General features: G+C 46.2%; 2 protein-coding genes and 1 long non-coding RNA gene across 5 annotated transcripts; 1 reads left to right on the top strand and 2 right to left on the bottom strand.

Moving 5' to 3' along the window:
* The first annotated feature begins 22,553 nt into the window (after positions 1–22,553).
* Positions 22,554–53,502, top strand: LOC123405105 (ABC transporter G family member 4-like). The gene is made up of 3 exons (XM_045098937.1): positions 22,554–22,938; positions 52,564–53,288; positions 53,449–53,502. The coding sequence occupies exons 1-3, from the start codon at positions 22,554–22,556 to the stop codon at positions 53,500–53,502; spliced, it is 1,164 nt and encodes a 387-aa protein (XP_044954872.1).
* On the bottom strand, positions 25,894–36,725 carry LOC123406233. Of its 3 annotated transcripts, XM_045099719.1 has the most exons (6): positions 36,287–36,725; positions 36,065–36,194; positions 35,834–35,976; positions 35,273–35,572; positions 35,123–35,192; positions 25,894–26,233 (listed from the first exon to the last, which is right to left on the bottom strand). In XM_045099719.1, exons 1-4 carry the CDS (start codon positions 36,365–36,367, stop codon positions 35,558–35,560), a joined length of 369 nt encoding a protein of 122 aa, XP_044955654.1. In that variant the 5' UTR covers positions 36,368–36,725; the 3' UTR covers positions 25,894–26,233; positions 35,123–35,192; positions 35,273–35,557. The 3 variants fall into 3 exon arrangements, with proteins under 3 accessions (XP_044955654.1, XP_044955653.1, XP_044955652.1); XM_045099718.1 differs by lacking the exons at positions 25,894–26,233; positions 35,123–35,192 and having other exon boundaries at positions 35,288–35,572; positions 35,834–36,194; XM_045099717.1 differs by lacking the exons at positions 25,894–26,233; positions 35,123–35,192 and having other exon boundaries at positions 35,288–35,976; positions 36,287–36,423.
* Positions 53,503–69,005: 15,503 nt separating the features above from the next.
* On the bottom strand, positions 69,006–69,550 carry LOC123403856. Its single transcript, XR_006611571.1, has 3 exons — positions 69,439–69,550; positions 69,257–69,365; positions 69,006–69,176 (listed from the first exon to the last, which is right to left on the bottom strand). It is a non-coding gene; the product is annotated as an uncharacterized LOC123403856 (long non-coding RNA).
* Positions 69,551–72,089: the final 2,539 nt, after the last annotated feature.

Genomic DNA, 72,089 nt, shown 5'->3' with positions numbered 1-72,089 from the left:
GACAAAGGGAATGACATACGGGATTATATGAATCCTTGACACTGAGGTTCAAACGATAAGTTCTTCGTAGAATATGTAGGATCCAATATGGGCATCCAGGTCCCGCTATTGGATATTGACCGAGGAGTCTCTCGGGTCATGTCTACATAGTTCTCGAACCCGCAGGGTCTGCACACTTAAGGTTCGACGTTGTTTTATGCGTATTTGAGTTATATGGTTGGTTACCGAATGTTGTTCGGAGTCCCGGATGAGATCACGGACATCATGAGGGTTTCCGGAATGGTCCAGAAACAAAGACTGATATATAGGATGACCTCATTTGATTACCGGATGGTTATCGGAGTTACCGGGAATGTACCGGGAATGACGAATCGGTTCCGGGAGTTCACCGGGGGGGCAACCCACCCCGGGGAAGCCCATAGGCCTTGACGGTGGCGCACCAGCCCTTAGTGGGCTGGTGGGACAGCCCAAAAGGGCCCTATGCGCACTGGAAGAAAAATCAAAGAGAAAGAAAAAAAAAGAGGAGGTGGGAAGGGAAGGAAGGACTCCCACCCACCAAACCAAGTCCAACTCGGTTTGGGGCGGGGGGAGACCTTCCCCCCTTGGCTCGGCCGACACCCTTGGGGCTCCTTGAGCCCCAAGTCAAGGTCCCCTCTCTCCCACCTAAATATACGGAGGTTTTAGGGCTGATTTGAGACGACTTTTCCACAACAGCCCGACCACATACCTCCACGGTTTTTCCTCTAGATCGAGTTTCTGCGGAGCTCGGGCGAAGCCCTGCTGAGACGAGATCATCACCAACCTCCGGAGCGCCGTCACGCTGCCGGAGAACTCTTCTACCTCTCCGTCTCTCTTGCTCGATCAAGAAGGCCGAGATCATCGTCGAGCTATACGTGTGCTGAACGCGGAGGTGCCGTCCGTTCGGTACTAGATCGTGGGACTGATCGCGGCATTGTTCGCGGGGCGGATCGAGGGACGTGAGGACGTTCCACTACATCAAACGCGTTGACTAACGCTTCTGTTGTATGGTCTACAAGGGTACGTAGATCACTCATCCCCTCTCGTAGATGGACATCACCATGATAGGTCTTCGTGTGCGTAGGAAAATGTTTGTTTCCCATGCGACCTTCCACAACAGTGGCATCATGAGCTAGGTTCATGCGTAGATGTCTTCTCAGGTAGAACACAAAAGTTTTTCTGGGCGGTGATGTGCGTTTTGCTGCCCTCCTTAGTCTTTTCTTGATTCCGCGGTATTGTTGGATTGAAGCGGCTTCGACCGACATTACTCGTACGCTTACGAGAGACTGGTTTCATCGCTACGAGTAACCCCGTTGCTCAAAGATGACTGGCAAGTGTCGGTTTCTCCAACTTTAGTTGAATCAGATTTGACCAAGGAGGTCCTTGGATGAGGTTAAATAGCAACTCATATATCTTCGTTGTGGTGTTTGCGTAAGTAAGATGCGATCCTACTAGATACCCGTGGTCACCACGTAAAACATGCAACAACAAAATTAGAGGACGTCTAACTTGTTTTTGCAGGGTATGCTTGTGATGTGATATGGCCAACGATGTGATGAGATATATTGGATGTATGAGATGATCATGTTGTAATAGATAATATCGACTTGCACGTCGATGGTACGGCAACCGGCAGGAGCCATAGGGTTGTCTTCATACTAATGTTTGTGCTTGCAGATGCGTTTACTATTTTGCTAGGATGTAGCTTTAGTAGTAATAGCATGAGTAGCACGACAACCTCGATGGCGACACGTTGATGGAGATCATGGTGTGGCGCCGGTGACAAGAAGATCGTGCCGGTGCTTTGGTGATGGAGATCAATAAGCACGTGATGATGGCCATATCATTTCACTTATGAATTGCATGTGATGTTAATCCTTTTATGCACCTTATTTTGCTTAGAACGACGGTAGCATTATGAGGTGATCTCTCACTAAAATTTCAAGACGAAATTGTGTTCTCCCCGACTGTGCACCGTTGCTACAGTTCGTCGTTTCGAGACACCACGTGATGATCAGGTGTGATAGACTCAACGTTCACATACAACGGGTGCAAAACAGTTTCGCACGCGGAACACTCGGGTTAAGCTTGACGAGCCTAGCATGTGCAGACATGGCCTCGGAACACATGAGACCGAAAGGTCGATCATGAATCATATAGATGATATGATTAGCATAGGGATGCTTACCACTGAAACTATACTCAACTCACGTGATGATCGGACTTGAGCTACTGTAAGTGGATCATGAACCACTCAAATGACTAGAGAGATGTACTTTTTGAGTGGGAGTTTAGCGAATAATTTGATTAAGTTAAACTCTAGTTATCTTGAACATAGTCTAAGTCCACTTTGAATATATTTGTGTTGTAGATCATGGCTCACGCGACAGTCACCCTGAATTATAATACGTTCCTAGAGAAAGCTAAGTTGTAAGATGATGGAAGCAACTTTGTAGACTGGGCTCGTAATCTTAAGCTAATCTTACAAGCTGGGAAGAAGGATTATGTCCTTAATGCTGCGCTAGGAGATGAACCACCCGCTACGGCTGATCAGGATATTAAGAACACTTGGTTAGCACGTAAGGAGGACTACTCAGTAGTTCAATGTGCAGTCTTGTATGGCTTAGAACCGGGACTTCAATGTCGCTTTGAGCGTCATGGAGCATTTGAGATGTTCCAGGAGTTGAAGTTTATCTTTCAGAAGAACGCCCGGATCGAGAGGTATGAGACCTCCGATAAATTCTATGCTTGCAAGATGGAGGAAAACTCGTCTGTCAGTGAACATGTGCTCAAAATGTCTGGGTACTCAAACCATCTAGCTGAGCTGGGGATTGAACTCCCGCAAGAGGCTATCACTGACAGAATCCTTCAATCACTGCCGCCAAGCTATAAAGGCTTTGTGTTGAACTACAACATGCAAGGGATGAACAAGTCTCCCGGCGAGTTGTTTGCGATGATGAAAGTCGCAAAGTCTGAACTCCGTAAAGAGTATCAAGTGTTGATGGTGAATAAGACCACTAGTTTCAAGAGAAATGGCAAAGGCAAGAAGGGTAATTCAAAGACGAGCGGCAAGCCTGTTGCCAATCTGACGAAGAAACCCAAAGCTGGACCTAAGCCTGAAACGGAGTGTTACTATTGCAAGGGTATGGGTCACTGGAAGCGCAATTGCCCCAAGTATCTGGCAGATAAGAAGGCGGCCAAAGAAAAATCAGGTATATTTGATATACAAGTTATTGATGTGTACTTAACCGGCTCTCGTAGTAGTGCTTGGGTATTCGATACCGGTTCTGTTGCTCATATTTGCAACTCGAAACAGGAACTGCGGAATAGACGAAGGCTGGCGAAAGATGAAGTGACGATGCACGTAGGAAATGGTTCCAAGGTTGATGCAATCGCCGTCGGCACAGTTTCACTTTAGTTACCATCAGGATTAGTTATGAACTTAAATCATTGTTATTTAGTGCCTGTGTTGAGCATGAACATTATATCTAGATCTTGTTTATTGCGAGACGGTTACTCTTTTAAGTCAGAGAATAATGGTTGTTCTATTTCTATGAGTAACATCTTTTATGGTCATGCACCCAATGTGAGAGGATTGTTCATATTGAATCTTGATAGCGATACACACATACATAACATTGAGACCAAACGAGTTAGAGTTAACAATGATAGCGCCATATTTTTGTGGCACTGCCGCTTAGGTCATATTGGTGTAAAGCGCATGAAGAAACTCCATGCTGATGGACTTTTGGAGTCACTTGACTTTGATTCACTTGACACGTGTGAACCATGCCTCATGGGCAAGATGACTAAGACTCCGTTCTCCGGAACAATGGAGCATGCAAGTGACTTGTTGGAAATCATACATGCCGATGTGTGTGGTCCGATGAGCGTGGAGGCACGCGGCGGATATCGTTATTTTCTCACCTTCACTGACGATTTGAGTAGATATGGTTATGTCTACTTGATGAAGCACAAGTCTGAAACATTTGAAAAGTTCAAGCAATTTCAGAGTGAAGTTGAAAATCATCGTAACAAGAAGATCAAGTTCCTACGGTCTGATCGTGGGGGTGAATATCTGAGTTTCGAGTTTGGTGCTCACTTAAGACAATGTGGAATTGTTTCGCAGTTAACACCGCCTGGAACACCACAGCGTAATGGTGTGTCCGAACGTCGTAATCGTACTTTATTAGAGATGGTGCGATCTATGATGTCTCTTACCGATTTGCCGTTATCGTTTTGGGGTTATGCATTAGAAACAACTGCATTCACTTTAAATAGGGCACCATCAAAATCCGTTGAGACGACGCCATATGAACTATGGTATGGCAAAAGGCCAAAGTTGTCGTTTCTTAAAGTTTGGGGATGTGATGCTTATGTCAAAAAGCTTCAGCCTGAAAAGCTGGAACCCAAAGCGGAAAAGTGCGTCTTCATAGGTTACCCAAAGGAGACAGTTGGGTACACCTTCTATCTCAAATCCGAGGGCAAAGTGTTTGTTGCTAAAAACGGAGCTTTTCTCGAGAAGGAGTTTCTCTCGAGAGAATTGAGTGGGAAGAAGATAGAACTTGACGAGGTTGTCGAACCTCTCATCCCTCTGGATGGTGGCGCAGGGCAAGGGGAAACCTCTGTCATTGCGACGCCGGCTGAGGAGGAAGTAAATGATGGTGATCATGAAACTCCGGTTCAAGTTTCTGTTGAACCACGCAGGTCGACGAGACCACGTGCTGCTCCAGAGTGGTACGGTAATCCCGTCTTATCAATCATGTTGTTGGACAACAATGAACCTGCAAATTATGAAGAAGCAATGGTGGGCCCGGATTCCAACAAATGGCTAGAAGCCATGAAGTCCGAGATAGGATCCATGTATGAGAACAAAGTGTGGACTTTGGAGGTACTGCCTGAGGGCCGCAAGGCTATTCAGAACAAATGGATCTTTAAGAGGAAGACGGACGCTGACGGCAATGTAACTGTTTATAAAGCTCGACTTGTGGCAAAGGGTTTTTCACAAGTTCAAGGAGTTGACTACGATGATACATTCTCACCCGTAGCGATGCTTAAGTCCGTCAGAATCATGTTAGCAATAGCTGCATTTTTCGATTATGAAATCTGGCAGATGGATGTCAAAACGGCGTTCCTTAACGGTTTCCTTAAGGAAGAATTGTATATGATGCAACCCGAAGGTTTTGTCAATCCTAAGAATGCTAACAAGGTGTGCAAGCTCCAGCGATCCATTTATGGACTGGTGCAAGCATCTCGGAGTTGGAACAAACGCTTTGATGAGGTGATCAAAGCATTTGGGTTTATACAAGTGGTTGGAGAATCTTGTATTTACAAGAAAGTGAGTGGGAGCTCTGTGGCGTTTCTAATATTATATGTGGATGACATATTGCTGATTGGAAACAACGTGGAGTTTTTGGAGAGCATAAAGGATTACTTGAATAAAAGTTTCTCTATGAAGGACCTAGGAGAAGTTGCTTACATTCTAGGCATTAAGATCTATAGGGATAGATCAAAACGCCTGATAGGACTTTCACAAAGCACATACCTTGATAAAGTTTTGAAGAGGTTCAAAATGGAACAGTCCAAGAAAGGGTTCTTGCCAGTTTTACAAGGTACGAGATTGAGTAAGACTCAGTGCCCAGCAACTGATGAAGATAGAGAGCATATGCGCTCCGTCCCCTATGCTTCAGCCATAGGTTCTATCATGTATGCAATGTTGTGCACTAGACCAGATGTTAGCCTGGCCATAAGTATGGCAGGTAGGTTCCAGAGTAATCCAGGAGTGGATCACTGGACGGCGGTCAAGAATATCCTGAAGTACCTGAAAAGGACTAAGGGGATGTTTCTCGTATATGGAGGTGACAAAGAGCTCGCCGTAAAAGGTTACGTCGATGCAAGCTTTGACACAGATCCGGACGACTCTAAGTCGCAAACCGGATACGTATTTATTCTTAATGGGGGTGCGGTAAGCTGGTGCAGTTCCAAGCAAAGCGTCGTAGCAGATTCTACATGTGAAGCGGAGTACATGGCTGCGTCGGAGGCGGCTAAGGAGGGTGTCTGGATGAAGCAGTTCATGACGGATCTTGGAGTCGTGCCAAGCGCACTGAATCCAATAACCTTGTTCTGTGACAACACGGGTGCCATTGCCTTAGCAAAGGAACCACGGTTTCACAAGAAGTCCAGACACATCAAACGATGCTTCAACCTCATCCGCGACTACGTCGAAGGAGAGGACGTAAATATATGCAAAGTGCACATGGATCTGAATGTAGCAGACCCGCTGACTAAACCTCTTCCACGGCCAAAGCATGATCAACACCAGAACTGTATGGGTGTTAGATTTATTACAATGTAATTCGCATGATAATGTGAGGGCTAGATTATTGACTCTAGTGCAAGTGGGAGACTGTTGGAATTATGCCCTAGAGGCAATAATAAATATAGTTATTATTATAATTCCTATATCAAGATAATCGTTTATTATCCATGCTATAATTGTATTGAATGAAGACTCATTTACATGTGTGGATACATAGACAAAACAATGTCCCTAGCAAGCCTCGAGTTGGCTAGCCAGTTGATCAAAGATAGTCAGTGTCTTCTGATTATGAACAAGGTGTTGTTGCTTGATAACTGGATCACGTCATTAGGAGAATCACGTGATGGACTAGACCCAAACTAATAGACGTAGCATGTTGATCGTGTCATTTTGTTGCTACTGTTTTCTGCATGTCAAGTATTTGTTCCTATGACCATAAGATCATATAACTCACTGACACCGGAGGAATACTTTGTGTGTATCAAACGTCGCAACGTAACTGGGTGACTATAAAGATGCTCTACGGGTATCTCCGAAGGTGTTAGTTGAGTTAGTATGGATCAAGACTGGGATTTGTCACTCCGTGTGACGGAGAGGTATCTCGGGGCCCACTCGGTAATACAACATCACACACAAGCCTTGCAAGCAATGTGACTTAGTGTAAGTTACGGGATCTTGTATTACGGAACGAGTAAAGAGACTTGCCGTAAACGAGATTGAAATAGGTATGCGGATACTAACGATCGAATCTCGGGCAAGTAACATACCGAAGGACAAAGGGAATGACATACGGGATTATATGAATCCTTGACACTGAGGTTCAAACGATAAGTTCTTCGTAGAATATGTAGGATCCAATATGGGCATCCAGTTCCCGCTATTGTATATTGACCGAGGAGTCTCTCGGGTCATGTCTACATAGTTCTCGAACCCGCAGGGTCTGCACACTTAAGGTTCGACGTTGTTTTATGCGTATTTGAGTTATATGGTTGGTTACCTAATGTTGTTCGGAGCCCCGGATGAGATCACGGACGTCACGAGGGTTTCCGGAATGGTCCGGAAACGAAGATTGATATATAGGATGACCTCATTTGATTACCGGAAGGTTTTCGGAGTTACCGGGCATGTACCGGGAATGACGAATGGGTTCCGGGAGTTCACCGGGGGGCAACCCACCCCGGGGAAGCCCATAGGCCTTGAGGGTGGCGCACCAGCCCTTATTGGGCTGGTGGGACAGCCCAAAAGGGCCCTATGCGCACTGGAAGAAAAATCAAAGAGAAAGAAAAAAAAAGAGGAGGTGGGAAGGGAAGGAAGGACTCCCACCCACCAAACCAAGTCCAACTCGGTTTGGGGGGTAGACCTTCCCCCCTTGGCTCGGCTGACCCCCTTGGGGCTCCTTGAGCCCCAAGGCAAGGTCCCCTCTCTCCCACCCATATATACGGAGGTTTTAGGGCTGATTTGAGACGACTTTTCCACGGCAGCCCGACCACATACCTCCACGGTTTTTCCTCTAGATCGCGTTTCTGCGGAGCTCGGGCGGAGCCATGTTGAGACGAGATCATCACCAACCTCCGGAGCGCCATTACGCTGCTGGAGAACTCTTCTACCTCTCCGTCTCTCTTGCTGGATCAAGAAGGCCGAGATCATCGTCGAGTTGTACGTGTGCTGAACGCGGAGGTGCCGTCCGTTCGGTACTAGATCGTGGGACTGATCGCGGGATTGTTTGCGGGGCGGATCGAGGGACGTGAGGACGTTCCACTACATCAACCGCGTTCACTAACGCTTCTGCTGTACGGTCTACAAGGGTACGTAGATCACTCATCCCCTCTCGTAGATGGGCATCACCATGATAGGTCTTCGTGTGCGTAGGAAAATTTTTGTTTCCCATGCGACGTTCCCCAACACTTGCACCGGCAGTTGTCTTTATACACATTTTCTTTAACTTGACCAGATCAAAAACTAATATGTTCGAATGTTACCGGTGGGGGCACTCCGAGTGCACCTACTGATGAGTCCCCGAGAGTAATTTTACTCAGGTCGGGTAGTAGTAACCTCATAGGCTTGTTTGTTGTCATGTATCTCAATAGGGCAGACCTGTTTGAGCTTCATGCCAGTGGGGTCACTCTTAGTGAACCCACTGGGTGTAGTCCCCGAGACCGCTGTCGACTGCTTGCGTTGGCAGGGGTTTGAAGAACTTCGAGTTTTTATTGTTGTCCTTGTTGAATTAGTCTGATCGTATCTTGGCGCTGACTTGCAGAAGACTTGCGAGATGGGATCAGCGTACGAGACTCTGAGGGCTGAAAAGGTTCAGTTTGCTGCGGAACTGGATGCAGCAATGCTTGCCTTGGCTCGTCTGAAGGATGTTGTGGCTGAACGAGAAAAGTCCTTGGAGGAGTCCCGTGAGGCGAACAAGGCATTGGCGGCTGAAGTGGAGAAAATGGGGAAACAAAGGACGGAGCTGATGGGACAGATGTAGGTGTTGAAGAGGCGGTGCATAGCACAGGAGAATTACGTCAGTGACTGGGCACGGAAGATGATAGCGCTTCTCGGTGGTAAGTTCTGTTTTTCCGAGTGCTTCTCGACTGTGTATTGCATGCTGTGCTTACTTTTTGCTCGTCCTGTCTTTGCAGATTTTTGCATGGACGCTGAGGCTGAAGCAGCTGACGTTGAGCGGTCGATTCTTCCGAACGTTCCACTCGGCGAGGACGCCAATCGAGATATGCTCCGAGCGCACATTCGCCTGGGCAAAGTGGGACCTTTCATCGGTCGACTGAGAGAGGTCGTCGGCCGAATCGACAAGGAGCTTTGGCCTCAAGACGAGTATCGGCAAGAGATGGAAGGCTTGGTGACTCGGCTGGAGGAGGTCCCGAACAGAGTGCACGCGTGGAAAAAGTCTGCGGCTCGCTGTGGTGCGGACGTCGCTCTGTCGCTGGTCCGAGTGCACTGCCAAGAGGCTCGCGAAGAGAAGCTGAAGGCGTTGCAAGTCGCCAACACCAAAAAGCTTCGATTCGAAGATTTCATGGAGACCTTCCTTGAGAGCGCCACTCGCATCGCATACGGGATCGACCTCGACACATTCGTGGAGCCTGCCAGTCCCAGTGCCAGTCCTGACGACGTTTAAGAAAACTTTTACCTCGGTATGCCGAGTGTTAGTTGTATGAAACTTTGGCCACCGCTATTGGCCGTCACATTCGTGGTTCGGTGTGGATAAGCTTGATCTACACCGAACCAACTATCTTTAGGCAAACTTTGAATTTGAATCGAATCTTTTTCAACTCTTTTGCCAAAGAGTTGTTGACACGATTTTGCCTCGTTGTTTTTGTTTGGCGTTTCTTGGTGAAGCCAATGGAAAACATGCGGAGCATGTAATTGTCAGTTGTCTTGACATCTGCATGAGCCTCACTGAGGGTCTGCTGAGTCTCCGAGTGGATCTGTAGGATACACTCGAAGGCAATTGAGTACTTAGGCGATTCGTGATCGCGGCTAAGTCTTCGAGTGCGACTGTAAGGTCGTACTCGGAGCGAGTTGTTACTCATGTAATTGTCAGTTGTCTTGACATCTACATCAGCCTCAATGAGGTTCTGCTACTCATGTAATTGTCAGTTGTCTTGACATCTACATGAGCCTCAATGAGGGTCTGCTAAGCCTTCAAGTGGATCTGTGAGATACACTCGAAGGAAGCTTTGTATTTAAGCGATTCGTTATCGCAGACAAGTCCCCGAGTGCGACGTTAAGTGCACACTCGGAGAAAGTGTGTAGTTAGGCGATTCGTGATCGCGGCTAAGTCTCTGAGTGCGACGTTAAGTGCACACTCAGAGAAAGTTAATACTTAGGCGATTGTGGATCGCAGCTAAGTCCCCGAGTGCGACGTTTAGTGCACACTCGGAGAAAGTTAATACTTAGGCGATTCTGGATCGCAGCTAAGTCCCCGAGTGCGACGTTAAGTGCACACTCGGAGAAAGTTAATACTTAGGCGATTCTGGATCGCAGCTAAGTCCCCGAATGCGACGTTAAGTGCACACTCGGAGAAAGTTAATACTTAGGCGATTCGTGATCGCAGCTAAGTTTTTTTTTAGACCGGAGTCTGCGACCGTGAAAGAATTTTGAATCCGCAAAAACTCAATCTGCTTTGTATTATTTCACCGATACTTGTTCTTTACATTGCTTCAGTCGACGGTCACGTGTAGAAGCGCTTCAGGACATCTCCGTTCCATGCTCGCGGCTCGTCCGTTTCCCTGTCGATGTTGTAGAGTTGGTATGCTCCGTTGTTCAGCACCTTGGAGATGATGAAGGGTCCTTCCCAGGCGGGAGACAACTTGTGAGGTCTCTGCTGATCCACTCGGAGCACCAGGTCGCCTGCTTGGAATGTACGACTCCTGACGTGTCGCGCGCGAAAGCGCCGCAGATCTTGTTGATAAATGGTTGAGCGAGTCAGTGCCATCTCGCGCTCCTCCTCTAGAAGATCCACTTCGTCTTGCCTTGCTTGTTCTGCTTCAGCTTCGGAGAAGAGTTCAACTCGTGGAGCATTGTGAAGCAAGTCACTCAGAAGGACTGCCTCTGCTCCGTAAACGAGGAAGAACGGGGATCGCTTTGTAGATCTATTTGGGGTTGTGCGGAGACCCCAAAGCACCGAAGGTAGCTCGGTGACCCATGCGCCAGCAGCATGTCCTACCTCTCACAGGAGTCGAGGCTTCAAACCTTGCAGAATAAGTCCATTCGTCCGCTCTGCTTGCCCGTTTGTTTGGGGATGCGCCACAGATGCAAAATCCACTCGGATACCTTGGCCTGTACAGAAACCTTTGAATCTGTCCGAGTCAAAGTTTGTTCTGTTGTCAGTGATTATGCTGTGAGGTACCCCGAATCTGGAGATGATGTCCCTGACAAACTTGATGGCCGTTAGGGCGTCGAGCTTCTTGATGGGCTTGGCTTCGATCCACTTTGTGAACTTGTCGACTGCCACCAACAGATGTGTGAATCCCCCTTGGCCTATCCTGAATGGACCGACTGTATCTAATCCCAATACCGCAAACGGCCAAACAAGAGGGATTGTCTTCAACGCAGATGTTGGCTTGTGGGACTTGTTAGAGTAGAACTGACAGCCTTCACATCGCTCAACCATAGCTTTCGCCATTTCATTCACCTGCAGCCAGAAGAAACCAGCTCTGAAGGTTTTTGCGACGATTGCTCTTGAAGAGGCATGATGACCGCAGGTTCCCGAGTGAATTTCTTCCAGGATTAACTGTCCCTCCTCAGGGGAGATGCATCATTGAAGGACGCCTGAAACGCTTTCCTTGTACAACTGGCCATCAATGATAGTGAACGACTTTGACCTGCGGACGATCTGTCTGGCTTGGACTTCGTCTTCTGGTAATTCTTGCCTCGGGATGTATGCAATGATCGACACAGTCCAATCGGGGATGAGAGCAAGAATCTCCATGATCAAATCAACCACAGCAGGTACGTCGACTTCAGTCGGATCTGTCGAGCTCTTCGGTTGTACTGGTTCCTCTGTGAAAGGATCTTCTTTAACTGAGGGAAGGTGGAGGTGCTCGAGGCAGACGTCGTGGATCCGAGTTTTGCCAACTCATCAGCTGCTTGGTTCTTCAGTCGCGGAACATGGTGGAGTTCTAGACCTTCAAACTTTTTCTCGAGCTTCCTCACTGCATTGCAGTATGTGGTCATGGTGGGGTTCCTGACGTCCCACTCCTTCATCACTTGATTAACCACCAAATCCAAATCGCCATAGACCATCAGGCGACGGACGCCGAGTGTGATGGCCATGCGCAGTCCATAAAGGAGAGCTTCATACTCAGCCTCGTTGTTGGAGGAATCAAAGTGTATCTGCAACACATACTTGAGTTGGTCACCCTTTGGTGATATGATCACAACACCAGCGCCGGAGCCATTCAACGTCTTGGACCCATCGAAGAACATTGTCCAATGAGCCGAGAAGATGTGGGTCGGTTGCTGTTGTTCTACCCATTCTGCTATGAAGTCAGCCAGAGCTTGAGACTTTATAGCTTTCTTCGCCTCAAACTTGATGTCAAAGTATAACTTCTCCATTGCCCACTTCGCCACTTGACCCGATGCGTCCCGATTGTGGAGGATTTCCGACAACGGAGCATCAGAAATGACAGACACCGAGTGGTCTTGGAAATAATGAGCCACCTTCTTCGCAGTCATGTAAATCCCGTAGATAATTTTTTGATAGTGGGGATACCTCTGCTTGGAAGGAGTCAGGACTTCGGAGACATAATACACTAGATGCTGAACCTTGTATGCTTTGCCTTCTTCTTCCCGTTCGACTGTGAGAACAGTGTTGACGACTTGATTTGTAGCCGCGATGTACAGAAGAAGGGGCTCTTTACTGAGCGGAGCAGTAAGAACCGGCTGGGTGGAAAGTAGGACTTTGAGGTCGTCGAATGCGACTTGGGCTTCGTCTATCCACTCGAAAGTATCTGATTTTTTCATGAGTCGGTACAGAGGAAGCGCCTTCTCGCCGAGTCGACTGATAAACCTGCTCAAAGCCGCTAGGCAACCTGTGAGCCTTTGAACATCGTGTATTCTGACCGGCCTCTCCATTCGGACGATGGTCCCGATCTTTTCGGGGTTGACATCGATCCCTCGTTCGAAAACGAAGAAACCGAGTAACTTTCCGCGGGGAACACCGAATGAACACTTGGCTGGGTTGAGCTTGATATCGTACCTACGAAGGTTGGCGAATGTTTCTACCAAGTCAGTCAGCAGGTCGGAACCTTTGCGTGACTTGACTATGATATCATCCATATACGCCTCCACATTCCGACCGATCTGGTCGAGGAGGCATTTTTCGATCATGCGCATAAAGGTTGCTCCTGCATTCTTCAAACCAAATGGCATAGTCATGTAGCAGAAGCACCGGAATGGGGTGATGAAGGCTGTTTTTAATTCATCGGGGCCATACAGACGGATCTGATGATAGCCCGAGTAGGCATCAAGAAATGACAAACGCTCGCAACCCGCAGTCGAATCGACAATTTGATCGATGCGGGGGAGCGGAAAATGGTCTTTCGGGCAAACCTTATTGAGATGCTTGAAGTCGGTGCACATTCAGAGCGACTTGTCCTTCTTGGGCACCATGACAACATTGGCGAGCCACTCGGAGTGTTGTACCTCGCGAATGAAGTTGGCTACTAAAAGCTTGGCCACCTCTTCTCAGATTGCCTTCCTCTTGTGCGCGGCGGACCGACGCAGGCGTTCTCGGACAGGCCGAGCGGCGGGATCCACATGCAGTCGGTGCTCAGCCAACTCCCTGGGTACACCTGGCATGTCTGCGGGCTTCCATGCGAAGATGTCCCAGTTCTCATGGAGGAATTGGATGAGCTCGGCTTCCTATTTAGGATCGAGGGTGGTGGAGATGTTCGTCGGGGCAGCTGTGTCGTCCGTTGGGTGGATGCTGACCTTCTTCGTCTCTCCCGCCGACTGGAATGCGGACTCCGAAGCTGGCTTCTTCGAACGCATCAAGTCAGCGGGGTCGACTGTTTTCTTGTACTCGTCAAGCTCGAGGACAGCCATCTGCTGATCGGTGATCCTTGATCCCTGCTGCAGACACTCCTCGGCCCGCTGTCGATTGCCTGTGATAGTGATCACACCTTTCGGGCCTGGCATCTTCAGCTTCAGGTACACGTAACATGGACGGGCCATGAAACGCGCATACGCCGGGCGGCCCAGAATTGCGTGGTACGCACTCTGGAAGTCCACCACCTCGAACGTCAGCTTTTCCTTGCGGAAGTTCTTGTCGGAGCCGAAGACGATGTCCAACGCGATCTGGCCGAGTGACTTGGCCTTTCGTCTAGGGACGACTCCATGGAACTGCATGCTGCTCTCGTTGAGTTTGGACATCGGAATGCCCATCCCCTTGAGAGTGTCGGCGTACATGATGTTCAAGCCACTGCCGCCGTCCATGAGGACTTTGTGGAGTCGGACTCCTTCCACTACCGGGTCGACGACCAGAGCCTGTCTCCGTGGGGTGGGTACGTGTGCTGGATGATCCGACTGGTCGAAGGTGATCGCAGTCTGAGACCATTTGAGGAACGTGGGGTTGGTCGGCGTGGCCATGTTCACCTCCCTGTTTACCAGTTTCAGTCGACTCTTGCTCTCAACGTCAGAAAAATCATCAGTGTTGCATGGACTTGGGGGAACGGATCCTCCTTGTCCTCCTCATCCTGTTCATTGCCCTTTTCACTCGGTTGTTCTTCGCCGAACCCCTGGATCAGGAGGCGACATTGCCGAGTGGTATGTTTCGGATATATGGCGTTGCCCTCTTCATCCATCTTCGTGTGAATCGGACATGGCTAGTCTAGGATGGGGTTTCCGAACTGCTTCTTCTTGGGGGTGAACTGAGCCCTCCCCTTGCCCTTGAACTTGGCATTGGTAACGGTTGCGGCCTCTGCCTGCAGAGTGGACGGAGCTTTCTGCTTCTGCTTCCGAGTGTTATTCCCATCTCCATCGGCGACTACTTTGTGCTTGCCGCTACGGATGCGGTCCTCTTCTTCGCCATTTGCATAGCGTGCTGCTATCTCCATCATCTTTCTCATGGAGATGTCGCCTGTTCGACCGAACTTCAGATACAAATCTCTGTACCGCACGCCTGCCTTGAAGGCGCAGACTACTTGGTGCTCTGTGACGTTCTCCACCGTGTGGTAGAGGGTCGTCCAACGCTGAATGAAATCGCGCAGGGGCTCATTCTGCTTCTGGACACAGTGCTGGAGCTCCACGAGGCCAGCAGGGCGTTTGCACGTCCCTTCGAAGGTCCTGATGAATACTCGGGCCAGATCTGCCCAACTGTAGATGCTTGAGGGGGCCAATTGGTTCAGCCACGCTCGTGCCGAGCCGTCGAGCATCAGAGGGAGGTGTTTCATGGCGACGTGGTCGTCCCCTCCTCCGATCTGGACTGCTACTCGGTAGTCGTCCAGCCACGTTTCTCGCTTGGATTCTCCTATAAACTTGCTGATCCCCGCCGCCAGTCGGAAGTTGGGAGGGATGTCAGCCGAACGGATGGTTCGACTGAAACACTCGGGACCAGAGACGATGGTCCATATCGTGACCATCGCGGTGGGCTCGGCCCCTGTCGACCCTCCTCTAGGCGATATGCCCTCTCGCGTCCGGCCTTGGATCCTAAGTCTCACCGACTGAACGCCGATCATCACGATGTCGGGGCCCGTAGGGCCCACCCCGCGGAGGGGTGAGTGAACGGCGACGATCTTCGGGATTTATGGAACGGCTGCCTCCCGTGTGTCGCTGATGAGAACCGGGGCTGTGAACAGACCGATGCTTGTTCGCACGAACAGAACTATTATGGATCCTGTTGTGCGACTGGGAGACCGCCGAATTTTGCTGCTGCGCCGTGTGCAGCAGGGCGCGGATTTGCTCGATCCCTCTGCCAGCCTCTGAATCAGTCGGCTAGAGGGAATCGGCTATCCTGGCGGCGGGAGCCAGGTTGAGGACGGGTATGCGGAACACCTCCATGTTGCTCCGCCGAGTGTGCCGGCTGGCAGAACGGCGGGGCTGACGGCGAGCGCCGGATGTTTCGCCGACCTCGTGCTCGTTCCGGCCAGTTTGGCGGGGACTTTCATGGGAGTTGGCCATGTGCACTTCAGCCGCAGGCCCGCGACCCAAGTACTCGGAAGGAAACTCAGTCGGAACTGAGTCCGAGCGCTGGGACGGCGGCGCAACCACAACCGACTCTAGGACCGCCACTTGTGAGGACGCGTTCTGGCGCGCCTGGGCGTGTTGCACCCAACACTGGAGCCGCGGACGGCGGGACTGCTTGTTGCGGCGCGCGACGGCGGTGTAGGTCGACACCGGACCGACTGTTGGAGAAGAAGAATACCGCGGGCGCCGGCAGGGAAGTGCGTAGCCCCGCGACTGGGGAGCACCTCGACGTCGAGAGGGGCATCCCGAAGCCATGTCGAATCGTCGATGATGAAGGAGAGGGCGCCGAAGAGGATCTCATGACCCATGCTCAAATCTCCACCAGATGACATGAATAAAAGATGTAGTCGCAAACTCGCCGGAAGTCGCTTAGACGCCTGCCCCACGGTGGGCGCCAACTGTCGTGGGTATAAGTCTGACAGTAGATGTGTAGGGTACGAAAGGATGGCAGAGCCTTAGCTACGGCGAGGTTGTATGAGTTCAGGCCCCTCTACGATGGAGGTAATAGCCCTACGTCTCAGTGCTCTTGGGATCTTGTTGTCGAGTGGAATATGGATTACAGTGAATTGCTAACCCCTGCACCAGTGGGGAAGGGCGGCTTATATAGAGTGCGCTGCCCTTCACAACGGTTCGATGCACAGGGGTGGAGTAGTGGCGAATAAATGCCTACGTTACAGGTAACGTATGTCTTAAATGCTAATAAAGGTACGTGGGAACGTATGACCGTTGCCCTCCAGGGGGGTTACGATGCACAGAGTGGAATCCGGTCGGTAAGTTTGATACGCTCTGAATGCTCATCTCCGACTGGATGATGGAGGATTCGTCACCGACTGGATGATGGGAAGTCCTTAATTCAGTCGGAACTGACTAAGGGCCTTTTCCCTTATGAAGGGTAGTCCTTGGGTAGGCCTTATAGGGCAGGCCTATGACCCTACCCTAGGATTATAACCCCATCAGCGGCCTTCCTATCTTGCAAGATAGACGTATGCTTCCTTTATGTGGGGTGCTACCTTTTTTTAAAATAAACTGAAATATTTAACGTTGGTGGAGGGATGCGACACAACACATATCCACACGAAAAGTTTATATCAATTGAATATTCCACATTCTTGACATGATTTGGGTGTGCAGTCTCTTCATTCAGATTTCAATGATAGTCTTTAGATGAAATGATCATATCTCACGGATATCAAAAAATGTAGTGATTTTCCACGGAACACAAGTACCGTCCCTAGCAAGCATGTGTGAATTTGGGAAGCTCGCCTCTCGCTTCGCCCCCCTCGCGGGCGACACGGGAGGAGCCAACGACCGCCGCCAGCATCTCGCCCCGTGCCCGTCCTCCCCTTCGCCGCCGCAGGTGGTCGGCGCCGGGCTAAGCCCGTGCGACGCGGTGGCGGAGGGCCTCTCCCCTCTCCCAGCGCGGGCGCCCAGATTCGCGGCGGCGCGGCCCCCACTTCGGCGATCCGGCGGCGCAACGTCCCGACGACGACGCCTGAGGTGGCACCGGTGGGAATCGCCCGACTGCACAGGGGACGGCGGTGGCCGGTGGCTTCAAAGGTAGCTACCCGTTATGGAAGGGTACCATCGTCTGGTCGTTGGCCGGTATAGATCCATGCTATAACAACCAATGCAACATCATTAAGCATACATAATTCCTCTGTTACAAACCAAAGATGGCCCAAGCCACTCCCAGGATACTTGAAGTTGAATGCAGGCGCTTAATTTTATGTTGACTGGTCACTCGTGTGCCGGTTGTGATTGAGAGATGCCAATGGATATTTCATTTGGTTGAAGTGCACATTCTATGAATATGCAGTAGATGCGGCGACCATGGAAGCACTATCCATGAAGGATGGACTCCACTCTGGAAACCCCCTTCAAATCACTAAATTATAGGAAGAATCTAACTCTGTGAAGGGTGCAATTACTGCAAAGGCCAATCGGAGTGGTGGGACTCGGTCGCGGCAATTTATTCAAATTTTCTGGACATGACAATGCAAATTGGGACCGCTGTATACAAACATTACTCCAGAGAAGTTAATGTTTTTTCCTGTGTCCAATAATATATCTTGTACTTGGGATGATGGCCCCCCTAGTTGATTACTCGAAAAACATGAAAATGATGTAAGTGTTGGTTAATTAAATAAAGCTAGACTTTTAAAAAGGACCTTACTACATGAGAAAGGTGTAAGAACACCCGGGTGTCTAGGTACCCTCTATGAACAGTAAAATAAATAAATAAAGAAAAAAGTTTAAAAAAAATCTGAAACTTTGCAACATATAAGATGATCAAACTTTGTAGGTTCTTACAAGTTTTCATATTAAAATATCATGTAGACAAAGGTGTACAAACAAGTTTCAATTTTCAGTGCTCAATATTTGAAGTACTAAAATGTTTTTCGTGTGTAGAGCTCCTTAAATGTTTTTTTGGCATGAAAACTTGCAAGCACCTAGAAAGTTTGATCAGCTTTGATCTTGTAAATTTCAGATCTTTTTAATTTTTTTCTATTTTTTTCGGTGTTGTTGTTGATAAAGGGTGCCTAGGCACCTCGGTGTTGAAAATCGACTCTTTACGGTGGACGTAACGAAAACTGTCAATTACAAAGAAAAGTAACAAAAAACCTAGCCTCCCTTAATACTGATCCAACGCATATTATCCTACTAATGCAATGACCACCAAATCAATAAAATAGCAGTATAATTCGTAACGCATCCCAAAGAGATATGCTAGCCTCTGACCATAAGGACAAGCACAACGAATGCCTATAATGGAAGTGCAAAATTTATGCCCTCAATAACCACGCATCAGCCTAGTCATGTTCCTAGATACCAATCGATCTGACAGCTAGAAATAATATTGCAAATATGTCTTGTTTCTATAGACTTAGTAGTATTCAACTCGGCAAGAAACAATTGATCAATTGAATGCAATAACTTTTATTATGATAATTAAAATGGTATTTTAGTATATTTGGTAGTGCAGATTTTGTCCCTCTAGCGAAAGAAATATAATTTTCAGTATTCACGACCGTATGAGTTAGCACTGCCTAAATATGGCGATTTAGTACTACAGTACTAATTCTGTTAGTGGAAATCGGTATTGAGACCATACTAGTCATGCTATCACATTACTATCTAAAATTATATATACTTCAGTAGAGTATATGCTGATTTTGGATGCAACATTGATTTCCTCGGTGCTAATTGTTGTTACTCTAGGGAAGTATGGGCTCTCGAGAGCTTCGTATACCTAAATCACACTTGTGTGCTGGACTTTCATGGAACATCTTAGTTTTAAGTGACTTGCTATCTTGCAAGATATACATATGCTTCCTTTATGTGGAGCGCCACACATTCTTTTAAATTTAACATATTCAACATTTCACATGCAGTGGAAGGATGCAATACAAAGCATATCTATACCCAAATTTTATCAGCTCAAGAATGAAATTTGTTCATTGAGATTTCAGAAACAAGAATATTGCTAAAATGTTGATAACTCGGGAATAATGACAAATCAAGAGACTAATCTGAAAAAGTACTATCAAGTCCCTTCTCCATGAAGCCAAAAAATTTCAATCATACTCCATTTCCCGCTCTAGAGTGAGAGGGCTATTCGAGCATAATGCACTGCATAACTCAAATTTGTTGTCTTTAGTTTCCCCAGAGATTTTCCCCAAGAATATTCGTGTTAGCAAGTACAAGTAGACCTTCTTGTTTTACTGTGGATTTCCCATTCTTCTCTTCTAATGGAGTTTAGGTCAGTCCTTCATGGATGTTTTCTTCTAGATCATACCATAGGTGTAACTATTGTGTTTACAAGAATCTTAATAGAGTTTTAAATGCAACAATTCTGAGGATGGTGGTTTCATTTCCTCTTATTGTGACCATAGAGTCTTTGCCTCTTTGGTGCATTATGGACTCCGGACCATGTGTGGTTTCCGCACTTTGCTTAGCTCTACGAGTTCATGATATGTATTGTTTACCAATGTATTAATTACCACACTCATTACAAGATAGAGATAATCCACCATATGGTTTATCAAGTCATGATTTCCTATTCTTAAAAATGATGTAAAATTTGGTCATGCTTGGGGTAGGTTGCTTTCCTTTTACCTCTATTTTCATGAATAGAATGTCTAATCGCATTGCCCGAGAGTCTTCTTGGTATCTTGGCGGCTTGCTAGTGGCATAGAGGACCGACTTACACGAGCTGCATCAAAATGGTCCCTTAGTGCAATACAACGTCTCATTGGCGCCATCACCTCCATTAATTCTCCCCGAGTGATTCCGGCATGTAACATCTTACAATGCAAATAGTGTGAGGCCTTTCTGGAGAGCTATTGCTGGTCATTTATTTTGAACATCCAAGCCTACGACTTTATTGTAATCATAGATTCAAGGAAAGTTATCATGTTGAAGCACGAATCATGATATTTTATGACCATTCTGAGTTAATTTACTCATCTACGTGGTCTATACGATAACAAATTTTCTATTAGTGATATGTGCAAGAACAATGTGTAAAGCAATGCAAAGTTTCAATTATCTCAGTTATTTTATATGCATCCATAAACTTTTAGTGATCTGTGCGCAAGGAAACAACAATACAAAGCTAGAAAACAACAATAATCTAATGATAAATCATGGAATGTTGAGTATGGATTTCTACATGTTGTTATATAGACAAACACGTTGTGAATATGAATTCAGGAGACCAAATACCCCTGAAAATAAGTTATTTGTGAAATCCATAAACTAAAGTGGGTGGGAACTCTTCAGCAAAAAGAAAACCACAACCAGGTTCCTTTTTCGCATTTTCAAAATTTCTTGAGTTTCTGGATTTTATTGGGCCCGACGTTCAATAGAATGGAGGCACACGCTCCGACGATGAAGGCAAGCGGATGCACATGGAGGCGCGCCACACCAGGAGGCGCGCCACACCAGCACAACGCGCAGATGTGTGATGAGGTGAACGGCGCTAGTGTGATGTCAACTGCGGCACGAGTGGCAACGCTTCGAGGCGATGGTGTCCCATGCGATGGTGGATGCGCACGTGCATCCGAGAGGATGGCGCAGCTGTCGACAGCAGCACTGTAGACTGTAGTGTGTCGTGTTGGTCGTGATACTGAACGTCGTTGTTTACTAACTTCGCGCACACACATATACTTCTTTCCCAATGTCTCCTATTCCCGCATGCACTAGCAGATTTATGATTACCACACTTCACCAGCTCTTTCTCCTCCATTTTTCGATAGTTGTACGCATGTAGTAGCCTCATACTGTAGTACTAGTCTTGAAGTGTTATTTATTTAATTTCCCCCTTGTAATCCTACTTTCTTTGTTTTTTCAGATGTGTACGTATCTTCGTTTTACTTCGACTTTTGGCAAACAACTAGATGCGTACGTATCTGCGTGTTCCTTCAACTAGCTCTTCATACTCGTCAAATATATAGCGGTGCTGGACTACCGGTGCTAGCTACTTCTCATAGTATCACACCCGCTTATTATTGCCTGGTAGGTAACAATGTACTGCTCTTCACTATCTACTTTAAAGAGAAATGCTAGCTTGTGGCCATATGAACACTCAGAGCTAATGTGTGAAAGGAAAGTGCAAAATTATATCCTTTAGCAACCTCGCGCCAGCCAAGTCATCTTCTTGGCTCCTTGATGGACGGGATTAATGATTGACAAATATGTCTCGTTTTCTCAAAAATTATTAGCTAGTCTTCAACTCAGAAAGAAACGACTCATCAATGTAATGTTATAATTTTTATTATTATTAAAAGCAACCCAAGTCCTAGAGCTTGTCTAGAATGTGATGACTCAGTCCAATGCTTGCAAAAGTTTACCCCATCATCCTAAAACTTGAACGGAATGTGACAATATGGTCCAAAACCAAACAAGACGTGACAAGTGGCGCCATGCTGGCCGAGCTGGTCAACAGTGCACTTTTGCGAATAGCCCCTTGCTAATTTCTGTAATTAGAATAGAGCCGTTGCGCCTGAATCCCCAACCTGCCTGATCAGAAAGCACCGACACGAGCCCCGGCCATGCATAGAGAGACCCACCACGCCACCATCCATCAACCCCGTGGCGGCGCCCACGGCCGGCCACCCGCTGCGCGCCGGTCAGATCCACCGCCAGGACGCAGCCACAACTACCCACCGCTCATGCACTGTCCATCATGCGCCAGGACGCCCGAACACGCGTGCATCCGGCCCATCCGCGTCGGTCGCCGCCGGCCACGCATCGAGCTGGGCCGCAACCCGCGCCAATCGCCACCGTGAACAGCGCTTCTCGTGCCCGCGTCTAAGGAGCGCCTCTGCCTCCGTCACCGCGGCCAAGCCGGCGGCAGCGCCGTAGAGGAGGGCGCCACAGAATGGCTTCTGCTATGCAATGTCATACGTATTCAACTGTTAGTAGCAATGGGACAAGCAATGGGACACTGGTACTTCTTCGACTACAAGTTATAGCTGAGATCCACATGCATCGCATGGAATGATCGACCAAGAAACCGGCCATGATGGTAGTCAGTAATTTTTGCTACTTGTGGTCCTCCTCCTTCCGCCGCCTGTCCGCCCACGTTCCCCAGGCAGACGTCGCGCTGTCTCTGCTGACCGTAGCCGAGACGTTCACCTTTGCCGCGTCACTGTTTTACCATACGTCGGCATCCGCGGCCTCGACCGCGGTCACGGCGCTCCTCGGGGACCTCCGTCTGGCTCACGCGGCTCACACGCGGGTCTCCCCGTCACGGCTATCGGGAGGCGAGCGCCGGCGGGTGTCCATTGGCCTCGCCCTGCTCCGTGACCCCGGCGTGCTCCTCCTCGATGAGCCGACCTCCGGCCTCGACTCCTCCTCGGCGTTCGTGGTCGTCGGCTGCCTCCGCGCCGTGGCGGCCGCCAGAGGCACGACGGTGGTGCTGTCCATCCACCAGCCCAGCGCGCGCCTGCTCTCCGCCGTGGATTCGCTCCTCCTCTCCCGCGGCTCCCTCGCCTCCTTTGACGCCACCACGGCTCCCTCGCCTCCTTCGACGCCACCCTCCTCTCACACGGCTTCGCCGTCCCCGCGCAGCTCAATCCGCTAGAGTACGCCCTCGAGGTCATCGACCAGATACCCCATCCCTCGCCCTTCTCCCCTGAACCCAAGTCGGCGCAAGATCACACAACCAAGACATCGGACCACCACAGGCCGGCCATGGCGACGCCGCCGTCGTTGTCGTGTACTTCGCCGTGCTCGCGGATACATGAGTTCGTGGTTCTGTACAAGAGAGCGTGGAAGGTGGTGTATCGGAGCAAGCAGCTGCTGTTGACCAACTTCCTCGAGGCTGTGATCGTCGGGACGCTGCTGGGCACCATCTACATCAATTTTTAATATGCACAAAACAGAAAAATATTTGAAATGCTATGTACACTTACTGATTCTGATCAACATCAACTATAAAACTCATTGTAAAATGTACTCTCGTTAAATCTGGAACTAAGTTCTGCCTGTTTTCAATTGAGTAAGCAGCCCACTTGAGAAAATAAGCTGGCATTACAAGCATGGTCATGCTAAAACCACCTTTTTTGCAAATATGGTAAAACCACCTTGAAGCATTTCAGCAAAAGATTTAATCGCTTAAGAATAAAATGTGTTTGGCGTGGTGTATCGGAGCAAGCAGCTGCTGTTGACCAACTTCCTCGAGGCTGTGATCGTCGGGACGCTGCTGGGCACCATCTACATCAATTTTTAATATGCACAAAACAGAAAAATATTTGAAATGCTATGTACACTTACTGATTCTGATCAACATCAACTATAAAACTCATTGTAAAATGTACTCTCGTTAAATCTGGAACTAAGTTCTGCCTGTTTTCAATTGAGTAAGCAGCCCACTTGAGAAAATAAGCTGGCATTACAAGCATGGTCATGCTAAAACCACCTTTTTTGCAAATATGGTAAAACCACCTTGAAGCATTTCAGCAAAAGATTTAATCGCTTGAGAATAAAATGTGTTTGGCGTGGTGTATCGGAGCAAGCAGCTGCTGTTGACCAACTTCCTCGAGGCTGTGATCGTCGGGACGCTGCTGGGCACCATCTACATCAATTTTTAATATGCACAAAACAGAAAAATATTTGAAATGCTATGTACACTTACTGATTCTGATCAACATCAACTATAAAACTCATTGTAAAATGTACTCTCGTTAAATCTGGAACTAAGTTCTGCCTGTTTTCAATTGAGTAAGCAGCCCACTTGAGAAAATAAGCTGGCATTACAAGCATGGTCATGCTAAAACCACCTTTTTTGCAAATATGGTAAAACCACCTTGAAGCATTTCAGCAAAAGATTTAATCGCTTGAGAATAAAATGTGTTTGGCGTGGTGTATCGGAGCAAGCAGCTGCTGTTGACCAACTTCCTCGAGGCTGTGATCGTCGGGACGCTGCTGGGCACCATCTACATCAATTTTTAATATGCACAAAACAGAAAAATATTTGAAATGCTATGTACACTTACTGATTCTGATCAACATCAACTATAAAACTCATTGTAAAATGTACTCTCGTTAAATCTGGAACTAAGTTCTGCCTGTTTTCAATTGAGTAAGCAGCCCACTTGAGAAAATAAGCTGGCATTACAAGCATGGTCATGCTAAAACCACCTTTTTTGCAAATATGGTAAAACCACCTTGAAGCATTTCAGCAAAAGATTTAATCGCTTGAGAATAAAATGTGTTTGGCGTGGTGTATCGGAGCAAGCAGCTGCTGTTGACCAACTTCCTCGAGGCTGTGATCGTCGAGACGCTGCTGGGCACCATCTACATCAACTTTTAATATGCACAAAACAGAAAAATATTTGAAATGCTATGTACACTTACTGATTCTGATCAACATCAACTATAAAACTCATTGTAAAATGTACTCTCGTTAAATCTGGAACTAAGTTCTGCCTGTTTTCAATTGAGTAAGCAGCCCACTTGAGAAAATAAGCTGGCATTACAAGCATGGTCATGCTAAAACCACCTTTTTTGCAAATATGGTAAAACCACCTTGAAGCATTTCAGCAAAAGATTTAATCGCTTGAGAATAAAATGTGTTTGGCGTGGTGTATCGGAGCAAGCAGCTGCTGTTGACCAACTTCCTCGAGGCTGTGATCGTCGGGACGCTGCTGGGCACCATCTACATCAACTTTTAATATGCACAAAACAGAAAAATATTTGAAATGCTATGTACACTTACTGATTCTGATCAACATCAACTATAAAACTCATTGTAAAATGTACTCTCGTTAAATCTGGAACTAAGTTCTGCCTGTTTTCAATTGAGTAAGCAGCCCACTTGAGAAAATAAGCTTGCATTACAAGCATGGTCATGCTAAAACCACCTTTTTTGCAAATATGGTAAAACCACCTTGAAGCATTTCAGCAAAAGATTTAATCGCTTGAGAATAAAATGTGTTTGGCGTGGTGTATCGGAGCAAGCAGCTGCTGTTGACCAACTTCCTCGAGGCTGTGATCGTCGGGACGCTGCTGGGCACCATCTACATCAATTTTTAATATGCACAAAACAGAAAAATATTTGAAATGCTATGTACACTTACTGATTCTGATCAACATCAACTATAAAACTCATTGTAAAATGTACTCTCGTTAAATCTGGAACTAAGTTCTGCCTGTTTTCAATTGAGTAAGCAGCCCACTTGAGAAAATAAGCTGGCATTACAAGCATGGTCATGCTAAAACCACCTTTTTTGCAAATATGGTAAAACCACCTTGAAGCATTTCAGCAAAAGATTTAATCGCTTGAGAATAAAATGTGTTTGGCCTAACATGAGAGCACCTCTCAGTCAAAATTCAACTGAGTTAGCTATACCCAGACCTTTTTTTCGAAAAGGAGGCGTTGCCCCGGCCTCTGCATTGAATGATGCATACAGCCATTTTATTACGAACGAAGTAGTCTGAAAAAATACAAAGTAGTCCGAGCATTCAGAAAACAAGAAAAAAGATTTACACGGCGATCAGACCGCCCAAAAACCGACTATATCCCTCGGATAAACTGGACTAAGGTCCAATCCTATTAGCATGCCGCCATCCATATCGGTTAAAGATAACATGAGCTACCATCTCCCATCGGACACACCCAGTAACCAAAGGCTGCCTGGTTTCCACAGGAGTGAGTAAGGACCACGTGCGGATCAAGGCGGTAGCCCTGAAGATGACCTGCAAAAAGTTAATGTGATGCAATCTGTTAAAAACTAGATCATTTCTACAGTTCCATATCGCCCACAACATGGCACAAGTTCCAACCCGAATTAGTTTGGCATAAAGTACATTAACCCCGTTTAGCTACGTCCCAAATAACATGTGAATGCTAGTAGGCGGGGTAATGTTGAATGAAATTTGTAATGAACGCTATAATAATTTAGCCATAGGGCAGTCCAGAAAGAGGTGTTTAATCGTCTCATGCGTTTGACAGAAGCTACATCTTTTATTTCCTTTCCAGTGTCTTTTAGCCAAGTTATCCTTAGTTAAAACAACTCCCTTGTGAACAAACCACATGAAGATTTTTATCTTAAGGGGAACCTTGACCTTCCAAATATGCATGGACTTTGAAATAGGCGACGTATCAATAATATGGTCGTACATCAATTTCACTGAGAAAGTATCATTGGTGGTCAACCTTCAACGAATACTATCTGGAAAATCAGACAGGGAAATATCCATTAGTCTTCTGACTAGATGTAACCAACTAACCCATCTATTTCCGATCAAGGCTCTGCAAAATTGAATGTTAAGAGGAGTATGCTGTAACACTGCTGCAACGGAAGTCTGTTTTCGTTGTGCAATATTATAAAGTTGCAGATACTGTAGAGCCAAAGGTTGCGGTCCTAACCAAGTATCTTCCCAGAATCTAGTACTTTCACCATTTCCAATGACGAATCTAGTTCTGTTAAAGAAAGTGGCCTTTGTCCTCATTAGACCCTTCCAAAAAGGGGAATCACCCGGTCGCACAGTGACCTGGGCTAATGTTTTGTGCTATAGATACTTGTTCTTTAGAATTTGTACCCACATCCCTTGCGATTCGACAGACAATCTGAATAACCACTTGCTAAGCAGACATCTGTTCTTGGCCTCTAGATTTTCAATTCCCAAACCTCCCTGATCCTTGGGTCTACAAATAATGTCCCATCTAGCAAGTCTATATTTAGTCTTGACCTCATCGCCCTGCCAGAAAAATGGAGATCGATAGAAATCCAACCTTTTCCGCACCCCAATAGGCACTTGGAAAAAGGATAGGAGAAACATTGGCATACTTGTCAACACTGAGTTGACAAGAACTAATCGTCCTCCGTAGGATAATAGCTTGCCCTTCCAGCAGCTTAGTTTTTTCTTAAAACGACCCTCGATACATCTCCACTCCTTGATGGTCAAGTTTCGGTGATGAATGAGGATACCTAAATATGAGAATGATAACCTACCACCCTCACAGCCAAAAAGTTGATAATACGTGAGCTGTTCAGCTTATGCATCCCCAAAGCAGAAAAGCTCACTTTTGTGGAAATTAATTTTCAACCCAGATGGCTGTTCAAATAAGCATAATATGAGTTTCAAGTTTCTGGCCTTTTTGAGATCATGTTCCATGAAAAGGATCGTGTTGTCCGAATATTGTAGGATTGAGACACCCCCATCAACTAGATGCCGTACCAGTCCCCCTACTAAGTCTTTGTCATTAGCCCTCCTGATCATTAGCGCCAACATATCCGCAACAATGTTAAATAAAATAGGTGACATAGGATCTCCTTGCCTAAGTCCCTTAAGCGTCTGGAAGAAATGACCGACGTCATCATTTACTTTAACACCGACACTTCCTTTTTTATAAAACAATCAACATGCTTTCGCCAAATGTCGCCAAACCCTTTCATACGTAGAGTTTGTTGCAGGAAAGACCATTTAACTTTGTCGTATGCCTTTTCTAAATCAACCTTAAATAAAACTCCATTGAGTTTCTTGGAGTGTAGTTCATGAAGGATCTCATGCAGTACGACAACCCCTTCAAGAATATTCCTACCAGGCATAAAAGCTGTCTGCGAAGATTGCATGACTGAATGTGCCATCTTAGTTAGCCTATCTGTTCCCACCTTTGTGAACATTTTAAAGCTGACATTGAGTAGACATATAGGGCGGAATTGTTCAATTCTGGAGGCACCCTCTTTCTTCGGTAATAGCGTAATCGTACCAAAATTAAGATGAAAGAGTTGAAGGTGACCGGAATACAGATCATTGAACATAGACATAAGATCCGCCTTAATAATATGCCAACAACGTTTATAAAACTCAGGTGGAAACCCGTCTGGACCAGGAGCTTTACCATTTTTCATACCCTCAATTGCCTGTAACACCTCTTTCTCTAGAAATGGTGCGGAGAGACTCTCATTGTCGTCTTGTCCAACTTGAGGAATATCCGCAGTCTGATGCTCGTCCATAGACACAAAGCTATGTTCTGGAGCACCAAACAACCGTTTATAGTAATTTGTGATATAAAGTTTAAGGTTCTCATGCCCTACTATGGTACCCTCGTCTTGCTCCAGTTGTATGATTCTCTTTTTCCTATGTTTGCCATTTGCAATCAAGTGGAAAAACTTTGTGTTATTGTCCCCCTGGACAATTGCCCTGACCTTGGCTCTGACAGCCCATTTCATTTCCTCTTCCCTGAGGAGAACACGCACCCTCTGTTCGGCCTCATATTTTGACGACCTTTCATGTTCATCCAACATGTCGGTCTCAGCCTTACGATCCAGGGCATCTATAAAGTGAAGCAGTTGGTCATGCTCATGTTTGTACTGTCCGGACACATTCTTAGCCCAACCTCTCAGGAATTGTCTAGGGTGTCGGATTTTGCGTTGCCAGATGTCGACACTCGATGTCCCATCCGTATGTTTGCTCCATTCTCTAGCAATAATGTCTAAAAATCCCTCACGGGTGAACCAACTGGCCTCAAAAGAGAAGGCATCTTTTTTCCTTTGTGAGTGGCATTTCCAGAGTCTAACAATAGTGGAGTATGGTAAGATATAGCCCTCTGCATAGATCGAACTGTGACTAAAGGGAACTTCTGCTCCTAGTCAACACTAGTTAGTACTCTATCCAATTTTTCAAAAGTCTGGTTATGTAGAGAATTGGCCCAAGTATATTTCCTACCGGAGAGTTCAATCTCCCGTAGATTCAGACTCTCTATGATCGTATTGAACATAAAGGGCCATCTACCATCGAAATTATCATTGCTTTTCTCATCAGCTCGCCTGATGATATTGAAATCACCACCCACCACCAGTGGTAGATTTTCATCGCAAATTCTAACCAGATCAGCCAAGAAAGCTGGCTTGTGCTCCGTTTGAGCGGCACCATAGACCGCTACTAGAGCCCACTCAAACCCATTCCTTTTTTCTAATTCTAAATTTTACCGTGAAGTCACCTAATATTACTTCTCGCACTTGAAGTGTATTGTATCGGACCCCAAGTAAGATCCCTCCGGACCTTCCTCTTGGAGGGAGACAATGCCATTCAAATTCCACTCCTCCGGAAAGGGAGTTAAGAAAATGTGGTGTGAAGTTTTCCCGCCCCAACGCGATGAAGTCAAGACTATGCTGTAACATTGATTCTGCAAGGAACCTAATTTTAGCCAAGTCTCTCAGACCTCTGCTATTCCAAAAAAGTCCTTTCATATTTCATCATAAAAAAATTGCAGTCCTGAATCTACCACTCCTACGAATAGCCGAAACTGGATAAACTCTTCGTTTCGAATTGCGCTTCGGCTTATCCAAAGCATACTCCTGGTCCATATAACCATGAATATCTTTGGCCGTATCATTATGATGAGTAGTAGATATGTTCGAATCATCGAAAGCTACTTGCGACTGTTCAATCTCCTCCTCAGGGACTAAGTTTTGACATATTAAATTCAATCCCCCCATATCCGATATCTCCTTATCATTCATAGGTCGAACCGCCGCTAAGTTTCGAATAATATCCAAAGCCCTATCAACTTCTAAGTCTAATAAGTCATTGATAGATTTTGAAACTTGTTGGCTAGTCTCACCCAAAGTCACCCCCACTGCCTTAGCATTATCTAAAATATCTTCCGGAGTAAAATGAAGAATAGAATGTTCAGTATTAAAATTCATACCTGTTGAATTCTGAACCTCCTTCATTTTGGCCATACACATCGCCCGTCCAATCTGCAGGTCATCCACATCTGGCTCAGACTGTACCCGTTGACTAGCTCGTCTATCCGGACCCATCGGATTGGGAACACCTCCGAATGCTATGACATCATCAACCGAGATCGGTCCAGACTCTGGTGCAACGGCAGTAGGTATATATTCCGTACCCGCCATGGGCATACACACTGGGCCCTCCATAGAGACGGCAACCACCTCCGAATTGTCGTCGGGTCGAGCAGCACAAAGGGAAGAACTCGTCTGGGCACCTCCTGCGATTGCCAGCGCGTCCACGCAAGCTGCCTGTGCAGCCGTTGGAGCAGGCAGAATAGCACCAATATGCCGTGGTGCAGTAGAAACGTAGCCACCCCCAGTGGTAGCATCCTCATGCATGGCCAGCGTGGTCGCGTGAGCATGCAGGTACGTACCCTGGGCCTCACCGTCGTGGGGTTGAGCAGCACACGCGGTGGAACCCGCCTGGGCACCTCCTGCGCTGGCCAACGCGCCGCCGCAAGCAGCCGCTGCAGCCTCGCCGTGACCCAGTCCATCAGCTGTTGCTTCTCCCAAGCAAGAATCAGAAGCTGGTTGTACATCCGCTGGTGCAACACTGCATAGCTTCAAATGACCAGTAGGTTCCGCATCCTCGGTCCTGGCAAGAGTAGTTGCATGGCCAAGCAAGGCCGAGGCTTCGTCTGCATGCAGCAGCATGAGCTGCGACAAGTCGTCAACCTGCGGCTGGCAAGTTGGGGAAACAGGACCAGCGCCAGTCGACGTATCAGGTGCACCATGCCCAGTAGGAAGTGTAGTCGACGTAGCCTTAGCTCCCACGAAATACTCCTCCAGCGACAGCGGTTTCAGCGCCAATTTAGACTGCTTGCTACCTTTGTAGGTCTTGGGAGTCTTTCCCAAAAATCTCGTCAGACTAGGCTCAAAGGACGCCGCCCGAGAACCAATTTTTGCCAGCGCGGAAGTGGGTTCAAAAGCACCAAACCGCAAATCCTTGTGCATAGCAGAGTTGCTTGGGCCATTACCAGCGCCAAGATTAGGCTGATTTTGCTGCGGATTAGTGGTCTGCTTAGGGTAGCTATTAGGACCTGTGTCTTTTGACCCCTCTGCATTATCTTTGGAACCACTAGCATCATCACCATCAGTCATATGAGTATCTTTATCTGTATCAGGGACATCAAAAAGTGTAGGACTCTCAATCTCCAGTTGGAGAGTGTACCTCATCCCTTCGAAGGTCCAAATAACCTCATCTGGAACTAGTTCAATATCAAGGCCACTAACCAGCATCCTGGCAACACCTTTGGCTCTAGTATAGACCATATCCACCTCCTCAATTTTACCAATAAGCGAGCCCAAACTCCATGTCACCTGAAAATCATTTGTCGCTCTGGATGGAGCTCCTGCAAAATGCACCCAAATCTGGGGTAAAGGTCTCCCCTTAGGCTCTTCGCATTTCCAGGCATCAAACTCAAGCACAATGCTCATGCTAGCAACCCTGCACATCCCAAACTTAAGTAGGCGGGCTAGATCCTCCTTGGTAGGAAAAACGACCTTGAAGACATTATCAGCTATCAAAACCGGTTCCCACCTGAAGGTTGAAGAGACTAGCTCCTTAAGTTGCTGCACTATCTGCTCCACCGTGAGCGCACCCTAGTCACCGTAACCGTACCCGTGAAGCTAGCATCAGGGGCATGAATATTTTCCATAGCAGCCGGTGACTCAAAAAACATCAAGTCTTGACTAGAAACACCATATATAGTAACGACTGGCAAAGGCCCAATCGTAAGAGGACACTTAGCAGCACCATGCGTAGGTTTCAAGCAATACACGCATAACTCCGCCTTACATTCCGAGACGAAGTGCCCTGTCTCACTGCATCGGTAACACACCATTTTCTCTTTCTTACGTGCCCACTTAGAAGGTCTCTCTGGCCCATCTCCCTTGGCACACACCAAGCTCTGATCAGCCATAGATGAATCAGCCACCTCCTTGACTGTTTTCGTCATGGTCACCATGGTAGAATCAATAGGGTCTGCAGGCTGCTCAGGAGCAGCAACAGGAGGTCTAGGCTTCCTTCCGCCCCCTCTGCCAATCCAATTCTGCCGAAAACCTCCTCTCTTCGGATGCGAAGGTCCAGAAGGACCCGGAACAAACTGCCCCGGTGGTGCATTAAAACCATTACCTGCAGTCCCATCGTTTTGCCAAGCATGCCCTCTACCACCTCTAGCGGACGCACCCCCTCGATGGTGCCCCTCACCATATCCGCTGAAACCATCATCACCCCAGCGACTGCGCTGTTGATAAGTGTTCGAGTGAGACGGCTCCCTCGCCTGCCCTGCAGCACCACTAGGCATCCTTCCGGCATGCGCAGGAACATGGGTCTTCCCCAGCTGAGTAGATGTCGTCGCAGGAGCAAACTTCCCCAGCTGCGCAGTTGCCGTCGCCGTCGGCTTAGCCACGGGCGGGTTTCCCTGCCCTGTCTGCTGCCCCGACCCGCCATAGGAGGCAAAGCAGAAGCAGCAGGCGCCGGAACCCTAATCGCTCTGCCTGGTCCCAGCTGTGAGAACCCAGTTATTGTTCTACGAACCCTAGTTCGTGGCGACTGGAGACATGCGACGTGATAAATCATCTCTGAAACACCGCTGCTCGTGTTCGTGACGATCGAGTCGATCTGGTCTGGTGCGTTCTGGGCCAAATACCCCGATGGTACCTAGTCCAGGTCGGCTTGCACTTTCGAAACCGGTAAGTCCTGGGCCATATACCCAGCTATTGGAGTTTGAGACTCCCTGATAATCGATGTCGCCTTAGGCCCATTAGCCGTTAACGCATGCAAAAAAGTTGTCCCTAAACTCACGCACAGATACCGCGCCCGTCGCCCCAGAATCCCGCTCGGACTCCGAGATTAGCGCCGACACTGACGGCCGAAGAACACTGGGCGCGTGTTGTCTCTTCTTGGGACCCTTGATCCAACAATCCGATTTGATGAAATCTGATAAAGAAATAGTATTACGAACTACCTTTGGAATCGGCCCAATCCAAGGCTTCCGAGGAGGAGGCTCCATCTTCTTCCTCGCCAGAATAGGATCGCGCCGCATCTTGCACTCCTGGAGCACCTCCATGGACGGGGAAGGTGTACACGGTGACGGAGCTGCCGACGCCTCCGCACGCACCTCACCATGCTCGTCCTCCAGCTCATCATCCTGCTCGGCAAGGACCCAAAAACGTCCACCAAAACGAACAGGAGGCGAAAGATTACGTACCGATTCGTCAATATGATCCCCTTTCTGCGGTTGCTGATGCACTTGAAACCGGAACCCATCTATCAGAAGGATTTGTCCAGCCGTAGGGAGTTCATCGTGTTGCAGATACCGACCCGCCAATATGTCTCCTTCATCTCTAATGGTAGTCCAGAAGGATGCTATGTGGAGGATGATGAATCCCTTTCGGCCTCCCAGATCAGAGGACGACGGCAAGAAAAGAACCTCCCACCGGCGATGTGCGCTATCGATTGGAGTCCCCCCCCAGGCACTGACCAAAGCCGCCGCTGCAACGGTCAACCTCACCGCATCGCCGAGGTTGAATCTCCTGGATCTCCTCGTCGGTTGAAGCGCGGCGGATCCTCTCGCCAGTCGCCTGGCTAATCGCCCCGCTAGTCGCCTCACTCATTCTCGCCTCGCCCCTGAGTCAATATTTCCTTGATGTCCTCGACATCCTCCAGCTATACCCAGACCTATAGCATCATAGCATCCAATGGTTGATGAGGAATTAATTCTCAAACCAACTGTATGTTTGCATGAAACAAGTTCAGAGCTTTAAGAACATCCCATTGTGCACACAATTTGGTACCACTGAATTGCATAACATGAAAACAGCTACATCACATAATTGAGCATGATGCACTTACCAGAGGTTAGTGGCCTATACAGAGTCAAAGTTGGTTACTGAACAAAGCAGGCCTTCTAGGGGTGGGGGAGGAGCCGCGTAAGGTGCCCCACGGCACAAGCAGCAAGAATAGACCCGTGCAACCATCCACCCTTCAAACTAAGATCCTTGACCATGCCGCGGCCTGGACAAGCGTGATGGGCCAGTGCTGCAACAGCCGCCGGCACGACAAGCTTCTTGGTTCCGTTCTCAATGGTCTAGTCTGTCGGTGGCGTGAAATAGCTAGGTCACCCACATCGGTGACTGAATTGCCACCATTGAGCTGCATGTTCATCCACTTGTCATTGTTTGCATCGCACACAAGCAAGTTTGCTGTCAATAACTGGGTATTATGGGAGCAGCATACAGATGTTGGTGCAAGCTAGCCATCATCTTCATGAGTCGATCCCAAAAAACATCCCAAAGCTAACAGTTGGGTCGATCGTATTATCCCTCAAATGCCATTACAAGAAATTCGCTGAACTTCAACTAAAAGCCCGACGGTAGGACGGTTAGCTAAAGTAATGCACATGTAACATCCAAGATAAATCTTTGGCCTCAAAACTTGGTTTTCCTATGTCATAACAAAATATAGTATCGGTACTTAAATATCTATATAAAAGTTCAGAGGTTGCTTTCCACGCTTATCATAAGAAACCTTTTTACAAGATAACTTGGGGCTTCATACGCCTTACCAAACTTAATTCAAAAGCAAACAAATTAAGTATCTATGATTATAGCGAGCTAGTAATCCTCTAAATCCCACAACCATGAAAGATTTCTTTCTTTACTTGACCATTTTTAAACAACTTAGTTTTCACAGGACTGGAAACCATTGCGTGGATGATTTTCCCTCTCCGAGAACATCGACTCTACAAATATAACACATTTTTTCACTGGGCACTCCTGAGTCATATGGTACAGGCGTGGAGCACATGACGCAATAGAGCAGAAGAGATTGATGTACCTGAAATTCCCACATCACGTTAAGATTCGTGGGATTCTTGTCTGGATGAAACAACTTGGCCTACAGAAACCTAAATATAGCCAACACAGCTAAATTATAACCAATGAGGCCATGCACATATAGCCAGAATTTGATAGAAGGATCACACACCTTGTGAGCATACACCATCCCTCCAGCCACTTGTAATGGCACCATGGAGCGCACGAGCTGGTCAGTTGAGATGTATCCTCTGTTGACCTGCTGTCTCGGTCAAATGTGCGGAAGGCCTCGGCGACCTGCAAGTGATCGGCATAGATAGGGCAGCGACAAGGTTAGAGGAGAAGCTGCGAAGGAGAGGGTGACCTCGTTGAACTCGACGGCGCCATTCTCATCCTCGTGTCGGGAGGGGAGGGGAGCAGCGCGATTATCTCAAGCCTGCTGATCTTGCCGCCGCCGTCAACGTTGAGCAGGCTGTCCAGGGCAAACGTTTGATTAACGCATGCAACACTAATGCGCTGATGGATCAAGGCTGCACACATTCATCATTCATATGCATGCATCTATTATGGCCATGTGTTCATGCCTGCACCTGCACTGGTAGGACGTCTCATAGGTGTGTTCCTCTAATTCATTCAGTGAAAACAACAACAAGAAAAGTTGAGTCTTGAAAAACCTCGAAATACAATGTTGGCTGAATAACTTCCAACGAAGAAGAATCAATGAAAAGCTTACCAGCCAGAACAGCAGCAACCATGCCCAGGGCTCGCCCTCGTCCGTCCCATACGAATATACGAGACCGTGGAGGAGGGGCCGTGGAGCACTCGTCCAGCACGACACCATGGGGCCGAGAAGCACGAGTCCATATCGATGAAAGGCTGGATGCGGTAAGTAAGCATTGGCGAGGCACAGTCGTGGAGGTCGGGCGGTTGCCAAAGAGTAGTGGATCCTAACGTCCCGTCGCACCTGTGCATAGTGGTAGAGGCCGGATCCCGCCGGGAGGAGAATACGGTGTCAACGGCGGATGGATTTGGTCCCGGCAGTGCTGGCAGACGCCGGTGATCTCCGACAGAGGCCGGAACCTGCCCCCAGGCTCCTGCGCGAGCAGCGGCGATGATTGCGGCGGTTAGGCCCCACAAGAACGGAAAAAAAAGACGGGCAAGGGAGGGAGGCGGGTCGCCGGCTTACGGTCTCGTTGATTTTCCGGCCGAGGTTGGGCTTCCATGCGTAGCTATTCTGGTGCTTCGGGGGACCAGTTCGCTTCGACATCTCTCCGCCTCTCTCTCTCTCCGCTTCGCGCCGCCGCCGGTGAGGATGAGGAGAGGCGGATCCCTGCCCGCGCCGCGCCCGCTCTTGGGCCGCCCGAGCACCACCATCACTCGACGCCGGCGAGGATGAGGAGAGGCAGATCCATCAAGGATGGGTGGGGGCTGGGATGACCGACGGCGAGGGATGGATCGGGGCTGGGATGGCCGGCGGCGAGGGGGCCGGGGGTAGGCGGCGTGGCGTGGGATTCGGCGGGGCTGGGTTCGCCGGCGGCGAGGGGGTCGGGTTGGGCGGGGAGTCGTGCGGGCTGGCGGGGGCGGGGGGCGGGTGCGGGTGTGGGCGGGCGTGTGTGTGCGAGTGCGGGCGGGCGTGGGGCTGAGCGATGGGGAAGACGTGTGCGGGGTGGTGGGGATTATCGTTTCGTTAAGTTAGTTTTTTTTATGAACCGATTATGTTTTTATTTAATCGTCTGGTTTACGAAGGGATGAAAAAAAATCGATGAAAGTGCTACCGGAGGAAGTGGGGATGTGGGATCGAGAGGTCCAACCATCGCTCTCGTCGAACCATCGGTACGTTCGATCCTACTTTAATAGTAAAGATGTATATTGTGAACATAAAATGACTTCTACATAAATGTATGCATGGATATGGATAATAAAACATTGAAAATTCTCTACGTACGTGCCACTGATTATGAACTCTGTTCTGTGTGTAGCTCCTTTTCAGTGGCATGTACTCTCTTTGTTTCTAAATATATTTTTTTATAATTTTATTAGAAGACCATATGTGATGTTTGTAGATACATTTAAAGTGTAGGTTTTGCTCATTTTGCTTCAGATGTATTCATTTAATGAAATTTCTAAAAAATATATATATTTAAGAACTAACTGAGCAATAAGTGAATGTTGTAATAATAGTTGTCGACATTGGCTTGATTTTTGTAATAACTTTTAGCTTTCTTTTCAAATGTTCAACGGGGTAAATAGTATACTTTGAATGCCTGGCCATCGCCGTCTTTTAAGCATTCGGAAAGGTAGTGCAGTTATAGGCCATCTGGTTACTTTGAAGTCCTAGTCATCTTTTCAAAATTTGGATCAAATACTGCCATGTGTTTTAATCCCAGACTCTTTTCATATAATTTTACTACAAATTGTAACCATGTACAGTTTGCTAGAGTTGTGTAATGTCAATACTTTAATTTTAAAGAGTGCGGGTGAAATAGAGAGAGCGACAGGGAGGTTTATGCAAAAGTGCGTGGCAGGAAAGGTCCAACCACCTGGCTGCCACTTGGCATGTTGCGATTGACCCCGGACTAAAACGTCACACGAGGTGCAAGTTGTAGGATGTCTGGGTCAAATTTCGCAAGTTGTGGACCAAAACATCACATTCCACGCAAGTTGTAGAGCCTGGGAGGCTTTTAACTCCTATTTAAGTAGTGCCAATTGTTGTTCGTCTACTGAGGTACCATGAGCACTGATAATTGTAGTACTAAAAATCAGTATGCCGACCGTACGAGAGAATGCTATTCCATCACTGTCTATGATTATACTTCAGCACAATACATGTTGATTCTGGGTACAACGTTGGTTCTTCCATGCTATCTTTTTCCTCTAGAGAAGGATCAACTTTCTAGAGCTTATACATTTATTACACTTGTGTGATATCTACTTTCATGGACGATATTCATTTTTAGCGGTCTTACTATCTTGCAAGATAGACTTATACTTCCTTTATGTGGGGTGCTACCTTTTTTAAAAAATAAACTGAAATATTTAACGTCGGTGGAGGGATGCGACACAACACATATCCACACGAAAAGTTTTTATTAATTGAATATTGCACATTCTTGACATGATTTGCATGTGCAGTCTCTTCATTCAGATTTCAATGATAGTCTTTAGGTGAAATGATCATATCTCACGAATATCAAAAAATGTAGAGATTTTCCACGGAACACAAGTACCGTCCCTAGCAAGCATGTGTGAATTTGGGAAGCTCGCCTCTCGCTTCGCCCCCCTCGCGGACGACACGGGAGGAGCCAACGACAGTCGCCGGCATCTCGCCCCGTGCCCGTCCTCCCCTTCGCCGCCGCAGGTGGTCAGCGTCGCGCTAAGCCCGTGTGTGCGACGCGGTGGCGGGGGGCCTCTCCCCTCTCCCTCGGATCCATGTGTGGCGCAGGTGCCCAGATTCGCGGCGGCGCGGCCCCCACTTCGGCGAACCGGCGGCGCAGCGTCCCGACGACGACGCCTGAGGTGGTACCGGTGGGAATCGGCCGACTGCACAGGGGACGGCGGTGGCCGGTGGCTTCAAAGGTAGCTACCCATTATGGGAGGGTGCCATCGTCTGGTCGTTGGCCGGTATAGATGCATGCTATAACAACCAATGCAACATCATTAAGCATACATAATTCCTCTGTTACAAACCAAAGATGGCCCAAGCCACTCCCAGGATACTTGAAGTTGAACGGAGGCGCTTAATTTTATGTTGACTCGGTCACTCGTGTGCTGGTTGCGATTGAGAGATGCCAATGGATCTTTCATTTGGTTGAAGTGCACGTTCTATGGATATGCAGTAGATGCAGCGACCATGGAGGCACTATCCATGAAGGATGGACTCCACTCTGGAAACCCCCTTCAAATCAATAAATTACAGGAAGAATCTAACTCTACTTGGTGCAATTTCTGCAAAGGCCAATCGGAGTGGTGGGACTCGGTCGCGGCGATTTATGCAAATTTTGTGGACATGACAATGCAAATTGGGACCGTTGTATACAAACATTGCTCCAGAGAAGTTAATGTTTTTTCCTGTGAGTTTGCCAGCTTTAGTCGTCCAATAATATATCTTGTACTTGGGATGATGGCCCCCCTAGTTGATTACTCGGAAAACTTGAAAATGATGTAAGTGTTGGTTAATTAAATAAAGCTAGACTTTTAAAAAGGACCTTACTACATGAGAAAGGTGTAAGAACATCCGGGTGTCTAGGTACCCTCTGTTGGAAATATGCCCTAGAGGCAATAATAAAATGGTTATTATCATATTTCCTTGTTCATGATAATCGTCTATTGTTCATGCTATAATTGTATTAACAGGAAACAGTAATACATGTGTGAATAAATAGATCACAATGTGTCCCTAGCAAGCCTCTAGTTGGCTAGCTCGTTAGTCAATAGATGATCATGGTTTCCTGATCATGGGCATTAGATGTCATTGATAACGGGATCACATCATTGGGAGAATGATGTGATGGACAAGACCCAATCCTAAGCCTAGCACTAGATCGTATTGTTCGTATGCTAATGCTTTTCTAATGTCAAGTATCTTTTCCTTCGACCGTGAGATTGTGCAACTCCCGGATACCGTAGGAGTGCTTTGGGTGTATCAAACGTCACAACGTAACTGGGTGACTATAAAGGTGCACTACGGGTGCCTCCGAAAGTATCTGTTGGGTTGGTACGAATCGAGATCGGGATTTGTCACTCCGTGTGACGGAGAGGTATCTCTGGGCCCACTCGGTAGAACATCATCATGAGCTCAATGTGACTAAGGAGTTAGTCACACGATGACGTGCTACGGAACAAGTAAAGAGACTTACCGGTAACGAGATTGAACAAGGTATAGGTATACCGACGATCGAATCTCGGGCAAGTTCTATACCGACAGACAAAGGGAATTGTATACGGGATTGATTGAATCCTTGACATCGTGGTTCATCCAATGAGATCATCGTGGAGCAAGTGGGAGCCACCATGGGTATCCAGACCCCGCTGATGGTTATTGTCTAGAGAGGTGTCTTAGTCATGTCTGCCTGTCTCCCGAACCCGTAGGGTCTACACACTTAAGGTTCGATGACGCTAGGGTTATAGGGAATTGTTATACGAGGTTACCGAAAGTTGTTCGGAGTCCCGGATAAGATCCCGGACGTCACGAGGAGCTCCACAATGGTCCGGAGGTAAAGATTGATATATAGGACGGATGGTTTCGGATACCGGAAGTGTTTCGGGCATCACCGGTAACGTACCGGGACCGTCGGGACCACCGAAGGGGGGCAACGACCCAGGGAGATAAGGTGGGCCAAGTGGGGGTGGGAACCAGCCCCTAGGTGGGCCGGTGCGCCTCCCCACTCAGCCCATAGCGCAAGGGAGAGAAAAGGGGGGGGCAAACCCTAGGCCAGGTGGGCCTAAGGCCCACCAGATGGTGCGCCACCCCCTCCTCCCCCCTCTGGCCGCCGCACCTCCCATCTGGTGGGTCTGCCGCACCCCCTAGGGTGGGAACCCTAGGGGTGGCACCCCCTCTCCCCTCCCCCTATATATATCGGGCGCTTTTGGCCATTGAGACACACGGTTTTTCCCTCTCTCTCTCGGCGCAGCCCTGCTCTTCTTCCTCCTCCTCTCTGGCGGTGCTTGGCGAAGCCCTGCCGAGAGACCTCGTCTCTCCATCGACACCACGCCGTCGTGTTGCTGGAGTTCTTCCCCAACCTCTCCCTCCTCCTTGCTGGATCAAGGTGCGGGAGACGTCACCGGGCTGCACATGTGTTGAACGCGGAGGTGCCGTTGTTCGGCACTAGATCGAAATCGCTGCGAGTACGACTCCATCAACCGCGTTCTAGCAACGCTTCCGCTTAGCGATCTTCAAAGGTATGAATATGCTCTTACCCCTCTCTCGTTGCTGGTCTCTCCATAGGAAGATCTGAATATGCGTAGGAAAATTTTGAATTTATGCTACGTTACCCAACAGTGGCATCCGAGCCAGGTTTTCTATGCGTAGATTCTATGCACGAGTAGAACACAAAAGTTGTGGGCGATGATTTGTCAATTTGCTTGCCGCTACTAGTCTTATTCTTTTCCGGCGGTATTGTGGGATGAAGCGGCCTGGACCGACCTTACACGTACGCTTACGTGAGACTGGTTCCACCGACAGACATGCACACCGTGCATAAAGGTAGCTAGCGGGTGTGTGTCTCTCCTACTCTAGTCGGATTGGATTTGATGAAAAGGGTCCTTATGAAGGGTAAATAGCTTTGGCATATCATCGTTGTGGCTGTCACGTAGGTAAGAAGGCGTTCTTGCTAGAAACCCAAATCAGCCACGTAAAACTTGCAACAACAATTAGAGGACGTCTAACTTGTTTTTGCAGGGTTTGACATGTGATGTGATATGGCCAAAGTTGTGATGTTGCATGTATGATGTATGAGATGATCATGTTATTGTAATAGGTTTCACGACTTGCATGTCGATGAGTATGACAACCGGCAGGAGCCATATGAGTTGTCTTATTTTATTGTATGAGATGCAACGCCATGTGCTTACTACTTTTACTTCATTGCTAACGGTTAGCTATAGTAGTAGTGATAGTAGTAGTTGGCGTGACGACTTCACGGAGACACGATGATGGAGATCATGATGATGTAGATCATGGTGTCACGCCGGTGACGATGATGATCATGCGATGCCTGAAGATGGAGATCGAAAGAGCAAAGATGATAATGGCCATATCATGTCACTATATGATTGCATTGTGATGTTTATCATGTTTTACATCTTATTGCTTAGAACGACGGTAGCATAATAAGATGATCCCTCTTAAAATTTCGAGAACGTATTCCCCTAAGTGTGCACCGTTGCGAAGGTTCGTTGTCTTGAAGCACCACGTGATGATCGGGTGTGATAGATTCTAACGTTCGCATACAACGGGTGTAAGCCAGATTTACACACGCGAAACACCTAGGTTGACTCGACGAGCTTAGCATGTACAGACATGACCTCGAATACAAGAGACCGAAAGGTCGAACATGAGTCGTATGGTTGAATACGATCAGCATGAACTTGCTCACCATGGTGACTAGTCCGTCTCACGTGATGATCGGACACGGGTTAGTCAACATGGATCATGTATCACTTAGATGACTAGAAGGATGTCGATTTAAGTGGGAGTTCATACTTAATTTGATTAAATGAACTTAATTGTCATGAACTTAGTCTAAAAGTTGTCTTTATAAATATTGTAGATGTCCAACGTCAACCTCAATTTCAACGCATTCCTAGAGAAAAACAAGCTGAAAGATGATGGTAGCAACTATGCGGACTGGGTTCGCAACTTGAAGCTCATCCTTGAAGCAGCTAAAAAGGCTTATGTCCTTGATGCGCCACTAGGTGACCCTCCCTCTCCCACAGCAGCCCAGGACATTCTGAACATCTGGCAAACGCAGAGTGATGACTACTCTCTGGTTAGGTGTGGCATGTTATACAGTTTAGAAACGGGGCTCCAAAGGCGTTTTGAGCAACACGGGGCTTATGAGATGTTCCAGGAGCTGAAGCTAGTTTTTCAAGCTCATGCCCGTGTCGAGAGATATGAAGTCTCCGACAAGTTCTTCAGCTGTAAGATGGAGGAGAACAGTTCTGTCAGTGAGCACATACTCAAAATGTCTGGGTTACACGATCGTCTGACTTCACTTGGAGTCGAACTTCCGGATGATGCTATCATTGACAGAATCCTCCAGTCTCTCCCACCAAGCTACAAAGGCTTTGTGCTTAACTACAACATGCAAGGGATGGAGAAGACCTTCCCGAGTTGTACTCGATGCTCAAGTCTGCAGAAGTAGAAATCAAGAAAGAGCATCAAGTGTTGATGGTCAACAAGACCACTAGTTTCAAGAAAGGCAAGGGTAAGAAGAACTTCAAGAAAGACGGCAAAGTTTTTGCCGCACCCGGTAAGCCAGATGCCGGGAAGAAGAAAAAGAACGGACCCAAGCCTGAGACTGAGTGCTTCTATTGCAAGGGAAAGGGTCACTGGAAGCGAAACTGCCCCAAATACTTAGCGGACAAGAAGGCCGGCAACGTTAAAGGTATATGTGATATACATGTTATTGATGTGTACCTTACCAGTGCTCGTAGTAGCTCCTGGGTATTTGATACCGGTGCTGTTGCTCACATTTGCAACTCAAAGCAGGAACTGCGGAATAAGCGAAGACTGGCCAAGGACGAGGTGACGATGCGCGTCGGGAATGGTTCAAAGGTCGATGTGATCGCCGTCGGCACGCTACCTCTACATCTACCATCGGGATTAGTTTTAAACCTTAATAATTGTTATTTAGTACCAGCTTTAAGCATGAACATTGTATCAGGGTCTTGCTTAATGCGAGACGGCTACTCATTTAAGTCAGAAAATAATGGTTGTTCTATTTATATGAGTGACATGTTTTATGGTCATGCTTCGCTGGTGAATGGTTTATTCTTGATGAATCTCGATCGTGATGTTACACATATTCATAATGTGAGTACCAAAAGATGCAAAGTTGATAATGATAGTCCCACATACTTGTGGCACTGCCGCCTTGGTCATATCGGCGTTAAGCGCATGAAGAAGCTCCATACTGATGGACTATTAGAGTCTCTTGACTTTGAATCATTTGACACATGCGAACCGTGCCTCATGGGCAAGATGACTAAGACTCCATTCTCAGGAATAATGGAGAGAGCAACCGACTTATTGGAAATAATACATACTGATGTGTGTGGTCCAATGAACGTTGAAGCTCGCGGTGGTTATCGTTATGTTCTCACTCTCACCGATGATTTGAGTAGGTATGGGTATATCTACTTGATGAAGCACAAATCTGAGACGTTTGAAAAGTTCAAGGAATTTCAGAGTGAGGTTGAGAATCAACGTGACAGAAAAATTAAATGTCTACGATCTGATCGTGGAGGAGAATATTTGAGTCACGAGTTTGGCACACACCTAAGGAAGTGTGGAATCGTTTCACAACTGACGCCGCCTGGCACACCGCAGCGCAACGGAGTGTCTGAACGTCGTAATAGCACTTTATTAGATATGGTACGATCTATGATGTCTCTCACCGACTTACCGCTATCATTTTGGGGATACGCATTAGAACTGCAGCATTCACTTTAAATAGGGCACCGTCTAAATCCGTTGAGACGACACCGTATGAACTATGGTTTGGCAAAAACCTAAGTTGTCGTTTCTTAAAGTTTGGGGCTGCGATGCTTATGTGAAGAAACTTCAACCAGAAAAGCTCGAACCCAAAGCGGAGAAATGCGTATTCATAGGATACCCTAAGGAAACTTTTGGGTATACCTTCTATCTTAGATCCGAAGGTAAAACCTTTGTTGCCAAGAACGGATCCTTTCTAGAGAAAGAGTTTCTCTCGAAAGAAGTAAGTGGGAGGAAGGTAGAACTTGATGAGGTAATTACACCCCCTCTCGAACAGGAAAGTAGCACAACGCGGGAAGTTGTTCCTGTGGCGCCTACACCGACTGAAGAGCAAGTTAATGATGATGATCATGAAGCTTCGGATCAAGTTACTACTGAACCGCGAAGGTCCACAAGGGCACGCTCCGCACCAGAGTGGTACGGCAACCCTGTGATGGAAATCATGTTGTTAGACAACGGTGAACCTTCGAACTATGAAGCAGCAATGGCGGGCCCGGATTCCAACAAATGGCTTGAGGCCATGAAATCCGAGATAGGATCCATGTATGAGAACAAAGTATGGACTTTGGTGGACTTGCCCGATGACCGGCGAGCCAGAGAAAATAAATGGATCTTCAAGAAGAAGACTGATGCAAACGGTAATGTAACCATTTACAAAGCTCGACTTGTCGCAAAGGGTTTTCGACAAATTCAAGGAGTTGACTACGAAGAGACTTTCTCTCCCGTAGCAAAGATGAAATCAGTTCGAATCATGTTAGCACTTGCCGCCTTTTATGATTATGAAATTTGGCAAATGGACGTCAAAACAACGTTCCTTAACGGGAACCTTAAGGAAGAGTTGTATATGATGCAACCAGAAGGTTTTGTCGACCCTAAGGGTGCTAACAAAGTGTGCAAGCTCCAGCGCTCCATCTATGGGCCGGTGCAAGCATCTCGGAGTTGGAACATTCGCTTTAATGAGGTGATTAAAGCGTTTGGGTTCATACAGGTTTACGAAGAAGCCTGTCTGTACAAGAAAGTGAGTGGGAGCTCTGTAGCTTTCCTCATACTGTATGTGGATGACATTATTGATGGGGAATAATATAGAGATGTTGGAGAGCATAAAGGCCTATTTGAACAAGAGTTTTTCAATGAAGGACCTTGGAGAAGCTGCATACATATTAGGCATCAAGATCTATAGAGATAGATCGAGACGCCTAATAGGTCTTTCGCAAAGTACATACCTTGACAAGATATTGAAGAAGTTCAATATGGAAAACTCAAAGAAAGGGTTCTTGCCAGTTTTGCAAGGTATGAGATTGAGTGAGACTCAGTCGCCGACCACGGCAGCAGATAGAGAGAAGATGAGTTTTGTCCCCTACGCTTCAGCCATGGGCTCTCTAATGTATGCCATGCTGTGTACCAGACCTGATATAAACCTTGCCATAAGTTTGATAGGGAGGTACCAAAGTGATCCCGGTATGGAACACTGGACAGCGGTCAAGAATATCCTTAAGTACCTGAAAAGGACTAAGGAAATGTTTCTCGTTTATGGAGGTGACGAAGAGCTCGTCGTAAAGGGTTACGTCGACGCTAGCTTCGACACAGATCCGGATGACTCTAAGTCACAGACCGGATACGTATATGTGTTGAATGGTGGGGCAGTGAGCTGGTGCAGCAGCAAACAAGAAGTCGTGGCAGCATCTACATGTGATGCGGAGTACATAGCTGCTTCAGAAGCGGCTCATGAAGGAATTTGGATGAAGGAGCTCATCACCGACCTTGGAGTGGTTCCAAGCGCGTCGGGTCCTATGACACTCTTCTGTGATAACACTGGAGCCAATGCCATAGCCAAGGAGCCCAGGTTTCACCAGAAGACGAAGCACATCAAGCGCCGCTATAACTCCATCCAGGACCATGTCCAGAGTGGAGTGATAGATATTTGTAAAGTACACACGGATCTGAATATTGCAGACCCGTTGACTAAACCTCTTCCATGAGCAAAACATGATCAACACCATAATGCTATGGGTGTTCGATACATCACAACGTAACTAGATTATTGACTCTAGTGCAAGTGGGAGACTGTTGGAAATATGCCCTAGAGTCAATAATAAAATGGTTATTATCATATTTCCTTGTTCATGATAATCGTCTATTGTTCATGCTATAATTGTATTAACAGGAAACAGTAATACATGTGTGAATAAATAGATCACAATGTGTCCCTAGCAAGCCTCTAGTTGGCTAGCTCGTTAGTCAATAGATGATCATGGTTTCCTGATCATGGGCATTAGATGTCATTGATAACGGGATCACATCATTGGGAGAATGATGTGATGGACAAGACCCAATCCTAAGCCTAGCACTAGATCGTATTGTTCGTATGCTAATGCTTTTCTAATGTCAAGTATCTTTTCCTCCGACCGTGAGATTGTGCAACTCCCGGATACCGTAGGAGTGCTTTGGGTGTATCAAACGTCACAACGTAACTGGGTGACTATAAAGGTGCACTACGGGTGCCTCCGAAAGTATCTGTTGGGTTGGTACGAATCGAGATCGGGATTTGTCACTCCGTGTGACGGAGAGGTATCTCTGGGCCCACTCGGTAGAACATCATCATGAGCTCAATGTGACTAAGGAGTTAGTCACACGATGACGTGCTACGGAACGAGTAAAGAGACTTACCGGTAACGAGATTGAATAAGGTATAGGTATACCGACGATCGAATCTCGGGCAAGTTCTATAAGGACAGACAAAGGGAATCGTATATGGGATTGATTGAATCCTTGACATCGTGGTTCATCCGATGAGATCATCGTGGAGCAAGTGGGAGCCACCATGGGTATCCAGACCCCGCTGATGGTTATTGTCTAGAGAGGTGTCTTAGTCATGTCTGCCTGTCTCCCGAACCCGTAGGGTCTACACACTTAAGGTTCGATGATGCTAGGGTTATAGGGAATTGTTATAAGAGGTTACCGAAAGTTGTTCGGAGTCCCGGATGAGATCCCGGACGTCACGAGGAGCTCCGGAATGGTCCGGAGGTAAAGATTGATATATAGGACGGATGGTTTCGGATACCGGAAGCGTTTCGGGCATCACCGGTAACGTACCGGGACCGCCGGGACCACCGGAGGTGGCCCCGGGGGACCACCGAAGGGGGGCAACGACCCCAGGAGATAAGGTGGGCCAAGTGGGGGTGGGAACCAGCCCCTAGGTGGGCTGGTGCGCCTCCCCACTCAGCCCATAGCGCAAGGGAGAGAAAAGGGGGGGGGGCAAACCCTAGGCCAGGTGGGCCTAAGGCCCACCAGATGGTGCGCCACCCCCTCCTCCCCCCTCTGGCCGCCGCACCTCCCATCTGGGGGGGCTTCCGCACCCCCTAGGGTGGGAACCCTAGGGGTGGCACCCCCTCTCCCCTCCCCCTATATATATCGGGCGCTTTTGGCCATTGAGACACACGGTTTTTCCCTCTCTCTCGGCGCACCCTGCTCTTCTTCCTCCTCCTCTCTGTCGGTGCTTGGCGAAGCCCTGCCGGGAGACCTCGTCTCTCCATCGACACCACGCCGTCGTGTTGCTGGAGTTCTTCCCTAACCTCTCCCTCCTCCTTGCTGGATCAAGGTGCAGGAGACGTCACCGGGCTGCACGTGTGTTGAACGCGGAGGTGCCGTTGTTCGGCACTAGATCGGAATCGCTGCGAGTACGACTCCATCAACCGCGTTCTAGCAACGCTTCCGCTTAGCGATCTTCAAAGGTATGAAGATGCTCTTACCCCTCTCTCGTTGTTGTTCTCTCCATAGAAAGATCTGAATATGCGTAGGAAAATTTTGAATTTATGCTACGTTACCCAACACCCTCTATAAACAGTAAAATAAATAAATAATGAAAAAAGTTCAAAAAAATCTGAAACTTTGCAACATTTAAGATGATCAAACTTCGTAGGTTCTTACAAGTTTTCATATTAAAATATCATGTAGAGAAAGGTGTACAAACAAGTTTCAGTTTTCAGTGCTAAAAGTGCTCAATATTTGAAGTACTAAAATGTTTTTCGTGTGTAGAGCTCCTTAAATGTTTTTTTGCCATGAAAACTTGCAAGCACCTAGAAAGTCTGATCATCTTTGATCTTGCAAAGTTTTAGATCTTTTAAAAAAAATCTATTTGTTCCGGTGTTGTTGTTCATAAAGGGTGCCTAGGCACCTCAGTGTTGAAAATCGATTCTTTTACTACATGCATCTGTTACGGTAGACTAACGAAAACTGTCTGTTACAAAGAAAAGTAACAAAAAACCTAGCCTCCCTTAATACTGATCCAACGCATATTATCCTATTAATGCAATGACCACCAAATCAATAAAATAGTAGTATAATTCGTAACGCATCCCAAAGAGATATGCTAGCCTCTGACCGTAAGGACAAGCACAACGAATGCCTATAATGGAAGTGCAAAATTTATGCCATCAATAACCACACATCAGCCTAGTCATGTTCCTAGATACCAATCGATGTGACAGCTAGAAATAATATTGCAAATATGTCTTGTTTCTATAGAATTAGTAGTATTCAACTCGGAAAGAAACAATTGATCAATTGAATGCAATAATTTTGATTATGATAATTAAAATGGTATTTTAGTATATTTGGTAGTGCAGATTGTTGTCCCTCTAGCGAAAGAAATATAATTTTCAGTATTCGCGACCGTATGAGTTAGCACTGCCTAAATATGATGATTTAGTACTACAATACTAATTCTGTTAGTGGAAATCGGTATTGCGACCATACTAGTCATGCTATCGCATTACTATCTAAGATTATATATACTTCAGCAGAGTATATGCCGATTTTGGATGCAACATTGATTTCCTCGGTGCTAATTGTTGTTACTCTAGGGAAGTATGGGCTCTCGAGAGCTTCGTATACCTAAATCACACTTGTGTGATGGACTTTCATGGAACATCTTAGTTTTAAGTGACTTGCTATCTTGCAAGATATACATATGCTTCCTTTATGTGGAGCGCCACACATTCTTTTTAAATTTAACATATTCAACATTTCACATGCAATGGAGGGATGCAATACAAAGCATATCTATACCCAAATTTTATCAACTCAAGAATGAAATTTGTTCATTGAGATTTGAGAAACAAGAATTTAGCTAAAATGTTGATAACTCGGGAATAATAACAAATCAAGAGACTAATCTGAAAAAGTACTATCAAGTCCCTTCTCCATGAAGCCAACAATTTTCAATCATACTCCATTTCCCGCTCCAGAGTGAGAGGGCTATTCGAGCATAATGCACTTCATAACTCAAATTTGTTTTCTTTAGTTTCACCAGAGATTTTCCCCAAGAATATTCGTGTTAGCAAGTATAAGTAGACCTTCTTGTTTTAGTGTGGATTTCCCATTCTTCTCTTCTAATGGAGTTTAGGTCAGTCCTTCATGGATGTTTTCTTCTAGATCATACCATAGGTGTAACTATTGTGTTTACAAGAATCTTAATAGGGTTTTAAATGCAACAATTCTGAGGATGGTGGTTTCATTTCCTCTTATTGTGACCATAGAGTCTTTGCCTCTTTGGTGCATTATGGACTCCGGACCACGTGTGGTTTCCGCACTTTGCTTAGCTCTACAAGTTCATGATATGTATTGTTTACCAATGTCTTAATTGCCACACTCATTACAAGATAGAGATAATCCACCATATGGTTTATCAAGTCATGATTTCCTATTCTTAAAAATGATGTAAAATTTGGTCATGCTTGGGGTAGGTTGCTTTCCTTTTACCTCTATTTTCATGAATATAATGTCTAATCGCATTGCCCGAGAGTCTTCTTGGTATCTTGGCGGCTTGCTAGTGGCTTAGAGGACCGACTTACACGAGCTGCATCAAAATGGTCCCTTAGTGCAATACAACGTCTCATTAGCGCCATCATCTCCATTAATTCTCCCCGAGTGATTCGGGCATGTAACATCTTACAATGCAAATAGTGTGAGGCCTTTCTGGAGAGCTATTGTTGGTCATTTATTTTGAACATCCAAGCCTACGACTTTATTGTAATCATAGATTCAAGCAAAGTTATCATGCTGAAGCACGAATCATGATATTTTATGACCATTCTGAGTTAATTTACTCATCTACGTGGTCTATACGATAACAAATTTCTATTAGTGATATGTGCAAGAACAATGTGTAAAAGCAATGCAAAGTTTCAATTATCTCAGTTATTTTATATGCGTCCATAAACTTTTAGTGATGTGTGCGCAAGGAAACAACAATTCAAGGCTAGAAAACAACAATAATCTAATGATAAATCATGGAATGTAGAGTATGAATTTCTACATGTTGTTATATAGAGAAACACGTTGTGAATATGAATTCAGGAGACCAAATACCCCTGAAAATAAGTTATTTGTGAAATCCATAAACCACAGTAGGGTGCGAACTCTTCAGCAAAAAGAAAACCGCAACCAGGTTCCTTTTTCGCATTTTCAAAATTTCTTGAGTTTCTGGATTTTATTGGGCCCGACGTTCAATAGAATGGAGGCACACGCTCCGACGATGAAGGCAAGCGGATGCACATGGAGGCGCGCCACGCCAGGACAATGCGCAGATGTGTGATGAGGTGAACGGCGCTAGTGTGATGTCAACTGCGGCACGAGTGGCAACGCTTCGAGGCGATGGTGTCCCATGCGATGGTGGATGCGCAGATGCATCCGAGAGGGTGGCGTAGCGGTCGACAACAGCACTGTAGACTGTGGTGTGCCGTGTTGGCCGTGATACTGAACGTCGTTGTTTACTAACTTCGCGCACACACATATACTTCTTTCCCAACGTCTCCTATTCCCTCATGCACTAGCAGATTTATGATTACCACACTTCACCAGCTCTTTCTCCTCCATTTTTCTGTAGGTGTACGCATGTAGTAGCCTCATACTGTAGTACTAGTCTCGAAGTGTTATTTATTTAATTTCCCCCTTGTAATCCTACTCTCTTTGTATTTTCAAATGTGTACGTATCTTCGTTTTACTTTGACTTTTGGCAAACAACTAGATGCGTACGTATCTGCCTGTTCCTTCAACTAGCTCTTCATACTCGTCAAATATATAGCGGTGCTGGATTACTGGTGCTAGCTACTTCTCATAGTATCACACCCGCTTATTATTACCTGGTAGGTAACAATGTACTACTCTTCACTGATCTACTTTGAAGAGAAATGCTAGCTTCTGGCCATATGAACAGACAGAGCTAATGTGTGAAAGGAAAGTGCAAAATTATATCCTTTAGCAACCTCACGCCAGCAAAGTCATCTTCTTGGCTCCTTGATGGACAGGATTAATGATTGACAAATATGTCTCGTTTTCTCAAAAATTATTAGCTAGTCTTTAACTCAGAAAGAAACGACTGATCAATGTAATTAACAGCAGAATGGCGCCCACGGCCGGCCACCCGCTGGTCAGATCCACCGCCACGACGCAGCCACAACTACCCACCGCTCATGCACTGTCCATTATGCGCCAGGACGCCCGAACACGCGTGCATCCGGCCCATCCGCGTCGGTCGCCGCCGGCCACGCATCGAGCTGGGCTGCAACCCGCGCCTCTCGCCACCGTGAACAGCGCTTCTCGTGCCCGCGTATATCGAGCGCCTCAGCGTCCACCACAACTCTTCCCACGCCACCTTCGTAGATGGGGCCTCCGTCACCGTGGCCAAGCCGGCGGCAGCGCCGTAGAGGAGGGCGCCACAGAATGGCTTCTACTGTGCAATGTCATACGTATTCAACTGTTAGTAGCAATGGGACACTGGTACTTCTTCGACTACAAGTTATACCTGAGATCCACATGCATCGCATGGAATGATCGACTAAGAAACCGGCGATGATGGTAGTCAGTAACTGTTGCTACTTGTGGTCTGACCACCATCGCATGCGGACAGCAGAGACGTCGCGCTGTCTCTGCTGACCGTAGCCGAGACGTTGGCTACGGTTTTACCATACGTCGGCGTCGCCCGAGAAACCCGTCGCGCTGTCACTGTTTTACCATACGTCGGCGTCCGCGGCCTCGACCGCGGTCACGGCGCTCCTCGGGGACCTCCGTCTGGCTCACGCGGGTCTCCCCGTCACGGCTATCGGGAGGCGAGCGCCGGCGGGTGTCCATTGGCCTCGCCCTGCTCCGTGACCCCGGCGCGCTCCTCCTCGATGAGCCGACCTCCGGCCTCGACTCCTCCTCGGCGTTCGTGGTTGTCGGCTGCCTCCGCGCCGTGGCGGACGCCAGAGGCACGACGGTGGTGATGTCCATCCACCAGCCCAGCACGCGCCTGCTCTCCGCCGTGGATTCGCTCCTCCTCCTCTCCCGCGGCACCGTCCTCCACCACGGCTCCCTCGCCTCCTTCGACGCCGCCCTCCTCTCACACGGCTTCGCCGTCCCCGCGCATCTCAACCCGCTAGAGTACGCCCTCGAGGTCATCGACCAGATACCCCATCCCTCGCCCTTCTCCCCTGAACCCAAGTCGGCGCAAGATCACACAACCAAGACATCGGACCACCACAGGCCGGCCATGGCGACGCCGCCGTCGTTGTCGTGTACTTCGCCGTGCTCGCAGATACATGAGTTCGTGGTTCTGTACAAGAGAGCGTGGAAGGTGGTGTATCGGAGCAAGCAGCTGTTGTTGACCAACTTCCATGAGGCTGTGATCGTCGAGACGTTGCTGGGCACCATCTACATCAACGCCGGCTACGGTGAGGCCGGCGTGCAGAAGCGACTGGGGCTCTTTGCCTTCACGCTAACGTTCCTACTCACCTCCACCACGGAGACGCTGCCAACGTTCGTCACGGAGCGGCCGATCGTGCTCGCTGAGACGGCGGCGGGTCTGTACCGGCTGTCCTCCCACGCCACCGCCGCCACGATGATGTTCATCCCGTACCTCCTGGCGGTGGCGCTCCTCTACTCCTCGTGCGTCTACTTCCTCGTCGGTCTCTGCCCGTCGCCGGGGGCATTCACAGTGTATACGAGTGCGCGTATACGAGTGTGTGTGAACGCATGCATGGAGGAAGGAGCTTCATGCATGCATGCATGTGACAGCTAAGGTATGTATGTTGAAGCCGTAGATCGACTAGGCATGGATAGATCCGGTGTAACTCTTGTACTCACCTAATCCCCAGCCTGTCGAGCTCCCAGTGCTGGCCATCGGTGTGTTGGAGTCGTCGGTGACGTGAGGGAAGGATATAGACGAAGGTGGTGCTTCCCGTGAGCATTGCGCTAAACCCTAGATCGGAAGGGGTTATCGGTGGGGAGTCTGGCGGCGCGGTGAACCTCGTACCATGCGCCCCGGCCCCCACCTCTTTATTTATAGCGCGGGTCGCAGAGGCCCATCAACCATAACGGGTTGGGCGCCCCCGATCAGGGCGCATGGATCAAGGGTCCGGTGGGCCATTGGGCCCACTCGGGAGAGATTAACCTAACATTCTCCCCCTTGATCTCAACTTTCACTTTGACTTTATACTTTCTATTTGTTCCATCACATATAGGCATGTAGAGCATGTCTCATAGCTTGATTTCCGATAGAATCATACAGCTACAACACACCTTTTGTTTTGAAACAAATTCATTTACTTCTCGGCCTCTTATTATCCAGGAATCATAGGTTTTTCATCAAACCCATGCCGGCTAAGTGTTCCTTGAACACACTGGGTGGTAAGCCTTTCGTTAGCGATCCGCAAGCATATACTTCGTACTTATATGCTCGAGACTTATAGTTTGATCCTAGATTTTATCTTTCACAACATAATACTTTATATCTATTGTCTTGGCAGCATTGCTGGACTTGTTGTTGTGAGCATAGAATACTGCGGGCTGGTTGTCGCAGTATATCTTTAGTGTCTTGTGGATACAATCTACCACTTTCAAGTCGGGTATAAATTTCTTTAGCCATATCACCTGCCCGGTGGCTTCAAGACATGCTATGAACTCTGCTTGCATCGTAGACGATGCAACTATGGTCTGTTTAGGGCTTTTCCATGAAATAGCTCCCCTTGCGAGAGTGAACACGTACCCAGACGTGGATTTTCTATCATCTCTATCTCCCGCAAAATCTGCGTCTAAGTACCCTTTTATCTCTAGGGAATCAGATCGCCTGTATGTCAGCATGATTTCCTTTGTGCCTTGCACATGACGCAAAGCTTTCTTTGCCATCTTCCAGTGCTCTTGGCCTGTATTTTCTTGATATCTACCGAGTACCCCGGTGATAAAAGCTAAGTCAGGGCCGAAGTATACGGTACTGTTTTCATTTCATCGAGCTCGTACTGATTCTTGGGACATTGATATTTCCCAAAACTATCGCCCTTGACTATGGGAGCAGGTGTGGCTTTGCTCTTATGCATATTATACTTTTGGAGAACTTTGTCTAAATATGCTTTCTGTGAGAGTCCTAAGACTTCATTTTTCCTGTCTCGGTGAATTTCAATGCCCAAAATATATGAAGCATCACCAAGGTCTTTCATATCGAAGTGTGAGGATAAAAACTTCTTTGTCTCTTGTAGTAGACCAATACCATTGCTCGCAAGCATGATAACATCCATATACAAGATTAGGAAAATTTATTTCCCATGTTTAAACTTAGCATAAATGCAATTATCCTCATCATTTTCTTCGAATCCAAATCTTTTAATGGTATCATTGAACTTGATGTACCACTATCTAGAGGCTTGCCTTAACCCATAAATGGATTTCTTTAGACGGCAACCTAGATCTTCCTTGCCTTCCATGATAAAACCCTTGGGTTGTTTCATGTAGACATCTTCTTCTAAATCACCGTTTAGAAATGTCGTCTTTACATCCATTTGATGCAGCTCTAAATCAAAATGAGCAACTAGTGCCATTATGATTCCGAAGGAATCCTTACAAGAGACCGGAGAAAAGGTCTCATTGTAATCTATCCCTTCTCTTCACTAGTGGGGACAGGACCTATAGTCCCGACCCGTAAGGGGCTTTAGTCCCGGTTCACCAACCGGGACCAAAGAGGCGGGACTAAAGGCCTAACCTTTAGTCCCGGCCCTGTTCCAAGCCAGGACCAAAGGTGCTCCACGTGGGCGCCTCGAAGCGCCCTCACGGGCAGGCCCTTTAGTCACGGGTCTTAACACGGACCGGGACTAAAGGATTCGTCTGTTTATTTTGTTTGTTTGACCCAAAAAGGTACCTTTTTATTTATTTTTCAAAATTTATTTTTGAATATTATTTGATTTGTTTTTATGTTTTATTTCAATTTTTAAATCTTTGATTTATTTGACAATTTAATCTCTAATCACCCATCCTCACTTCTCTAGCGTAGATTACTCATTTCAAATCGTATAACTTCTCGGCCGATCACCCATCCTTTCACTACTTCAGCCCGAGCACGCTTAACTTCCTGCTTCTATCGCCCCTAGTTGTCAAGTCTGCACTTGTTGTTCTCGTGACAATAGTAAGCTATCAATCCTAAACAACCTAGGGTTTGATGTCATGTCACATGATTTAATTTTTTGAATTCAAACAATTATTAAAATAAACAAAATAAGTAATAATAATAGTGAATTTCAATGAAAACAACCTAAAGATTTTAAATAAATTATTTTTTCTTATTTTTGTGGAAAAAACTTCTTTTTGCCATAACTTTTTTTACATTTGGAATTTTGAGCATCTAAGAAAACTTCACCCGGCAAGCCCCGGTGAAATCGATTCCCAATTTTCTCTAGTTTTTTTTTATATATTAAACTTTTTTTTTGACGTCGTATGCAGAAGTTATGGCCGTTTTACATTTTTCCCTTTTTTGAAAAAACGGTCAAAATTCATATCTCAAAATTTGTATACCAACTAGGCACTAAAACCTAACTACATCTCAAAAGATTTTAGCATTTCTGTTTATTTTCTACAAAACTAAAAAAGACGGTCCAGGGAGGGTAGAGTTTGAAAATTTCAGAATTCCCCTTTAGCCAAGAGTCCAATCATACCCGTCGACTACATTTGCTAGCACCGTCCCCGCCAGAATCACAACTAAGGTTAACCAAGCCACAGTTAACCCTTTCTAACTTTATTTGCTATGTTGAGCTAAATGACCCTAAAATTGAAAAAAAACTATAATGAACTCTGGAAATGTTGAAACTTGGCATGGTATCATCATTTCATCCACATAGCTTGTGCTAAAAAATTGAAAGGGTTACGACAAAAACTGGATGCACTTCGTGTACAAACTGGACCATCTCCTTCGAAGTATCACGGTTTCGGACGAAAACCCATCTGCTAGAAAGATATTTTATTTTTTTACTTATTTCAACTTCAGACATTTTATGCATTTTGTGCATTCAATATAAACCATTCAAAACCACATCCTAAATTTCGACCCTTTATAACTTCATTTGCTATTTTTCATTCATTTAATGATTTTTTGACCTAAATGACCTTGAAATTGAAAAGCCCGACAAATGAACTCTGAAAAGGTTGAAACTTGGCATCGTATCATCATTTCTCCCACATAGCATGTGCTAAAAAGTTGAGAGGGTTACGTCAAAAACTGGATGCACTTCTTGTACAAAATGAACAATCTCTTTCGAAGTATCAGGGTTTCGAACGAAAACTCATCTATTGCAAAGGGATTTCATTTTTTTGAACTTATTTGAACTCCATACTTTTTGTGTGTTTAAAATACACCATTTAAAGCCACATCATAAATTTTCAATATTTTCTGACTTTATTTGGTATTTTTCATGCATTTACTTACTTTTTTGAGCTAATTGACCCTGAAATTGAAAAGCACTACAAATGAACTCTGAAAAGGTTGAAAGCTGGCATGGTATCATAGTTTCACCCACATGGCATGTGCTAAAAAGTTGAGAGAGTTACGATAAAAACTGGATGCACTTCGTGTACAAACTGGATCGTCCTTCGAAGTATCAAGGTTTCAGACGAAAACCCATCTGCTACAAAGGCATTTTATTAAAATGATTTTAATTCCAAACTTTTTATGCATTCAATATGCACCATACTATAACATGTTAAAATCTACAGAAAGTACTAACTAAAAATAATAATAAACAACAATTAAATGACTAAAACAACTATATAAGCAAAACAATATTGTTTTAATTAAAATCCAAATTTAAATTATTCTAAAAATAACCAAATAAATCTTACTGTGATAACAATCTAACAGATGACTAGGAGAAAAAAGAATTAAATTAAAAACTATTTGTAAACTCAAGTTATTCACAATTTGGGTTTGAAGCAAATTTGAACAAACTCAAATTTAAACCATTCAAATTTAAAAACTAATTGCACAAACAGAAACTAGACAAAATTTTGAATCTAATGCAAAAAGAATCACTCAAAAAAATTAAATATCCTAAAAGATATAAGCAATTTAAAACAGAAACTACAAACAGAAATAAAATTTAAAAACAGGAAAAAATAAAAATAAAAAACCCCTTTAGTCCCGGTTCGTGTCTCGAACCGGGACTAAAGGGTAGACCTTTAGTCCCGGTTCGAGACACGAACCAGGACTAAAGCCTCCAAACCCTTTAGTCCCGGTTCGAGACACGAACCAGGACTAAAGGTCCCTTTTGAACCGGGACTAATGACCGACCGGCGCCCTTGCCGTTCGAACCGGGACTAATGCTAACATTAGCCCCGGTTCGTAATGGAACCGGGACTAATGTGTAAATTGAGCTGGGACGGAAGCCCCTTTTTCTACTAGTGCTTTGTGTAAATCCTTTTTCCACAAGTCGGGCTTTATACTTATCTACATTCCCATTAGAGTCATACTTTGTTTTGTAGACCCATTTGCATCCTACTGTCTTTGCTCCTTTAGGAATAATCTCTAAGTCCCAAACATGATTGGAACTCATCGATTTCATCTCATCTTCCATTGCCTCTATCCATTTTGATAAGTGGGGGCTTTTAATGGCCTCCTCATATGTGGTGGGATCACCTTCCATATGAGCCATTTCCGTGTTGTATACTTTATAATCAGTAGAAATAGCAGGTCTTCTTGTTCTATTAGACCTTCTAAGTGCCTCATTGTCAGGCACACTTTCTACTATTTCTTGCTGTACTTCCAATTCATGATCAACAACGGGTTCAGTTGGCTCCTGAAGGACAGGTTTCGGGTCTTCTCCCGCAGTTGTCATGGTTGAAGTTACAACGGGTAGTGAGAAAATTGGCTCTTGAATCATCAGAATGGGTGCATACACCCTTTACTCCTCAAGATCAATTTTCCAAGCTACCAGGCTCCCCCTCATCATCTCGTCCTCTAAGAAGACAGCATGTCTCGTTTCCACAAACTTTGTGTATCTGTCTGGACAGTAGAAACGAAAACCTTTTGACCTATCAGGGTAGCCAATGAAATGGCAACTCACTGTCTTCGGGTCTAACTTTCCAAGGTTTGGATTAAACATTTTGGCCTCAGCAGGGCATCCCCACACTCTTAAGTGTAGTAGGTATGGCACTCTTCCTGTCCAGAGCTCGTGCGGTGTTTTGGGCACCGACTTGCTTGGAACTCTGTTAAGAATGTGAATGGCGGTTTTAAGCGCCTCCATCCACAATCCCAATGGTAGGTTTGAGTAGCTCATCATGTTGCGTACCATATCCATGAGAGTACGGTTACTCCTTTCAGCTACTCCATTTTGCTGAGGCTCGCCCGGCATCGAATACTGGGCAACAATGCGAGTCTCTTGCAAGAATTTTGCAAAAGGTCCACGCACTTGGCCATATGGAGTGTGTCGACCGTAGTACTCCCCCCCCCCCCCCCCCCCGCGGTCAGACCTCACTGTCTTAATCTTTTTATCAAGCTGATTTTCAACTTCAGCTTTGAATATTTTGAATTTACCCAATGCTTCATGTCGGTCTTTGATTGGATAAATGTAACCGAAGCGGGAGTAATCGTCTGTGAACGTTATGAATGAATCATAACCATCCACACTTTTCACCGGAAACGGTCCACAAATATCAGTGTGGATAATTTCCAGTGTTCCTGTGCTTTGGTTTGCTCCTTTCTTTATCTGTTTTACATATTTTCCTTTAATGCAATCCATGCATTGTTCTAAGTCAGAGAACTCCAACTTTGGAAGAATCTCGTTTTTGATTAATCTTCTCCCCCTGGAAATATGGCCAAATCGACAGTTCCATAGTTTCGAGGAGTCGTGAGTTCTCTTTCTTTTCTTTTGATCGTTGTTCGACGAAGTACTTTGTTCATTCACATTCAATACATAGGGCGCTTTTTCACATAGTGATAATAGATAAAGCTCGTCATGGAGAAATGCATTCCCAACATAATCATTATGAGACCAAATGGCACATTTGCCATGTCCAAAGAAACATTGATAATCATCTTTGTCTAAACACGAAACACTTATTAAGTTCCTATTACATGAAGGTACGAAAAGCACATCCCTAAGCAAAAGTTTGAAACCACCGGCTAGCTCCAAGGAGACGTCACCTACAGCTTCAACTTCGGCTTGGACACCGTTCGCGACTTCAATTCTTCTTGAATTTCCTGGCATAGTTATCGTCGAACTGAATCCCTGTAAAGAATTTGCAACGTGGACAGTTGCACTTGAGTCAATCCACCAAGTAGATTTCGTAAACTTTGAACACAAGGATTCATTAACAAAAGAAACTATATCTTTACCTCTCTTAGCCATGAAGGTCTTTATAAAAACAGGGCAATCCTTTTTGTAGTGCCCTTTCTCCTTACAGTAGATGCAAGTTTCCATGTCTACTGGAATGGGCTTATGCTAATAATGGATAGGAGCTTTGCCATTGCCATTGCCCTCTGGCTTGGAGGGAGAACCTTTGTTGGGCGGAAAACCCTTCTTCTTTTCCTTCACATAGTTAAGAGAGCCACCATGTGAAGCCTTAATCCTCTCCTCCTCTTGTGAGCATATTTCGATGACCTTTTCAATATCCCAAGTCTCGAGTTGCATGTTGTAGTTGACTACAAAAGTCTCGAACTCCTTAGGCAACGAAGCCATGACCAGGTGGACAAGGAGAGCTGGTTTGATCTCCAAATCTGCATCCATAGATTTGAGCTTAGCTGCCGTGTGGCTCATCCGAAGGATGTGCTCCCTTATGCCATGGCCACCACCATGGTAGCTCTCTGTCACCAGTTGTTTGATCAACTGTGTGGCATATGTCTTAGAAGAGCCAGTAAACTGACTCTTTATCTTGTTAAGCATTTCTTGTGCCGTAGGGCATTCAGCAATTGAGCCCACGATGGTGGTCTCAATGGTGTTATTTATAAAGGCCAAACATTTCATGTTGGCATTTAACCATAACCTGTTGCGGATGGAGTGGGACATCACCTCTTTTTCATAATTTGATTGCTTTTTGTCCCAGCTCTCATCATCCTCATCAGCCTCTCTGACTGGTTCTGCAGGTGCAACTGGTTGTGGTTCCTCCAGAATCCAGTCCACCTCAACAATGCAGAGAGCCATTTCTACCTTTTTCCTCCACTCAGAGTAGTTGTCCCCTCTGAGTGTAGGAATTTCCTTGAGGCAGCTCATCAGATGGAAACCTCCTGAAATCATGCATTAAATAATGTTAGTTAAAATAATCATACAATTGCCTATGCATATTAATCTACATTACCGTTGGGCAAATGATAGAAATAAATGCATCATTTTGCAATATGCAACATGATCATGTTACTAAACAACGTTGGTCAGAATAATAACATGACCATATTCCATATTTCGTTTAGCAGCTTAAAACGTGAAATAAAATTTCATATGCCTCTTAACTTTTCAGAAAATAATTCTTACATTTAAAATAAAATTCATGAACTTTATTAATGCATTTATAAAATTCATGAACTTTTCCTTTTCTGAGAAAGCTATTTTATTCTCAAAAATCCTTTTACTTTTCTCTACAGAAAAAATATAACAATTCTGTAAATATTCACACAAACTTTGAACATTTTTTCTTCCCTTTTTCTAAACATATTTCGATAGAAAAAAATGCATAGAAAACCCTTTTTAAATCTGTCTAGAACAGACAGAAAACTTAAAACCCTTTAAATTGTAAAAGAGCCGGCATGTGGCCTTTTACTTTGGGCCGGCTTCGGCCTGGGCCACCGCCCTTCCATGGCCAGGCGCTGGCGCCCCTTCAGGGCCGACCCTCCTCCCGTCGGCATGTGGCGGCTGCCCACTTCGGGCCTCGGCCTGCAGTGGCCGAGCCAGCAGTTCCCTTTCGGCCCGAGAGGCCCGTCACCGCTTAGGGTTTCATTCTTGACCATCGGATTAGATCCGACGGCTGGGCAAGATTTTCGCTCGGATAAAACCCCCTTTCCTCTGCCGAAACCCTAGCCGTTTTCATTTCCCTTCTCACCCCGCCGCTTTCTCCTCTGACCGAGCCGGTCTGTTCGCGCGACAGGGAGGGGCTCGCCGCTTGAGCTACGGCGGCCGCCGGTGACGGGGTCGAAGACCGCCACCCCGTGCGTGCCCCTGGTTCCTCCCCCCTCCTGTTTCTCCGGCAGACCATGCCGGTGGCTCCCGCCCTTTCCCCTGCAGGCATGGTGGCCGAGCCCTCCCTCGCGCTGGCGGCATGGATGCCCCGCCGAGGAGGGTCTCTGGGGCCCCGCCGTGGTGGTGAAACTTGGCCTGCGAGGGGTTTTTGGCCGCCGGCAGCGGAGACCATGAGTCCCGTTCCACGCCGCGCCGCACCTTCTTTTGCTCTCTTGGCGCCGTGACCACCCCTTTCGCCGGTGGTGCGTTTCCCTTTGTGGAAGTGCACTGTCGTTGAACGGCGTGCTTGTGGTGCCCTTATTTCCTTTTTCCCTTAACACAGAACAACCTCGGCATCAACCCCGTTCTTTTGCCGGCGCGCGCGAGCACCTTCAAGGTGAACACGCCACCGTCAAGGGAGCGGTGTTGATGCCCTTTGCCCGAAGGGCTGATGCTTTGTTTTGCATGTTTCCCCCTTATTTTTCTTTTCTTTTTCGAATTCGATCCGATTTCCTTCTTATCGTTTTCGTGTTGGATCTTGATCCAAACTTTGCCTCCGAGGAGGTAGGTTCTTCTTCCCCACACCTCGGCTTGCCGATGCGTGTGGGGATCGAGAGGAACAGGCGCGGCCTTGCGGCGGCGCTTCTTTTCTGACGAGGCCTTAGGCCATCTTCGATACTTGCCCATCTAGGGTTCATGTGGGGTGGGGAAGAGGAAATTTTCTTTTGTTTAACCGAATAGATCTTTGCCTAGCGGCTCATGATACCAATGTTGAAGCCGTAGATCAACTAGGCATAGATAGATCAGGTGTAACCCTTGTACTCACCTAATCCCGAGCCTATCGAGCTCCCAGCGTTGGCCATCGGTGCGTTGGAGTCGTCGGTGACGTGCGGGAAGGATGTAGACGAAGGTGGTGCTTCTCGTGAGCACTGCACTAAACTCTAGACCGGAACGGGTTATCGGTGGGGAGTCTGGCGGCGCGGTGAACCTCGTACAGTGTGCCCCGGCCCCCACCTCTTTATTTATAGCGCAGGTCACAGGGGCCCACCAACCATAACAGGTTGGGCAACCCCGATCAGGGCGCATGGATCAAGGGTTCGGTGGGCCGTTGGGCCCACTCGGGAGAGATCAACCTAACAATGCAATGTCAAAGTTCATCGACAGAGTGGTTAACCGGTAATTAAGCTACTATACTGATGTATATTGTGAACATAAAATGACTTCTACATAAATGTATGCATGCATACGGATAATAAAACATTGAGAATTCTCTACATACGTGCCACTGATTATAAACTGTGTTCTGTCTGTAGCCCCTTTTCAGTGACATCTACTCTCTGTGTTACTAAATATAAGTTTTTTATAATTTTATTAGAAGACCATATGTGATGTATATAGATACATTTAAAGTGTAGGTTTTACTTACTTTGCTTCAGATGTATTCATTTAATAAAATTTCTAAAAAATATACTCCCTCCATTCCTAAATATAAGTCTTTTAAGATAATTTACTAAAAGTCTACATACGGAGCAAAATGAGTGAATCTACACTCTAAAATATGTCTATATATATCCATATGTAGTCCACTAATGAATGCTCTTCAAAGACTTATATTTAGGAACGGAGGGAGTAATATTTAAGAACCAAGTGAGTAAAAAGGAATGCTATAATTATAGTTGTCGACATTGGCTTGATTTTCGTAATAACTTTTAGCTTTCTTTTCAAATGTTCAACGGGGGTAAACAGTATAATTTGAATGCCTGGCCATCACCGTCTTTTAAGCATTCGGAAAGGTAGTGAAGTTATAGGCCATCTGATCATTTTGAAGTCATGGTCATCTTTTCAAAATTTGGACCAAATACTGCCATGTGTTTTAATCCCAGACTCTTTTCCTATAATTTTACTACAAATTGTAACCATGTACAGTTTGCTAGAGTTGTGCAATGTCAATACTTTAATTTTAGAGAGTGCGGGTGAAATAAAGAGAACGACAAGGGGGTTTTTGCAAAAGTGTGTGGTAGGAACGGTCCAACCACCTCGCTGCCACTTGGTGTGCTGCGATTGACCAAGGACTAAAACGTCACATGAGGTGCAAGTTGTAGGATGACTGGGTCAAATTTCGCAAGTTTTGGACCAAAACATCACATTCCACGCAAGTTGTAGGACCTGAGATGCTTTTAACTCCTATTTAAGTAGTGTCAATTGTTGCTCGTCTACTGAGGTACCATGAGCACTGATAATTATAGTACTAAAAAATTGACCGTACGAGAGAATGCTATTCCATTACTGTCCATGATTATACTTCACTATAGTACATGTGGGTACAACATTGGTTCTTCCATGCTATCTTTTTTCCTCTAAAGAAGGATCAACTTTCTAGAGCTTCTTATACATTTATTACACTTGTGTGATATCTACTTTCATGGAAGATATTCATTTTTAGCAGTCTTAGTATCTTCCAAGATAGACTTATGCTTCCTTTATGTGGGTGCTACTTTTTTTAAAAATAAACTGAAATATTTAACGTTTTACATGTGGTGGAGGGATGCAACACAACACATATCCACACCAAAAATTTATATCAATTGAATATTGCACACTCTTGACATGATTTGGGAGTGCGGTCTCTTCATTCAGATTTCAATGATACTCTTTAGCTGAAATAATCATATCTCATGGATATAAAAAATGTAGAAATTTTCGACGGAACACAAGTACCGTCCCTAGCAAGCATCTGCGAATTTGGGAAGCTCGCCTCTCGCTTCGCCCCCCTCGCGGGTGACACGGGCGGAGCCAACAACCGCCGCCAGCATCTCGCCCCATGCCCGTCCTCCCCTTCGCCATCGCAGGTGGTCGGCGTCGGGCTAAGCCCGTGCGTGCGACGCGGTGGCGGAGGGCCTCTCCCCTCTCCCCCGGATGCATGGGTGGCGCGGGCGCCCAGATCCGCGGCGGCGCGGCCCCCACTTCGGCGCACGGCGGCGCAACGTCCCGACGACGACGCATGTGGTGGTGCCGGTGGGAATCGGCCGAATGCACGGGGGACGGCGGTGGCCGAGGTCGCGACCCCATGGCTGGGTGACGGCGCGCCCGTTGGTCTAACCAGTTCCGATATCGGGTCTCGTGACTACCGGACAGCGCGGGGGGTGGCGGCGGCCCGGCGTAGCCGTCGATCTGGACGCGGTGGTGCCGGTGGCTCTTTCTGGCCTGCCGGAGCTCCATGGGTATCTTCATCTCCGACCCGATCTGCTCCGGTTCGTGCTAGATCCGGTCCAGGGAGACCCATCTCCCGGTGCTGGCTGCATGGATTTGGCGGCGGCGGCTGGATCCTTTTGGTCTAGTCTCCGACAGAGAAGGCGGTGTTCCATGCACAAAAGTTGGATGGAGGTTCTTCGAGCGGATCCAGGTGAAAACCTCGTTCTCGGCTTGATGCCAAGACCGGTGATGGAGGCACTCTTTTGTGTTGTTACCTTCTTGAAGGCATTGTTCTGGAGAAGCTCCAGACCTCTATCTGCTACCTCCAGGGGAAACCCTAGATTAGTAGATCATATGATGGTGTCGCATTGGCGTCGTTTTCTCCTTGGGGGTGTCATTCTTGGAGGCGTACACAGGATCGAGGGACCAGTGGGCGGCTTCTTTGGTGGAGTGGTGCTTCATCTTACCCATTGATGGTGGCGGATCTCGGCAGCGTGGCGCACTGGAGACTCGGTGCCCGATGTGGGGAGATGGACTCGCGCAGGAGGAGGTAGCTGTGAGGCGTCATGGTCAAGTCGGTGGCAGAGTGGCCAAACAAGCTAGTAACCTCAGTATTTGCTCTGAAAACGGATGTGTGGAAGATGGCAACGACGATACATGCGAGTGTGTCAGACCGGTTTGTGCCCCAGACCCGGTATGTGGCTCGGCTGGGGCTTCCGGCTTTTGATGTTAGGCTTAGGTTAGTGGTCTGAGTATTTGGCCCAGCTAGCACCCCTTCATCATATGGATAGGAGTAGCGGCAAATGTTGCCAAGATGACGGATTCAGGCATATTGTTGTAATACTTTGTAAGGTCCTCGAGAATAATCAATAAAGTGGCCGCATGCATCTTCCAAATAGAGAGTCGTGGTGATCCTCCTTTTCTAAAAAAACAAAAAATGTAGAGATTAATCTGACCAAGTACTATCAAATACTCCTCCATGAAAGAAACAATATATCGATTATGTTACTTTCCCTGCTCCTTTCTGAGAGGGACATTCAGTACACCAATCCGATTTTTTCCTCACGGCCAAAACCCGTCAGGATTGAGCCAATTTCGTCAGGAATCAGCATGTACCGTCAGGAATTTCCCGTGAGCAATAGCTCGTCAGGAACGTTCATCAACCTTCAGGAATAACATTCCTGACGGCATTTCCTCATGGTCTCTCTGAGACCATGGAACTACTTGTCCTGACGGTACAACTGTCAGGAACAGCCGTCAGGAACTTGACTGTCAGGGAAAAAACATGCTCCTGACAGTCTTGTAGCTGATCAGTGATCACCTTCAGGAATGACTATCAACTCACAAGTTGAAATATTATTACTGATCACCTTCAGGAATGACTATCAACTCACAAGTTGAAATATTATTCAAGGCGATGGTGTTCGAGGCGATGTTGGATGCGCACGCGCATCCGAGAGGGTGGCGCAGCGGTAGTGTGTCGTGTTGGCGTGCATGCAGAGTCCCTCCAGTTGGTCGTGCCAATGAACACCATTGTTTACTAACTTTGCGTACACATAGATACTTCTTTCTCAACGTATTACCACACTTCACCAGCTCTTTCTCCTCCATTTTTTTGTAGTTGTACGCATGTAGTAGCCTCATACTGGAATATTAGTCTCGAAGTGTTATTTATTTATAATTTTCCCCTTATAATCCTACTATCTTTGTCTCTTTAGATGTGTATGTATTCGCGTTTTATTTCGACTTTTGGCTAACAACTAGATGTGTACGTATCTGCGTGTCAAATATATTGACTGGTGTTGGTGCTGCTCGTGCTAGCTCTTTATACTTGTCAAATATATAGCGGTGCTGCTAGCTAGCTAGCTCTCATAGTGTCACACCCGCTTATTATTGCCTAGTAGGTAACAATCTACTACTGCTTCACTGATCTACTTTGAAGAGAAATGCTAGCTTGTGACCATATGGACACACAGAGCTGATGTGTGAAAGAAAGTGCAAAATTATATCCTTTAACAACCTCGCGCCAGCCAAGTCATCTTCTTGGCTCCCTGATGGATGGGATTAATTATTGACAAATATGTCTCGTTTTCTCAAGAATTATTAGCTAGTCTTCAACTCGGAAAGAAACAACTGATCAATGGAACGTTATAATTTTCATTATTATTAAAATGGAATTTTGGTACACTATTTAAATAGTGTCAATTGTTGTTCGTCTACTGAGGTACCATGAGCACTGTAAAAATTAGTATGCCGACCGTACGAAAGAGTGCTATTCCATCACTGTCTATGATTATACTTCAGCACAATACATTTCGATCCTGGGTACAACATTGGTTCTTCCATGCTATCTTTTTCCTCTATAGAAGGATCAACTTTCTAGAGCTTCTTATACATTTATTACACTTGTGTGATATCTACTTTCATGGAAGATATTCATTGTTAGCGGTCTTGCTATCTTGCAAGATAGACTTATGCTTCCTTTATGTGGGGTGCTACTTTAAAAAAAAAACTAAAATATTTAACATTTTACATGCGGTGGAGGGATGCGACACAACACATATCCACACCAAAAATTTATATCAATTGAATATTGCACATTCTTGACATATAACTTGGGAGTGCAGTCTCTTCATTCAGATTTCAATGATAGTCTTTAGCTGAAATGATCATATTTCACGGATATTCAAAAATGTAGAGATTAATCTGACCAAGTACTATCAAATACTCCTCTATGAAAGAAACAATATCTCGATAAAGTTTAGTCCACAACAATGGCAGCCTACATTTAAACTCGGATCCAACAATGCCCCGCTGGATGCAACAAAGTGATAGGACACCATCAAGGGCCAATACTTGGTCACAAGGACGGTTGATGTCGCCTGGATGTGGATCCAGAATGTATTGCTGCAAGCCTGCAAGTAACTTTTGAGGTGCGCCAGTTGTGCTTGTGTGAAGAATGGTCGATGAGCACATGGCATGCCCCCACACAGCTAAAATGATGAAGAAATGAAAAATGTGAAAGTACACAAAAACAAGATAACAAAAGCACAATACTATAGCTAGCATGCATACTTTTAGGAAGTGCCCATGAAGCTCACTTTGACATAAATTTGCTACCAGTAACTTGCGCATCATATATGCTAGGAGCAAATAGGTGTTTATGCTAGCAACAAGTAGGTGTACATGCTAGCAGGAAAGAAATCCATTATACACACAATAAAAAGAGATGAACTTGCACATTATAGAGCGAATAAAGGAACTTGATATGATCTAAAATTTGCTAAAGAGAAATGCAAAAGATGGCCTAGTTATAATTCAGCTTTACTAATCATGGAAGAAACAATTTGTTGAAAAATAAACAAACATGATACATTATAGATTAACATTTGTTGTAGTTTTGAATATAGAACAAAGGTGCATGAACTTACAAGATGCTTTTGGACATTACATTATTGCTGGGGCCACAACCTCCACTCTCACCATATTTGCAAACTTCCAACTTCATGACCGTGCAAGTGTTCATCTTTGTTGCTGTTGCAGGCCCATTCTGCTTTAACAAACAGCTCACACTCAAAACTCAGATGAAACTGCCACTTGCGAGAACAAAACATAAGTAATATAGGCCATCAACTTATTACAAATATCTATGTATTTTGGTGAATTATCTACAAGGAAAGAAAACACTTATTTTGTTGTTTATGGGAAATTTTTTAATTGTGCACTCACCTTTTAATACATGTGATTTGTAGTTACATAGAATAGGTTGTATAATCTGCAATGTTATATTTGTTTCTTTATACACGGTAAGAAAGTTAGCAGTGTAGGATGCATCTGATGCTTGTGCTGAAAAGCTAACAACATGCAAGAGTAACTTACAGAATTTCAGAAAAGACAATATTAAAATGTAAGTAAGGTCACATAAGAGGAAATATAACTAGTCTTTAAACTGATATTTTGATATCTAGAGAACTGAAGGAAAAGAAGACCCTCTCTATATATCAACTAAAAGTGAAGAAAATAAACACACATAAATAGGTACACTGAAAGAAACACACATATAATACACCTAGTTCAGCGTCTCTAACCATAACCAAAATAAGAAATGCAAGCAGTCCAGCCAATGAAGCAACATAAGCAACAAAATAGATTAGCTCCAGTCTACTTCAGTGTATATGATCTGACAGGCATGAACAGCATGAACACCAAAAACGAGTCTTCCTTGCAGTCTTTGTCATGTCAAAAGAGAAAACAAAATGTGTTAGTAAAAGAACAGAATAAAGACTATCCAAAAGGAAACATTGTATACCTTGCTGCTGACAAGGAGAAATTCCGCCCCACGGTTAGTCTTCCATGTTCTAGTCACTTGACCTCCAAATACACAGATCCATAGTTACTTGACCTCCAAAAAGACAGATCTGAGAACACAAAATAGTTTAGTGATCCCTATACTCCACAGGTAACTCGGGAAACATGAGCAAATTGACGGACATGTAAGTTGAAACTGCATCATTGACTTCTAATTCTTCCAGCAACTGATCCATAAACAAAAAGAGATCCTTCACAAAAAAAAATTAGAAGTTAATTTGAAAGGCACATGATATTACACCTGGATAGCAAACCCAGATATTGGATGGATCCACCCGTGTCGTCGGGCTTCTTCGCCATGACTCGATTCACCCGTACACCTGCAGACTCTTCAGGGGAGTATAGAGGACGAGGACACTCGACGAGGGAGAGGGAGGCAGAGCTCGGCCAGGTGGCGGCGCTGGACGGTGGGACGGAGGATGAAGAGGTCGAAGGCGCGCGGTGGGGAAGGGAAGCGGCACCGGACGCCGAGCGATGCAGGCTAGATGCGGAGTCCGACGAAGGATGCAGGCTGGATGGAAGGGGTACCTCGACGGTTGGGGAGGCTCGACGGCGGGCGGGCAAGCGGAGCCACTTGACAGGGGTAGGTGGCGTCGGCGGCGCGTGAGGCGGCCATGGTGGAAAACTGGAGATTGTTGAGGAGCGACGGAAGAAGTGGAAACAGACTCGGTAGTTTAGGGATTTTGACCGGTCAAGCGCGAAAGAATTGGCACTATTTTCCGGCAAATGATGGTAATCATCGGGCGGATCGAACAATTTCTGTCCGCCTCCTCGTGGTGTCCCGTGCGCTGGATGAAACAGAGGGACGGCCGTAATTATGAAGTCGATGGTGAGAATCTGGATTGCAGCGTCGTTATTTTTTTTAAAAAATATTACATGTGTTGTAAAACTTATTTCCGCAACAATACATGTATTATAAAAAGAGAAAACTAAGAAAAAATCTGTAATATGATTTTTTATTGAAAAAAATTATCTACTGTTGTAAAAAAAATCTACAACAAACACTCGGTTGCAAAATATTTATGCAACAAGATTTTTGTTGTAGAAAAAGAATTCTACATATATTTCCGCAACACGATTTTCTTGTGAAAAATATTATATAACAAGGAAAACTCTTCACATCAGCAGGTCGATTTCTACGATCGCGTAGTGCAAGTAGGCGTAATGACTAATTTCTGCAACTTGGTCTCTGTTTTAAAAAATTGAAACAAATATCTTTTGTTCCAAAAGTTTTCTACAGCCTGACCTACGTTGCAAAAGTTTTTTGCAATATGACCATTGTTGCAAAAATTTCTGCAACACGATCCTTATTGCAGAAAATATTCTATAACAAATTCTATTGCAGAAAAAATATACGGACATTTTCGCAACATGTTGTTTTGTTGCAAAAAAAATGCAACATAATCTATGTTGCAAAAGACCCATCAGTCACTTTTTAACCCGTCAACCGGACGACGTAGTAGTGTGCTTGTTTCTGCAACTGGAGCGTTGTTTCAGGATTTTGTGTGGTGGACGAAGACGACCGAACTGGTGATCGGACGGTACACGCATATACATCGGACGGCTAAAACGGTGGTGGATGGTTACTACAAATACGTCGATGGATGCCTGGTAGTTTTAGTCCCTATCAAAACATATGATGCCATATTTTTCATCCCAAGCAAAATAATCGCGCCAAAACTAATGCAGCTCCTTAATTTACGTTCCTGAAGTCTTGCTTAGAATTCCCGACGGGGAAACAAGCCCATTAGGAACATGACGGGTCATTCCTGAGGGTTATATCTTGCACCGTCAGGCATGAATTGAACTTTCGTCTCGGAAAGTCATCCATGTCAGGAACACGTATCATTCCTGACGGGCAATGCGGGACCGCCACGAATGTCAAATGCCGTCATGAAAAAGTCAGATTCTGATATTGATTCGAGTCTATTACATTATATAGCTCATATTTGCTAGTCTTCAAATTCATCATAGAGTTCCCTAGGAATATCCATATTTGCAAGTACAAGTAGACCTTCTCGTTCTAGTGCAGAGTTACTAATATTATCTTCTAATGGAGTTTATGTCTCCCCCATGGATTCTTTTTCTTGATCAAACATTGGAGTAATTGTTGGATTTACACTGGCCTTAATAGGGGTTTCTGAAACCTTGGCCGGAGCAACTTCCAGGATGCAGGTTTCATGTTATTGTGGTACCAAAGTCTTTAGTGCATTTAGGACTCACAACCATGTGGGGTTTAGGCACTTTGATTAGCACTAATAGAAAAAAGCGCATTTGTCCCGGTTTCAGAGGCTTATCAGCCCCGATTCAGGAACCGGGACTAAAGGCCCAAACCTTTAGTCCCGGTTGACTTACGAACCGGGTCCAAAGGGTCTCCACGTGGTCACTGCGGGGAGCCTAGGCAGGAGGAACTTTAGTCCCGGTTGGTCACACCAATCGGGACCAAATGGCATCCACGCGTCAGCATCTGGCCGGAGCTGGGGGTTTTGATTTTTTTGAATGGGGGGTTGGGGGGTTTTTTGAGGTTTAATTTAGTGGTTTCATATTGTGATAGCTACCTAATAGAGAGAAGTGTCCATTACTAGAGAAAAGACTACTAGTAGCGCGTGTTTAGTGCCTACTAGTAGCGCGGGTTACCGCACTACTAGTAAGGCGCTACAACTATTACTTACCAGCAGCGCGTGTAAGACGCTCTACTGCTAAAACATATAGTTGTAGCGTGTATCATATCAGCGCTACTAATAAGACAACTATTAGTAGTGTTCTTGCAAACC

The sequence above is a fragment of the Hordeum vulgare genome, chromosome 6H, assembly GCF_904849725.1.
Source record: "Hordeum vulgare subsp. vulgare chromosome 6H, MorexV3_pseudomolecules_assembly, whole genome shotgun sequence".
NCBI lineage: Eukaryota > Viridiplantae > Streptophyta > Magnoliopsida > Poales > Poaceae > Hordeum > Hordeum vulgare.
The sequence above is the reverse complement of the archived record's forward strand: the minus strand, read 5'-3'. Positions and strand labels throughout refer to the sequence as shown.

What these genes read in the sequence shown, in the direction of transcription:
- LOC123405105 (XM_045098937.1), top strand. Translation starts at nt 22,554, where the DNA reads ATGATGGTAGTCAGTAATTTTTGCTACTTGTGGTCCTCCTCCTTCCGC. An exon ending in CGCCGTGGCGGCCGCCAGAG is followed by an intron (nt 22,939 to 52,563) that starts GCACGACGGTGG and finishes CGGACGCCAGAG; the next exon opens with GCACGACGGTGGTGATGTCC. An exon ending in CGTCGCCGGGGGCATTCACA is followed by an intron (nt 53,289 to 53,448) that starts GTGTATACGAGT and finishes CCTAATCCCCAG; the next exon opens with CCTGTCGAGCTCCCAGTGCT.
- LOC123406233 (XM_045099717.1), bottom strand. Translation starts at nt 36,367, where the DNA reads ATGTCGAAGCGAACTGGTCCCCCGAAGCACCAGAATAGCTACGCATGG. An exon ending in GCCGGAAAATCAACGAGACC is followed by an intron (nt 36,195 to 36,286) that starts GTAAGCCGGCGA and finishes CTGCTCGCGCAG; the next exon opens with GAGCCTGGGGGCAGGTTCCG. An exon ending in GCCTCTACCACTATGCACAG is followed by an intron (nt 35,977 to 36,064) that starts GTGCGACGGGAC and finishes TACCGCATCCAG; the next exon opens with CCTTTCATCGATATGGACTC.